The 72,089-nt window shown below is 33.0% G+C and overlaps 3 protein-coding genes, 1 long non-coding RNA gene, 3 other non-coding genes and 1 pseudogene across 22 annotated transcripts; 3 read left to right on the forward strand and 5 right to left on the reverse strand.

Moving 5' to 3' along the window:
• Window positions 1–5,128: 5,128 nt before the first annotated feature.
• Window positions 5,129–9,242, reverse strand: LOC105156027 (beta-amylase 1, chloroplastic). Its single transcript, XM_011072055.3, has 4 exons — window positions 8,529–9,242; window positions 6,523–6,733; window positions 6,274–6,390; window positions 5,129–6,176 (listed from the first exon to the last, which is right to left on the reverse strand). The coding sequence occupies exons 1-4, from the start codon at window positions 9,023–9,025 to the stop codon at window positions 5,385–5,387; spliced, it is 1,617 nt and encodes a 538-aa protein (XP_011070357.2). The 5' UTR covers window positions 9,026–9,242; the 3' UTR covers window positions 5,129–5,384.
• An 883-nt stretch (window positions 9,243–10,125) lies between these two features.
• TRNAP-UGG (transfer RNA proline (anticodon UGG)) lies at window positions 10,126–10,197 on the forward strand. The gene has a single exon. It is a non-coding gene; the product is annotated as a tRNA-Pro (tRNA).
• A 1,744-nt stretch (window positions 10,198–11,941) lies between these two features.
• Window positions 11,942–24,400, reverse strand: LOC105156295 (glutamine-dependent NAD(+) synthetase). Of its 4 annotated transcripts, none has more exons than XM_088878023.1 (13): window positions 23,991–24,400; window positions 22,225–22,533; window positions 21,115–21,338; window positions 16,506–16,609; window positions 16,021–16,155; window positions 15,323–15,491; window positions 14,928–15,063; window positions 14,641–14,779; window positions 14,289–14,465; window positions 13,591–13,752; window positions 13,037–13,129; window positions 12,782–12,910; window positions 11,942–12,329 (listed from the first exon to the last, which is right to left on the reverse strand). In XM_088878023.1, the coding sequence occupies exons 1-13, from the start codon at window positions 24,182–24,184 to the stop codon at window positions 12,183–12,185; spliced, it is 2,118 nt and encodes a 705-aa protein (XP_088734149.1). In that variant the 5' UTR covers window positions 24,185–24,400; the 3' UTR covers window positions 11,942–12,182. The 4 variants fall into 4 exon arrangements, with proteins under 4 accessions (XP_088734149.1, XP_020547608.2, XP_088734150.1 ...); XM_020691949.2 differs by having other exon boundaries at window positions 13,037–13,132; window positions 23,991–24,398; XM_088878024.1 differs by lacking the exon at window positions 23,991–24,400 and having other exon boundaries at window positions 13,037–13,132; window positions 21,115–21,327; window positions 22,225–22,363.
• A 4,751-nt stretch (window positions 24,401–29,151) lies between these two features.
• On the reverse strand, window positions 29,152–35,566 carry LOC148789233 (uncharacterized; annotated as a pseudogene).
• A 3,214-nt stretch (window positions 35,567–38,780) lies between these two features.
• LOC105156028 (glutamine-dependent NAD(+) synthetase) lies at window positions 38,781–50,209 on the reverse strand. The gene is made up of 13 exons (XM_011072056.3): window positions 49,823–50,209; window positions 49,023–49,328; window positions 48,189–48,412; window positions 47,681–47,784; window positions 47,162–47,296; window positions 43,103–43,271; window positions 42,130–42,265; window positions 41,242–41,380; window positions 40,903–41,079; window positions 40,400–40,567; window positions 40,006–40,101; window positions 39,338–39,466; window positions 38,781–39,201 (listed from the first exon to the last, which is right to left on the reverse strand). Exons 1-13 carry the CDS (start codon window positions 50,014–50,016, stop codon window positions 38,983–38,985), a joined length of 2,196 nt encoding a protein of 731 aa, XP_011070358.1. The 5' UTR covers window positions 50,017–50,209; the 3' UTR covers window positions 38,781–38,982.
• A 7,951-nt stretch (window positions 50,210–58,160) lies between these two features.
• On the reverse strand, window positions 58,161–58,231 carry TRNAG-CCC (transfer RNA glycine (anticodon CCC)). The gene has a single exon. It is a non-coding gene; the product is annotated as a tRNA-Gly (tRNA).
• Window positions 58,232–58,314: 83 nt separating this feature from the next.
• On the forward strand, window positions 58,315–60,952 carry LOC148789234 (uncharacterized). 13 transcript variants are annotated; one of them, XR_016063673.1, is made up of 4 exons: window positions 58,334–58,432; window positions 59,285–59,338; window positions 59,835–59,958; window positions 60,029–60,313. It is a non-coding gene; the product is annotated as an uncharacterized LOC148789234 (long non-coding RNA). The 13 variants fall into 13 exon arrangements; XR_016063682.1 differs by lacking the exons at window positions 59,835–59,958; window positions 60,029–60,313 and adding an exon at window positions 60,631–60,952 and having other exon boundaries at window positions 58,315–58,537; XR_016063685.1 differs by lacking the exons at window positions 59,835–59,958; window positions 60,029–60,313 and adding an exon at window positions 60,631–60,952 and having other exon boundaries at window positions 58,315–58,524.
• Window positions 60,953–61,619: 667 nt separating this feature from the next.
• TRNAQ-UUG (transfer RNA glutamine (anticodon UUG)) lies at window positions 61,620–61,691 on the forward strand. Its single transcript has one exon. It is a non-coding gene; the product is annotated as a tRNA-Gln (tRNA).
• Window positions 61,692–72,089: the final 10,398 nt, after the last annotated feature.

Genomic DNA, 72,089 nt, shown 5'->3' on the forward strand with positions numbered 1-72,089 from the left:
CACCGGAGGGAAGTACATGTTTTAATGATCCTCCACAAGATCATCCAATGAGAGAGAATGTAGATTTCCACATTGAACGAGAACTATGCTTCAGCCCTTGCATTCATACGACTCTATACTTAACTTGGATGTTATTGATTTTCGGAATACCGAGAAATTGATAGATGAATGGATTGCAGAAAATTTCATAAAACTTGTGGAGTTAAGTTTGAAGGGATCTGTGAAGATCGGATGAGATAATACCCAAAAAGATACCAAAGTCAGCATCCTTGTCGGAGATTTAAAAGGCGCGATAGTAGATAGGCTAGGAAGGCTTATCAAGATACACTTCATCGGAGACGGTTACTTCGAAGGAAGTAAAGCAGAGAATGCGAGAGAATATACACAAGCTCACTTTAGCCTTGTATAAGAAGTATTTGCGCAGTAAACGAATATATTTATTGGTTTCGCAAGTATTTCTTCTAGAGTGGAGTAGCAACAGAAGTAGCAACTCTAGTGTTCTTTGCAAAGATATGCAGTCCATGGAGGGAAATGTTGATCCAGTCATATAAAGTACCCGAAAGACAGCTAGATTCAATTACAAGTAGAATATCTTTCTTTAAAAACAAACTGAAGGATTGGTGTTATCAAACATCCATATAGAAAAACATGAAAAGGATGAGAGGTAATATCAAACGAACCCTTTTGTGTTGTGATAACAATGATTTTCCAACTATTATAGGAGATATGAGCGAGCCAAGGAAAAGCAGGAAGCAAAGTAGTGCCTCCTACCTTAGGAGTTCCATAAGAATATTTTCCCGACAAAGATCATGGTGGTCCAAGACAAAATCCAGATCATACAAATTTGGACAGAAAATGGGACCAACAAGGGTTTCATCCCAAGAATCCAGACGGACAGATGCAAGATCCACAGGAAGAATCCCTACAAAAAAAACTTTCAGACAAGCCCATACCCGAGCCAAAGAAAGTTTCAAAGACTGTAATTGCTGGACCTACGGTGGCATGTACGGATTTATGGTAAAAAATATTATTCTATTAATTTGACTCTCGTATAATTTTAGTTCACTAATTTTGATAATTATCACATTTTATATACTATATTAAAAAAATAGTTCAATTAGGTACTTCGATGGCTATCTTTTTTTTTCTTTTGCCGGAATTGCTTCAATATGGGTGCCACTGTCGTCGCCTAGGTGTGTATCGCCCAATTGTGTGGGGGAACTGACCATAAAATTTCAAAGACTGCAATTGGTGTTAATTTTATGGTCAGTCGCCCCCACACAATTGGGGGATACATAGCTAGGCGACGACAATGGTGCCCACATTGAAGCAATTCCGGCAAAAGGAAAAAAAAAAATAGCCCTCGAAGTATCTAATTGAACTATTTTTTTAAGATAGGATATAAAATGTGATAATTATCAAAATTAATGAGCTAAAATTATACGAGAGTCAAATTAATAGAATAATTCTTTTCCCATTTAAATATTACATTCCCAAACTTCGAAACTTCTTCACAGGCTTACCAAAGAGCTCAATTGCATGCATGCACAATGCATCCCATCTATTTTATTTTTTTCAAATTTGTATCCGAACCGCTGCTCTAAGCAAGATTCTTTACTTTTTAAGGATAATTACAATTTCCTTCTATAAGATTTAATGTAATTATATGTAGACATTTTTTTAAGAATTTACATATAGCAGCTTTGAGATTTGTTTTTGTCTAACAAATAAATTCATTCGTTAACCAAAATTTATCGAATTTGCTAATATTAATAAAAAGATCAAAAAAAAAATTTATATTTACCCCCCAATTGACTTATTATTAATGTATTGCAAGTCAAATCAATATTTTTATAGCTAAATTACCCTCATACGTCTTTATGTGTTAATGCATGTTAGGTGATATATTTTCGCCGTTATAAAGGTAGTTTAGTCCGAAAAAAAATATTTGACCTGCAATAGGTCAATAATAAATTAATCGACGATAAATAGCAATTTTCTCTCAAGATTTTTTTTTAATATCAATAAATTCAGTAAATTTTGATCAATGAGAGGACATGTTTGTTACATGAAAGCAAATTTAAAAAATGCTAAATATAATTTTTCAAACTGCAGAACGTTTGCATGTAATAATACTAAATTTCAAGAAAGATGGGTGTGATTATCCCTATTTTTTGTTGAGTCGAGGGAGAATTGCTACCCACTTATAGTATTTTTTAAAAAAATTATTCTTTTTAATTTTTTTTTTTTTTGCTAAGACTACTATTTGATTAGAGATTCTATTTAAAAACTCAAAGTTTACAAAAAAAAAAAAAACATGCAGTGCTTTTATAATAATTATTATTATTTTATTATTTTACACTTGGTTTTCCTTATAAAATGATTGGATATGATTAGACATGCAAAACTGAAAAGAAAGATGTCATAATTATATATTCGTTTCGTGAAAGGAGGGCAAGCCAAGCTCTGCTGTTTTTGTTCACAAAATGAAAGGAAATCATTCAGCCTGTCTGTCTGCCACGTCAGCAATCAATCAATATATATATACATATATATATATATTTCTGATAATATATTGGAACCAAATTAGGTACGTGTAGGTAATATTTTTGGAAAAGGGCTGCAATTAAATATTAAGAATAATTACATTCTCCTCTTCTAAAATTTAAGATAATTATAATTAGATATTCAATAATTTAAAAAATTATATTTAGTATTATTAAAATTTATTGTCGTTTAACAAGCAAGAAGTTCAATGAATGCCACGATAATTATATTGATATATCATTAATCAAATTATTATTTACATATAATTGAATATCACCATTTGGTTGTCTTCAATTTTTTTCTTGTTTGCCATTTTTAGTTTTAAATTATTTTATTAATTTTTAATTTTCTTTCTTCTCAACTTCTATTTTTCTTTTTTTTTTCGATAATTTCTCATCAATTTTTTCTACTTTGTACTATTTTTTATTTATCAAACTTACATATATATCTTTTAAAACAATAAATTTTAAAACTAAGTGCACAAAAATCTGCATAATTGTCCAATGATAAATTCTTTCAAAATTAAAATTATTAGTTTCTAAGTTTATGCATAAGGGACCAAACTGCAATAAAAATAGAAAGTGAAGGATTAAAATAATTTTGTATAAATTAAAAGAAGTTCTATAGAAATAATATATATATATATATATATATACATATGATCAATTATTATATATGTATATTATGATAAAACACGTCCAATGAAACTTGAATTCATAACGTTGGTATATGCTAATGATTAATTATGATTCTTTCTTGACTAATTTAATAAATAAATCAAAGAATATCAGCGGTTAGTATATGCTATAAGTTTCAGGTTTTCTTTTTTTAAAAAAAATATTTATATTTTTAAATCAACTAATATATAATTATTACAATATTCAGTATACAATATATTAATAATTCTAAATCAATAAACAAATTTAAACACTCTCTTCGCTCTCTCTCTCTCTCTCTCACATACACACACAACTCTCTCTTGGATTAATTTTTATTTTTTTGCTATTTAATTTTTTTAATATTAAAAAATGAGAAAATGTTTTATTATTTTATAATAAATTATTATAATTAAATAAAAGTAAAATTAATATTAATATTTTATTCACTAAAAAAATATAATATTCAAGATATTATAAATTATGCGATTAGAATTAATCATTGCATTAACAAATATCAATTATATATTTATATTAATATTCAACTAGCATGAATGTGTATATATTATTTTTATTCAAAAGTTTAGGCAATAATTCTTTATTTTATATTATTGTAAAAAAAATTATCTATTAAATTTTTATTTAAAATTAAACTAACGTATACTACTTATAAAAACGTTTTAAAAATGTTTAAAACAAAATAAGTCAAGAAATAAAATATTATTCGATTATAATGGTATAAATGTCCATTTTAGTCATTTTATCAATTAAAGGCCTTATTATGCCAAACATCCTAACATCTTATAAGCTATAATATCTTATTTTACCCAAACACTTTAGGAGTTAATTTTTAAAATAAGATCCAACACCTTATAAACTTCTAAAATATCTTATAAGATGTAGGAGCTTATAAAAATATTTTAAAAAAATTTAGTCAAATACCCTCTAAATACCTATGTCTGTAAAATTCAAACTCACAACGTAATTGTGAAATCTCAACTTTCCCGATCAAATAAAGATCATACATTGGTAGCTATAAGTTTCAGTCGGTACGTACTCAAATAATTGCAGATTTCAATTGAAAAATAAACTTAAAAGTGTCATGCAAGTATTATTCTTTAATTATTTCCAATATATTCGAGCCGTTGGCGAATAAACTAAAAATTATCATGACAGGAATAATTCAAGCATACAGCAATTTATCATAATCATTCAGTATTTTAATTATTTATCTTGTTCCATTATATTTGCAATGGTGAATAAATAAATTGAAAAAAAGGGTTTGTCCCAATCCGAGTGCATGTGCTCTTACTCAGAATTGGACCATATCAATAAATTGAGTCCATCAAAATTGTAATGCTTCTGTGTAGGAATCATCTGGATTTTGTCTCATGCAGACCTATAGTATTTAATTAGTAATAGGTGGTTAATTAAGTATTCTAATAATTTAGAGTAAATTACAATAATTTTTTTAAGATTTGTTTTAATTACAATTAGAAGAGTTATTTTGAAATTCTGTTAATTCTCAACATATTTTGGATGGTAAAAATCTCATGAACACATTGATTAAAATTCATTCAAACTCATTTAACAATTAAATCAAATTAAAAAGTTAATTCAACACTGAACAGAAAGTTCCAAAAACCAATGGGAATGCAAGCAACCATGGTTTAAGATATACTTGTGTTTCTCATTTTTTGATTATTATATAGAAAAGAAAAAAGGTGGTAGTTTCGAAATTATTTAATTTCCAATATTGAAATACTTTATTTTTCATGATTTTTCTAAGAAATCTTTGAGTTTCTTAAGAAATTTTTTAATTTTGCCTAATTTGCTAGCCAAACATTGACCTCATACTTTCATCCACAAATATATAAAATATTGAGACTACACAAATATTTTATTTAATGATAGCCGATCTGATATTGAACCAAACATAATAATGTTATATGCATATATATATATATATATATATTAATTGGTTCAAGAGAAAGATCTAGGTGAGCTTGAACACAGCCATCCATCCTCAAAATTCAGGGAGGAAACATATCATTGTGCAATGCAGTGGGCTCAGAAATCAAACCCTACCAAATTTACCTGACCAGGAATCAATACGCTAAAAGATTTGTATCCAGTGCCTGTGTAGCAAGGAAAGGTCCGGGCGAAGTGAAGCTTCTCTTCCTAAAGTGCAAGAACTGTTCCAGCAAAAGCAGAAGCTGTTGGAGGAGACAAGGTCGTGTGGCCTCCACCAGAATCTAAGCTGGCTTGAAACATATTGATAGCTGACATTTGCCTCACAAAGCGCGAAAAACTGACCCAGTTGCGAGGCTCAAACAAATTTTTGTCCATTCTGACAAAGTTGAAAGAAAACGATGGCATTTCAAGTCCATCCGAGTAGAACTTTGACATTTTTAACACCTGTTGGAATGACTCATTATCCAAATTTCTGGAATAGTTTTCACCCTCCAATGGGATGTCACAGATCCGAGCAGCAAGCAGTATTTGCTTAAGGAAACTTTCGGGCCGACTGGCCGGATTTATCTGCTGCTCTTCAGCATCTTGCATCTCAAAACCTGAACAGCACATGGTAAAACTATACCGACCAAACATTTGAACAATTCGTAGATATCCATCTCTAGCTGAAGTGTTGTAGTATCCAGATGTTAACTCTGCGGGGTGAGATTGAGTGCCATAATGCCAGTGAACCCCACCAACTTTTCCTGACATGTTTACTTCATTACCGCGGAAAATGGTCTCTGCTTCCCTACAGATCCTTTCCCCATGCAAAAGCAGCATGCCTGAGTACCATTCAAGGAAGAACTCTCCATATGGCGTCTTCCAAGAACCATCACTTCGGAAGAATTCTGTACTTTCAGGATTTTGCATTAGACTGCTGGCATCAATAGGACCTCCATATCCCCACTCTCGCATTCCTATCTTGCATGCACAGGCACGCAGAGATGCAAGCATATACTGGCAAGTTAAATTAGGAAAAATATATTAAAGATATGGTTTAGATAAAGGAAAAAGTCTATATGCCACTTAAAGAGATGTCAAACTCTATGCATACCTTGTCATAGCATTGAAATTCACCAATTTCACCAGAACGTAGAGCCTGAGTTAACTTTTGAGTAGGGCATGAAGGATATCTTAGTTCACCACCGGGACCTAGTCCAACTTGAATCCCCTGGAAATAAAAATTGCCATGAAATTTGCGGAGACATCAGAATAAACAAAAAAAGGAAAAGGAGAATAAGAAGAGCAAAAGATCTACTAAGAATTATTTTGGTAAAAGACTATCATGCAGGTCAGTCTTTACAGTTATAATGCCGCCAAGAAATGATCTGAATGTCTCCCTGAAGCTCCTCATGAGATCAGCATATGCTTGAATTGGTGTTCGTCCATGCAGAACAGGTAGAACATCACATCCCAGAGAAATGTATTCCATACTCCTCCTCCCAAACCTATCCGCATATGATACATCTGGATCTTTATCCATTTCTTCAAGCACCCACAAAGGGAGAGGAATCCTTGCTCAAACAAAAGGCGAAATTAATATCAGTATTGATGAGGCATTGAAAGGAAATCAAGAAGAAACATTACAGTGGAGCACGCCAAACATTACTTCTAATATTTACTTTGTATCTAAAACCATGCTTTTTGTTTTTACCCTTCTCAACCTGTGAATACTCCTTTTGTCACAGCAAGAAGTAATAGCATCACTAGGCTGAATTCTTGAATACTGGAACATAGACATCCTCACAAAGTCGAAGCAGAGTCCTTCTAGTCCAGACAGGGTGAGGGTTACAGGGCACAACTAAATATGGCCAGTGTTATTGGTAATTTTAAATAAACGTTCATCACAAATTGTACACCCTTCAAGAGATCCCAGCAACTTCAGGCATAATGAGATGCCCAACGTAGTTTATATACATAAATGATTCGAGATGGTGATCTCTCTTAGTTCCACTCATTTATTGTCAATGCGCTATAAATTGTTTAAGTACAAAAGAAATAGAAAAGGAGTATTGGTTAATGTCTTTCCTCAAGACGAATTGTCCTTGAACTGAGAAATACCTGGTCAATTATCTACATGCCCATGAATCTTTGAAGGAAACCTTAAGCCTGTTTTCTCTGGTTGTGTCTGCATTGAAGGATTTCATATGTGAGGGGTGCTGGATCATTATCAGCTACTATGTATGTGAAACCCTTAGCACCCATTTTCAGCTATGCAATATTATTTTAGGGATTTCATCCAATACTTTGTGATCCAACACCCCTTCTCTCCAAATGCTGTTCTAATAAATCCTTGAATATGATTTGGTTAAGTGATCACAAAACAGAGCTGCATAAAGGATAACCTTGTTTCGCTCAATCTGGATGAAATATTTGAACAGAACAATGAAGCACTCACAATCATTAATTATTAAAAACTGATTAAATCTTTTTAATCAACTTCATTATATCATGGGCCGTATCTCTCAAATACATTTAAAAATATGACACAAACAATTAGCATCTCTCTCAACTCTCTTTCAACAAAAATTAGACCAAACTTATGAGAACATAATCCTTTTCTTTTGAACTCAACTCCATAAGGGGCTGTTGCCTTAAACTGAGACGTGCTAACAGTCAACATCAAACACTAGTTGTAGATCACCATATCTAGATGGTCCGGAATAACAACCATGTGACGAACACCGCAACCACGACACTTTCCTCATACAAGCAGCTGTTTGTTCATTTCCAGCACTGCTCTATGTTGTGTATCTTTGAACGGTAAAGGCCCCAGCCAACCAACAATAAACCAATTCAGAAGTGTATTCCGACTTAGAAGCCTAGGTTATTGAATACCAGAGACTACTTCCCCGTACAAGTATTCTCAACACTTGTTCCCTGTATACGAATTTGCTTCTCCAATGCATATAATATTATATGCAAGAAGACATAATACTAGAAATTTCAGGAACATTAAACTCAAATGCAAATGTAGGCATTGCAAAATCATCTTCCAGCAAATTAATATTTCCCATGTTTAACATGTTTTAGTAACTTTTCGTAGCTCTAAGGATCAAAATACATCCAACTCCAGACCAAATAATCCACAGGATTCAGCAATATTCTTAGCAAAGGCGATGAACACAAACAACTCATTTAACAAGCATCAGAGTTCAAGAAAACTTCTGCTAAACCCAGCATGCATCAGTTAGAATAATCCTAAACAACATTTACCATTTCGATCATAATTATCCCTTTAAAACATCCAGAAAAAAGAATAGGGATTAAGCAGTTAAGTGAGAAGTCAATTTGGAGATGGTTACCAACCAGAATAAGTCATCAGGGCCTGACCCGCACTGATGAAATGCCATCACAGCGCGGACTTTCAGCCCAAAACGCTTCGCCATTTCTACAATCTCCAAATACCCTTGCCAATTGTAGATTCTAGGAAATTCCCTCTCCACCAGCCCCCACCACACTTCCATCACCACCCCCTCCACTCCCGCCGCCGCCAGCGCCCGGAATGATTGCGCCATGGCTTTCTTCCGCCTCATCGTCTGCGCCGTGGGGCCAATCACGTCCACCGGCAGCTTTACGTACACCGGGAACGCCCCCCTCCGGAGGCGTTGGCTGTAATTGAGCTCGTATACGAGCTCCCCATCCGAAGAGGCGTTTAGCCGGGACGCGATCACTGGCCGGGCCACGACCCGACATTGGACTTTCGCCCCTGCCCATGTCGAAATGGGTTGTGAGAAGCGCCGGTAGGCGGACCCAGTACGAGTAGTACAGCAACAACTGGGAGCAGAGGGGGACGCGATCGCCATTGTTTATTTATACAAATTGGGTTTCTCTCTATTTCGCAGAGCTGAGCGCTTGCGTTCTTTCAGGTAAAATTGAAATTAGGATCTCAACAAGTAGAGTACAGCTGCTGCACATCGAAGCAGTATGCGAGTTTCGCTGCTTTCTTCCTTTTTATACCAAAGCTTTGAGATACAAAAATGCACTAAGGAAAGTTTGATTTATGTGTAGTAAAAGTTATCGAACAATATAGACCACCAATTTGTAAGACGCCTCTATAAATGTTTCAGAAGAATTTAAAAGAAAAAGGAAACAGAAAATGTATATCAGAATATTAGCTATTTCCACGTCCACTTAATTGGGGTGCAATGCCAACCCTCATCTTAAAACCTCCCTATATATATTTGGGATATTGCATAATAGATTTTGTTTATTGTAATAGTATGTGTTTTTTACATTTTATTTATTTAATATTATTGATCAGAATAGAGGTATTCAGTTCGATAAATCGAACTTTCAATTCGTCGAAGTTTCATGACGAAACCAAATCGAAAAGGACCGGTTGGATTTGATTATAACCGAACTTATTTTAGTTTTAAGCTGAAAAAAAAACTCATCTTTTTGAATAAGTAATATAATATATAATATTCTTGAGATTGTAAATAATACAATATATTATATTCTTTTAATATAATTAATAATAAAAAAATTGATTATTTAGTTTGATACGATTAATTGAACATAGATAATCGTATCAATCGAAATAGCTGACTTTTTAAAAAATAATAATAATCGAAAATTAGGTGCATCACAACGGGAACCAAATTGATTGACAGGGGATTGAGGTTGCCGAGAGCGGAAAGGGGCAGTTATGTGATAAAATATGTGGTTGACTTAGGAAATTTACATTTTGCACCCAAATTAGTTATTCTAAGGGGATTAGCTTTAATGATATAGTATACATAAATCAACTTACCATTTATTTTTTAAAACTGTTAAAAAATTTCCTATATATGTTTTACATTTTCAATAGCATTAAAATTCATTTTTAAACTTAAATAATACTTTCCATTTGTATATTATGTTCAATATATTTAAAGATTTTTTTAAGACATGTGGCCAACTTGGGCATTTGGTCTAGTGGTATGATTCTCGCTTTGGGTGCGAGAGGTCCCGAGTTCGATTCTCGGAATGCCCCTTTTATTTTTTTCTTTTTCTTTTATTATAAATAATTCGATTATATCATTATCACATGTTTTTAAATAGATCTGAGTATTTATATTTATATTTATACTTTCAAAATAGAGTGAGACACACCAATCGAAATTTGCATTTTTTGTCACATAGCTTATGTTCAAACATTTTCATACAAATAGAGTGATGGGAGCATTGTTTTTATCTGCGGTATTTTTACTACCTTTTTTTTATCCCTATCATTGAGTACTAACATTGTTGCTGTTCCGAATAATTTGTCGGTTTTTTTTTCTCTTTTTTTGCATGAACATTACAAAAATTTATCTTTTATTGTTCAACCATATATCTGGATTTAAGAGGTGGTTACAGTAAAATGAAAAATATTTTTTTTAAAGGGCAACTTCAAAATATGTGCAATACTAAAATAGTAAATACCATTCTTTTTAAAGAAATTGAAGAGAAAAAGAAGATTTTGAGAAGAACATAAGAAGACCATAGCCAGCAACACAACACCATATCTGAGCTGTGTGGAAGAGTAGTATGTTTCTTGGAGAGTGGTTGTATGGGATACAGAAGTAAAAAGTGTCGGGTGCATTAATTGGATCTGACCAAAAAGTTCGTAATTTTGGTAAAAAAAAAAAAATGAGGGTAATAATGAGAATACATCATATAAATTAGGTGCATAAATGGGAAGTAAATCACAATCCCAAATAGGTTGTCTCCTTTGACTTATAATCAGTCATAAGAGTTGATGATTAGAGTCATCCAAATTTGGCGATCAATATAGGGCTAGTTTGCTTAATAATAGGCTGGACAAATTAATACTAGACACACGGCTGTGTGTGATTGTTAAAGATATCGCCCATTATACAATTAAGTAAATATGGTCTGAGGGAATTGATATGTTTTGGTTCATACAAGAAGACAATTTGCATGATTCAAAAGATATAAATTTGAGATTTCATATAATATAGAGTAAATTACATTGACTCTCCTGAGGTTAGATTAAACTATATAAACACCTCCTGTGTTTTACAAAATTACAGCTACACCCCCTGAGGGGTGTTAGTGTAATACTTTTCAGGAACTGTTTGTTTAAGTTTTGCATTTGAAATAGGAAGTGTAATTGTAATAACAACAAAAACCTCATAGAGGTATAGCTATAATTTTGAAGGGAAGATGCAAGTGAATACTAAGCTTAGTTACTTTGGTAGGGAGAGAAGGGAATCTATGTAAAAAAACTCTCCTTACTTATTTAAGGGCTACGTGCTTAAGTCCTATCTTGCTAAACCTAGAGTCTTGCTAAAGAGATCCTTTTTCTTCTCTTCTCTCTTCAATTATCGAGAGTAAACTTTATATACAAAGCAAAGATCTAGGTCGAGCATCTCCTTCCCATTCTAGAAACGCAATGGGTGTTTGCGCATTTTAATTTAACCTGAAAAGACGTCAATATAATTTACCCTATAATCTATACTAATATATAAGAGAAGGTTTTTTTTCTCACAAACGACGGTTATGACACGGGGACACCAATTTTATTGCTATGACGATAATACTCTTAAGTTTATTTTCTTTTTTTTTCTTTGTTGCTTTCTTTCTTTCTTTTTTTCTTTTATTCTTTTTAAATGTGATGTGGTGGTTTATATATCTTTTCTTATCATAATATATTTTAAATTATAAAATATTACTTATTATATGCACGCAGAGACTAGCGTGCCACCACGGCTAGTATAGACGGCTACTATATGTAAATATGAAATCATAACAAACATGAGGTGATCATTCCAACATCTACTATATACATTTCTAATTCGAGACATCAACGATATACTTTGTCAATATGAACTGAAGAGAAGGAAACATATGATATATGAATGTTGTACCACATCCATCCTCATACTACCAAGTATGCATAACATACAAAAACACTTTGTTCCGCTCTCTATTCAATCAATTTATTAATATCGACAAAGTAACATTACATATTCATCATTTCGTTTCAGTAGACGTCGGAAGAGCCTCTCCATCAGCATTCAACTGATGCACAAGTTCATCAATCTTTAGGAATTGATAAGGCCACCTTGCATTGTATAGGAACTGTCGTTGATCGAACCTATTATCCTCAGGTGAATAACTCTGAGAAAAGTACGTTGACTTAGTATAAAACTGTACCTTGCGTCAAACTTCATGATATCATAAATAGAAATTTGGGAAATTTTGTTTTGTATCTTAAAGTTAATACACTTTTCGTCTCATTAGTTACGCGATTCTCATTAAGGGTCTAACAACCTACAAAACTTCTCACTTTTAGTTATTTCTTCAATTTTCGTTACTATTTTAACAGAAAATGCACGTTCTAAGCTCGTGGCCGTTGCCATTAACTTTTCGACCTTCTGCAAAACAGCTACGTGCTTAGCACTTGCCTTTTCAATTAAAATACAAACGGAATCTAATAAAAAGCAAAAAAATGAGATTTTTGTGTTACTTATGGAACCGTCAATGAAAATCGTGATTAATGGGACAAAAAATATTATTTCCCCACATAAATTATGAATAAATTTTATTTCTCGCAACAAAAATTTTATTACCTCCACCAAATACGAAGGCGTCAGAACAGTCATCTTATGTCGATTGCTAGCATAATACTTGAAGAAATGCTTCACTTTGTCAGCAATCTCCACTGGAGTTAACGTCGACTGCCATTTATGACAGAGATCCTGATGACATAGTATGAAAGGATTAAAATTCTGTCAATTTTATTTTTCTTGCAGCATTAGTAAGTACTAAACTGCAGTACAAGACTGGCTTCGATGCAGCATATGATTGAAGATATTAACACAAACCTTAAACATGGATAGAGGTCCATAGCGCAAAATTCTTCGCAGTTTTCCGTATACCGAGAGTTCTTCGTCTGTCATTCCGATGTCCGATTCTTCCTGCTGTTTGCAAACAAAATGCACAATCAGATACCAGCATATCGAAAAGTCACTATTTGCCTAACGCATCGCAAAATGCCGTTGAGACGGACAATAAATTTGTGTTTTAAATATTTCAGTGGAAGGAAAAACTGTGGGGCCACATTTGGATAAAAGAATTTCAAATAACTCCATACTAAAAATAGATTGAAATCCATCATAATGTCATCGCGAAAAGTTTGAAATAAGAATATAAGGATTTAAAATTACTCAAACAACTTCAAAAAATTTGTTATAATGGATATTTAAAATCACTATATTCAAATCCATCAATACTAGAGACAACTTCCAAGAAAATAATTGCAACGGAAGAAAATGATTTTGCGACCACTTGGCCACCAATTCGTTGCAAAGTCCGTTGCAGAATTCGGAGAAAACACTTGCAACACAAATTTCATTGAGGCATGAGATAGTATAGATACCCGGTCGGTTCCTGTGGACTCCAATGCACCGTCTGGGCGAGAAGCTTCAATTTCTGCTAAAGATGAGTAACCGAGATTCTCAGCAGCCCATCTAAAAAATGCTCGAAGATCCTGCTTGTTGATACTTCCGATGGGATTTAGATCACCGGAACTGCAACCGTACTTAAGACCACGACACGCTTATTAATTATCACTTACATCAGAAGAAAAAGACTTGATTAAAGAAACTAAAGCCAGCAATAATATGAGTTTTCATTTTGAGAAATGCGCACAACTGCAGTAGTCATAAACATTGCTAAGGAATTATTGGTGAGTTGAGTTTATTTCATTAAACAATGAATAAGTGCATGGAGACCAGATATTGGTTTGATCAACTTAAAACATTGTGCATAATTCTATAATTAAGTGCGGGGAAATAACATTTTTGGTCCATATATTAGCCCGTTTTACTTTTGGTCTCATTCATTACCGGATTTGTACTTTTAGTCACGTAACTTATAAAAAGTGGACGAGGACAACAAGTGCTAATTTTTGTAAGTTATGAAACTAGAAGTGCTAATGTAATAATGAATGTCACCAAAATCAGAATCATCATAACTTATAGAACCAAAAATGATACTTCTCCATTAAGTATTAAAGGACCACCCAGTCTAAAACTTTAAATTGTTATAGAAAGTATTAAGTCTTAAGATCAGCACCTTGGTGAGATTACCGCACAATCCTTCATCGGCAGTGGTGCTACTCAGGACCAGATAAAAACCTGGCTTGTTGTGAACCCATGGCAAGAGTGACGCTAACATGAATGCGATGACCATTCTTGTTCGAGCTTGAATATTTCGTAAAGCTGTGTTTTCGACATTTGTCCCTCCATTCTCCTGAAGAAACCGATGATTAGTCGAACAAAGTTACTAACTTTCAATAGCATCATTATCCCAGATAACATACAAACTCGTACACATCCAAAAATGTCAAACAAGTTCCTCCAGCAATTTATGTTATATATAGGCGAAAAGTGATCGATGGCCATCGTTAACTTTTATTAAACTTTACCTTGTTATGCAATCGCTTTCCAGAAAGTGTCTGAAACAAAGAGAGCAAGGAAGAAATAACTCTATCTATTGAAACATCTAGATGCCACGACCCGACTTCCTCCGACAGCGCCCTTGACCGTCTTCTTGAATCAGCCGAGCTGTAACAGGAAAATCCTGCTAACCGTTAATGGTACACATAGGAAAACTAGTCTTCATTTAGCAGTATTATTAGGCCGGGAAGAGAACAAGTACAAACAGATTTGTTAAGGCTGACAAAGTTATTTTTGTTGATATATACATTCTCACCTGTTCTCAGATCCCATGAAAACTGTGTAGAATATGCGTTTGGCGAATTCTTTGCTGTCTGTCGGAACCTGTCCGTCGATGTAATTCCCAATTCTCATAGCATCTGCTTTGACTTGTTCATCGCCATTTGCGATTTCTGTATGAACATCACAGTATTAAGAAATATCTCAGCATGAAGAGCAAATCCACACAACTCTAGTAACACTCATATGTTCTTCAATTTCAAAACTATACATTCTTTACATTTTTTTTTCCGCTAACTTTTACTATTGACGACATTGCATGCTGTTAAAACTATTGATAAATTTATATATATAATTAACGACAATACTAAAATTATCACTTGATTTTTTTACTGCTAATTTTCTGCGTGGTCTAACGTAGAGAAGACTGACCTTTTACTACTAGTTGAGACATGCGACCAACAATGGCAGCAACAGAGGAGCTGTCAACCCCTCCAGAGAGTGGAAGCAGAAAACCTGATGCACCACTTCTTCTCAGATAATTCCATAACCAGCAAGCTGCTCCTAGAGCTATTTCCTCTTCAGGATACGGACAATGAACCTGACGATTGTTGGCATAGGTGACAAAAAAGACAATTAGATTATCAATTCTTTCAGCGGTGTTGTTAAAACTTTACTTCAGGTTTAGCTCAATTAGTGAAGTTGAGGCCCCATAATTTTAGAGGTCATGTGTTTGAACTCCACCTTATGTGTGAGATGTTGTGTCTTTTGAATAATATGTGTTGTTTCTATTGTAATAGTAGTTGTTGATTAAATTTCATTTATTTGATAACAAAATTTAAATTAGAGTCACTTATATTTATCTTAAATTAAAATTTAAAATTTGTCACCTTATATTTCATTACTAACATTATATTTTGTTGTAGTATGAATTGGGGTAGCCTGAGTTCATTTTAGAAAATTGAAACTTGTATAAATTATCGTTTAACAAAAATTTTACAGAAAGAAAAAAATAATATATGTCTACTTCAAATATTCTATGAGATAAAAACCATCCCATGGCCTGGAAAGATCACACATAGGGCAAAATGGGCATTTCATAAGTTTGTCTGGATAAGCTTATTTATTACCTTAATTGGAGTTGAAACTGAGGTGTGGAGCTTAAAAGACTGGCAAAGCTTGTAAGGTACAAAGACTGAGGGAACTTTTGTTTTGCAACTTGCTTGTTCACGAAAGCTGCTGTTAGAATCTCTGGGACTGGCTACCTGCCATTCCAGTCAACAACACCAAATCAGGAACAGTAACAATCATATTCCACTATACCCTTATGAAAAATTCTTATCTGGACGATTTTATTGATCTAAATTAAATATATAATAAATGTGATTTTTTAGTCGTATAATTGACTATTTTTTTTAATTGTACATCAAATATATGATAAGTGTTAATAACTTATCGTATAATTAAATAATTTGATCAAACCCGATTTCTATTAGAATTTGTCGTATTGGACAAAATTGGTGGAGTGCAGAAAATTTGAGAAATTGCATTTGCGAAAAATTATTTTCTTCTTTTTGTAGTAAATAAATTAAATGTGTATAGAATTTACCCATACCTTATCTAGATCTATTTGGGCAACTACCAAGTCCACGTCCTTCAAGGAAAATTGTAAGCCATGAGCCACCACATCGCCATTTACAACTATACAAGAGCATCCATCTGTCCATACAATTCTAAAAAAAATTTAAGTATTTGTTCAAGGAAAAATGGTTTATTTTAACATAGATGGGTTAATTACATTTCGACCCTCTAAAAATATAAAATTATATTTTTAATTTTTTTTTTAAATTATACTTACATTCTTTTTTGAAAATTATTCATTTACAACTATATCTCTTCATTAAGGCTTCGATGAGAAATGTAGACATCAACAGAAACTGTAGATGATCTTTTTAATTTTTAAAACTCATTCAACATTTTGTATAAGGTATTAACTATAAGAATATGTGATTAGAAAACTAATTGAATTGGCTGTTATTCGTCGATACCTATAAATGTAATATTATGAAGATGAAAAGAGTAAGTATTCATCATTGATTCATGTTTTTGTTGTATTTATTATTTATATTGAACGGTGTTTTAATGTCACAACAAATGCCCAGATCGAAAGGTTAAACACAAAGAGTTGGCCTACGCATATGTTGGCAGCTAAGAAACCAACTCCTGATAGTCGATTTGAAATGTTCCAAATCGAGGACCTCAGGATAGAGCATCGAGGCTTCTATGGAGACTTGCACTAAGTATTGCATTGCCGTGTTTTATAAGCAAGAGATGTAGGTAGAGTATACAATTTTAGTGGGTTAGTTGGCAAGGTAGTCGATTGACTGAATTGACTCGCAAGAAACGTCAAATAGAAACTTTAGAGGCTTGGTCGGTATGACTGGAATCCCCGATTCTGATAGTATGGTATTAATCCTTGAACTTGAGAAATCATAGCAGTCGCGTGCATACGGAGACTGTATCTTGAATGCGAGCGATGACTGTCTCATGGGATATGGTCATTATAAATTTTGTTCACTGCAGTCGAAATACGTAGCAAGGATGGTGGATTCCAAGAAAGAATCTGTCCCTTATCAATATGTGACAATAAAATCTCTAATGTGCTTTGAAATGGTTTAGACTCTTTAAGTTTACTGCCGTAGCATTTGATTGAGTGGGAAGGAATTTCTTACCTCAATCAATAGAGTAAACACATCTCGAGTATGAAGCATAGATGTCTAGTCAAGGATGAAAAATCGACGCCAATTTCATGCCTTAAATTAAGATCGGGAGATGGTTGACATCATGACCATACACATATGGAACTTGAAGCCTAAATGTTCACACCACTCTTCACCTAGTGCTAGTTTCATAACTATAACTAGACGACTACTCATGATAACGGACATTTTGAGTTATGCGATAATCAGAATTAGTTAATTAAATTAGACTTGATTAATTACGTTGGTCATACGCCCACAATATAATTTAGGTGAACCTGAAGAGTCATACACAAATTACGAAAGTGATGGAATTAATTTAGAATTAATTTCAGAATAGAAGAATTAATTTGAATGGATTGAATTAATTTTTGGAGAGTTCTAAATGATTGTGTCATTTATGATAAATAATCAATTGGATGGATGGTCCAAAATTTTATTAATTAGATTAATTAAATTTTGGACTTAGTCTTTTAAATTAATTGAATTTTTTTAAAGAGGCTTGGGATAATTAATTAGTGGATTGGATTCACTAATTAATTTGGAGATGAACTTGTCTATTAGTGGATTGGATAAATTAAATTTGGGCTAGAAATAATTGGTAAGACCAATTATGTTTGCTTTGGGCTTAATTATTAAGTGGATTCGATTCATTTAATTAATTAAGTGCACTTGGCCTTGTGAATATTTAATAGGATTAAATATTTACTTGAATTATTTTAGTTGGGTATTTTATTTAATTAGATAAAATAATAATTTTAAAAGAATTAATAATTGGGCTCAATTTAATTTATTGGACAAATTAATCGAGCACGGTCCAAATACAAGAAGCCCTAGCCCATGGTGGTCTTATCTAGGTCTATTTGCCTTGTTTGGAAGTAGGAAAAAATATGCTAAGGCTGAAGTATTAAGTAGTGGAGAGATTATAGGAAGTTGGTGAAAAGATGAAAGTTATTTAGAAGACTAGCTCTTCCTTCCTTTTCTCCAAACTTAATTCCACCTCTTCCTATTTCTCTTCTCTAGTCTTGGGCTGATTTTCTCTTCCAAAAATAAGAAAACTTTTGTGGTTTCTTCCCCTATGAAAATAAACAACTTCCTCCTCTCCTCTTTTGGTCTTCTTCTTAATTTAGAGCAAAGTCAAGAACAAAGGAGAACGAAACACACTATTTCATGGAAAGAGGGACCAAATGACACTATGAATTAGTGTGTTTCAGTCTCCTTTATTCTTGACTTGGTTTAAACCAAGAAGAACACCAAGAGAGGAGAGGAAGAAGCTATTGATTTTCTTCGAGGAGGGAGCCAGAAAATTTCCTTTATTTTTTGAAAGAAACTAAGACAAAGACTAGGTAAGAAAATTAGGAAGAGTTTGAATTAAGTTGGGAGAAAAGGAAGGAAGACTTAGTCTTTTAGATAACTTTCATCTCTCAACCAATTTCCCATAACCTCTCTACTATTAATATTTCAGCCTTGGCATGTTTCTTTTCCTATTTCCAAACAAGTTAAATAGGTCTAGACAAGGTCAACATGGGATAGGGCTTCTTGCATTTGGATTAGGCTTGATTAATTTGTCCAACAAACCCAATAACTAATTCTTTTAGACTTATTATTTAATCTAATTAAATAAAATGCCGAACAAGAAAAATTCAGGTGAATATTTCATCCCATCAAATATATTCACAAGCTCCAATATACTTAATTAATTAAATGAATTCAATCGCTTAGTTAATTAAGCCCAAAACAAATAATAATTGGTTTAATCAATTATTTTTAGCCCAAATCTAATTAATAAATCCAATCCACTAATTAGAAAAGGCCATCTCTAAATCCAATCCACTCAACCAAAAGCTAAGGCCGTAGTGTGAAAGAGTCTAAATCATCCTATAGCCCGCATACGAGCTCTCGTTGTCACATACTGATAGGGATAAATTCTTTTTTGGAATCCACCTTCTTGCTACATATTCCAACTGTACTGGACAAGACTTACAATGACTATATCCCACGATACACTCACCATTTGTCAAATTCAATATACAGTGTTCATATGCACGTGACTGCAATGATTTTTCAAATTCGAGGATTAATCCCGTACTATCGGAATTGAAAATTCCATTCATACGGACCAAGCCTCTAAGCCTTCCACATAATGATTCTCGCGAGTCAGTTCAATCAATCGACTATATTGCTAACTAACCCACTAAAATCGCATAAACGACCTATGTCTCCTATCAATGAAATACGACACTACAATACTTAGTGCAAGTCTTTATAGGAATCTCGATGGCCTATCTCGAAGTCCTCGATTTAGGAAGTTTCTGATTGATCCTCCGAAATTGGTCTCATAGCTACCAACCTATGCGTAGCCCAACTCCACGGGTTTAACCTTTAGATCTATGAGCATTTGTTATAATATTGAAACGTTGTTCAATATAAATAGTAAGTACAACAAACACATAAGCCAATAATGAAAGCATGAAAAGTAAAATGTTCAAAGCATTAAAATTCGATCAAAGAGTGTACTCTTAATCTTTTCCGAATGTTCGATGTAGGAAATGTAGACGAGATTCTAACATATAGGGCACATAGAGAAAATGTAAAATAAAGATACATTAAACATAAAAGTAACCGTTACCTTCGTAGGTTTATTCGTTTCCGGCTACTAGTTATGCTCCTCTTTGTTCCAAACACGTTCACCTTCTAGATCTTAACGTAGAGATCCTTTAAGGATATCCACACCACACCGAGAAATATTTAAAAATACGGCTGATTTTTTTTTATAATAATATTTTATTATCTAACACCCATTTGATTTTATAGATACTAGATTTACCCCCTAATAAATAAGAAAAGTATTAGGATATTTTTATCATTAAATTAATATACGAAATGCTTAAAGATGGGTAACATTGAAAGGTTACATATTCTGACGAAAAGGTATAATTGTAACTACAAATTTTTCAAAATCAGTGGGAGTATAATTTCAAATGTATATTTGGAAGAAATACAATTTTATATTATCATAGAGGTATGAGTATATATAATTAACCTTAGAAGATCCCAAAAGTTGGGTAACATTATTCTAACCTGAGTTTTCAGATATTTCTCACTTTTATAATTCTCAAATTTTTAAATTTTAACTTGGCAACAGAACTAGTCAATTCTGCAACTGCTTCTTGAAGTAAAATAACTTGAAAATCTTATTTCGAAAAACTAATCGCGTAGGCGCTATTTACTTTCCGTTATAAGGTTATATAAATAGCCTAATACACTCAAGTAAAATTTTTATTATATATTATGGAGGCTCGTTTTTAGTTTAAGAGCCCAATACTAATTACTGTTTGGCGGACTAAATTATTCAACCCCAACAACCTAATTAAATATAATATGATTAACACAGAGTTTTCTTTTTTTCTCACCCAAATAATTCATATCACAAAGTAAAGAAGATCATAGTATCATGTTGCCTACCGTAATAAACCCGGCCACCATCACATCCCAGGTGATTGCTGTACATATAAACGCCTCCACGGGTATGCGTTGCACCCTTTATAGCACGAAGCCGGCGGTCCATCTTTCGTACCTGGTGAATGCTTCCACTTGCATTCATAAAAACTTCGACGCCATTCAAAGCAAGTTCGGGGTGGATGGGTACGGGACTAAAGAGTTCCATACAAACTTCAGCTGCAACAGCTCTAAGAGGAATATGTATTTTCATATAGAGATCTATTAGAAGCACAATTTCCAAAGAGATAACTAATTAAAGGAGGGTTATGTGTATTGTTTAGAGTTAATAATTAATCAAGGTGAATTTGGGATAAATAATATAGGTACTCCGTAAGATTACAAGATATAATGCTTTAGATCAATGGTAGAGGTTCGGAAAAAAATTGTATTTTTAGTCGTATATGCATGATTGGGGGTCATTGTTTTTTGCTCTTCATTTTATGCGAACTTTAAAATGATTCCAAATATTGAATTTTTTTTTTTTTTTTTATATTCAGCCCCATAAACCAACTTATATCAAAAAGTAGACAACAAATTAAGCCATGTGTTCTACATGTGATTGTTTTTCGATAGAAAAAAAAAAAAAAAGTGTTGCGAGAAAATATGAGAAAAATTGAAATGTTGTGAGTAAAAGAATAGACGCCCTAATTATGTGGGATGAAAAATATATCATAGTGGCTAAATTGTATATTACCCTAATTTTTGTAAAAATTTTGTTACGTAATCTAAATTATGATGGTATCATGACTAAATAAGAGTGAGAAAATAGTTTAATGCAATTTATTCATGTAATGTTGCAAATGAGCAGATTACTTTTTTTATGAAAAAATTAGCAATTGAACACCCTCCCCCTCCTCCTCCTCGTGTTAATTAAAATGAAGCGATTTACACTCTGTCTTTGAAGGTAAATTGCTGCATTTTAGAAATACAAGAGGGTAAATTGCTGATTCTTTATTTTTTTTCATAAAAATATAATTTGCTCATTTACAATATCATAATAGAAAGTTGCTTGCATTTTTTCTTGTGGGAAAAAGATCTAGTCTCATATACTCAACACATTATGAAAGCACTTACGTGTCTAGAAATTGGATGTATCCATAACCAAAAGGTACAGTAGTCTGGGACAAAGCTTCAGATACATCAGTTGGAAGCAAGAACTCGTCGAGCAGTGGCTCTTTCTGCTTCCATGCTGTGAACCATCTGAGATCCCCGCAACTTCCGCCATTTGCGAGCCACATCTTTGGACGTATCATCACTATTTTTCTGTTTAAACACAGGACTTGGCAGTTGTATCTCTCTGCCCCTCTCAATACTGGCATTCCAAAACTACACAGCATGCCATCAGTCCAATCACCAACCAATAACTCTTTTAAGCACTCCCATCTGCACTTAAATGATTATTTGATTTAAATAAAATAAATGATGTAATCTTTATGTATGATGTGATGAGAAGAAGAACAATGTGACTCCCTCGACTTTTAAAGAAACGGACCATGCAACTTCCTAATGCCGGAGGCAACGAGTTTCTTCAAAAACAATTCAGGGTTCGTGTTGTTAATTCATTTTTATTTAGGAAATTTTGTATGTATTAATATTTATTTTAATTGCATTTTAAATTATGTAATTATATCCTTTTGGCATTTTTTAATTCTGTAATTTGTTAGGATCGTGAGTTACATCCTTCATCTTTTTAAATGTTGCGATTTCAAGACAAGTTTGACAGATTGAAATTGAGAAAACACATCTTATTAGTTGAATTATGATGACGACAAATGCTGGTAAAAAAGAATAAAAGAAAAAAAAAAGGCAACATGGGCTAAGTTGCCACATTAGCAAAAATGATCGAATTAAGATGTGTTTTCCCTAATCTCTAATCAGGACATGACTGACGCATGCTATTTTCTGATCGATATTATCATAAAATTCTAATATCAAAAATGATGAAGGACTACTTTACAATCTAAAAAAATTACAGTACTAAACTGTTAAATAATTACAGAATTAAAAATACAATTAAACTATTAATATTCTTTTACTGGGGTAACGTGCAATTAACCCAGATATCAATTATCGCTGCCTTTCCCTACATGGGAGCGACTCTTTTTAATATTTCGAGTCTAATGACTTTAATAAACTCCCTACAGTATTTCGTCTTCGAACAACATCACTAACAAGTAGCACAGAGTGATTATTCAAGTGATACAAATGATTCCTCTAACTTTAGCCCTAGAACCAAGAGGAATTTTGAAGCTTGTGTTTGACATAAATCTGCAGCATTAATATGCGTCTTTCTCAGTCATTTCCGCATACACTACACTATAATAAAGATTAGGGTATATTAGAATGAGCTCCGTGACATTTGACATAATTAATTATGAATGAAAATTACCAATACTCTATAATGTTTAATGAAATAATTACGTAATTTTTAGATGGAGATTTGGAATTGTTCACTTTTTTCTCCCTGTATCTTCTTAAAGAAAAATTGAAATTGTACGAAAACAGAACAAGGTGAATGGAAAAAATTTCAAAAATTGTAAAAAAAGAAAATCTACTTAATCCATAAAAATATTTGGAAAATTTTTAAAAAAATAAGTAAAATTCTATATAATTCATAGTTTATAAGGATATTTTGGTCATTTTACAACAAAATTGATAGAAACCTAATGGAAACTAACGGATTGGGATAATAGTCGGACGACTGTTAAAATCGCGGGTATTGATGAGTTTTCAAACTATAAAAAATATTTGTACTTATACCAAATATCAAGAGAGCTCGTTGTAATTTATTCTAAAGATTAATTAATATAAATAAGTTGTGAAGTATGGTAACTACTTACGCATGTGTGATGGTGTCGCGCTCTAAGAAATGATCTTCGCAGCCATAGGCAGTGATTTCAAGCTCTGGGCCGAGACGAATGGCAGCGCCGGCTGCTTTAGCTCTGCAAATGGATTCCTTGATGTTCTTCATGTTGCAATCAAAGTCCATCGCCCATTGGTTCAAGCTACACGTAGCCACCTTCAGAAGCCTCATCTTCCCACAATCTGAGTCTTTTGCCCGATCCGCCAACTACGAACGTACACACCCTTCAACTATATATACACAAGAGTTATATATATATATAGACATGCTTATGTGTGTATACAAGTATAGTAATATTTAATATTTATATATTAATAAAATTATTGCACATGCAGCATTTAAAAGAGGAAAAGGAAAATCTCGAGGGAATCTTTTCTTGGCATATGAAAAAATTTAAAAATATTGAAATTAAATAGTAAACATGAGCTTGTACTTAGTAGTTGAAGGGTATAATTGTAAAGAAAAAATAAAAGGTAAGCTACAATAGGAGAGGAATAAAGAGGAGGGGGAAAGATAAGGATAGATATTCAAGATAGGGAACAAAATTGCAATTTTTTTGTGTGTTTGTGTGTGAATTTAGTTTAATTGGAATTCAATTTATCAATTAAGTTCTATAAATTAAAAAAAGTATCACATTAAGGACAAAATTTATCATAAATTGCAAATCTGCCACTCACGTGAGGCCTAAGTTCCAGTCATATTGCGATTTTCGATAAATTTTGTTCTTAACCTGCCAGTATCTGGAATTACCTGGTTTAATTACCGTATTCAATTCTAACAGAAATCTTTTTTTTCTCCACAAAATCATATTATGAATAATTCTTCATTCATTTTTCTAATTTTACCTTAATTTTGAGAAGTATTGGTTCATATAATTCATCCAAATAGTTGTTTGTTTTATATAAAAAGTAGTGACTTTTGTTTTTTTATGACCAGTCCCGTAGTACGTTGTCCCTGCCTGCATATAATAAATAATATTTTATATTTTAAAATATATATGAATAAAAATATATAAATATATAGACCAACAAATCATATTTCTAAAAGAGAAAAAAAGAAAGCAACAAAAAAAAAAAAGAAAAACTTAGGGGTATTATTGACATAACAAAAAGAATTTGGTGTTGCGGTGTCATAACCACCGTTCATGTGAGAAAATGACATTTTTTTTTTATATAGTATAGATATTGGCTTTGTCAAAAACTAAAGAAATAAAATTAAAGCCCTATGTTTGCTTGAAAGTCTTTAAATAAAATTTGATTAATATTGAAGTAGGATTAGTGAAAACTTATGCCCAGAATCACTATGCAATCATACACTAGTTATTTATGAAGGGATATTGAAAAAGGGTATAGGTTAGTGGTGCCCGCTTTTATGCTTTTGCAATAATTTTTGTTCTCCTTTTTGAAGAAACTTTGGACAATTTCCAAAGCACAAAAGGTGATTTGGAATATTGTCAAGAAATGCTATTGATTCAATGCTGTTTTCAAATTTTGAAATTGAATAGAAATAGGTATATAAGTTGAAAAATAATGTGTTTGATTTTGAATTTTAGGAGAGATAAAAATGATCCATATTATGTTTGGAGCAAAATTTTTATATTTACTATGGATAAGGCTCACTCAATGCGTGTACAAAGAATCAGTACTTTTTTTTTTTTTTTTATAAATTACCATTATAAAAAAATAATTTAAATTACATATTTTTATGCATAACAAAATTGTAGTTTAATGTTGACACGCCATTAGGAACCTCGATCTGTGTCTCCCACATCTAGCTTGTCAAATACCTCCACTATCAATTCCCTCCCACACTTTGCCTCCACTGATATCACCCGTCCTCGCCACCGTGCATTCATTTAACATATGTGTCATGGTTTCTCATTCGTCCCCACAAACTCCACAATGTGTATCAATCCTCTCATTCCACTTTGTCAAATTATGAAAAGTAGGCACAGCGTCCTGGCACAATCTCCATACCAACAACCTCACCCTCGGGGGAACATTTGCACCCCACAACCGCCTCTCAACCCCCACTTACCTTCCGACACCCCAGATGATGTCGCCTTCCCTATTTTCTACACCCCTCTCACTTTCGTTCCTCCGAGAAACAACCATTCTTAGAGAATTTCCATCCCACCTACCTGCCCCTATGCCCTGTCGGATCCTCCCCCCATCTACAGCCTCCTAATACCAACTCTTCCACTCCTATTAAACTATGCCAAGTCAACAAAGGGCGTTTACCCAGCCCCACCACTTGGAAAGAAGAAAAATGGAAAATAACATGCTTAAGTACTTGTGCAAGGAGTGAATCCGGATTGGACAACACTAGCTAAACTTGTTTCGTCTATAATGTCGTGTTGAAATCTTTCAAGTGACAAAAACTGAGCCCTTACTTTGATTAGTTGACATAATTTCTGCCATGCCTGCCCTATAAGTATTTTATTCGGGTATGGGTAGATTATGAAAAAAATGTCTTAAATATTTATTGGGTTAGGGTCTAATTTCCATTCCACTACAAGAAAATAGGGCATCAGAGACGAAAATTTCCGTCTCTAAAATAAATTATAGACCGAAAAATCCGTCGCCGAAGTCCGTCGGAGAAGGCCGCGTCGCTAATAATTTAGCGACGGAAATATTCCATCGCCAAATCTGAGACCGAAAATTCGGTCGCTAATTCTGTCGCCAAAAGAGAACAAAATTTAAGTGTAATCCGTCTCTGATTTCCGTAGGTAATCTGTCTCTAATTCCGTCGACAAAGGTAAACTAATTTCGATCTCTGAAATGAAGTAAACATTCCGTCTCTAAAATCTTACAAATTTCCATCTCTATCCGTCTCTGATTCGGCCTCTAAATTTTCAAAATTTTCCGTCTCTAATTTTTTTTGGTTTTTTTTGGGCAGATTTTTAATTTTTGTACCCAAATTAATATCCTGGTCATTATACCATCAAATATACATTCCATCAATACCAAAATCTGAATTTCCCAAACAAGAACAACAAATATTAACAAAAAAGATACTCAAAATATAACAACACTAATATAATTGATGTCATCATCCAAATACTACCAAATAATATCAATGTCTACTCCCAAGTCAACAAAATATGTCAAAGTACAACCCAAATCAACATACACTAAGTGATAAACAACCAACAGAAAAAATAAACTAATTATCCTTCCTGGAATGTTGTTGCTCCTGTTGTCCCGACCCACCAGCAAATTGATGGTTTTGTGTATCCCACATCTTGAAGTAATTTTCGAACAAGTTCTTGTAGGTCTGCCTCCCTCTTCCGAGCCTCTTCGTCCCTCTTTCGAGCCTCTTCCTCCCTCTTTCGAGACTCTTCCTCCCTCTTTCGAACTTCTTCAAGAGCAATTTCAAGCAATTTTCTATTTTCTTCTTCTCGTTTTGAAAATTCCTCCACAACCTTTGTTAACTCATTAATCTGCTGGTCAGATGCTTTAAGAGTAGAACTGATTGAACTTGAACTTGTAGATAAGGAGCTACAACCAAATCCATATAAGTGTCCTTTAGAAGGACCTCCAGTGATATCATACCAAGTTGAGATATCAAATGAAGACTGTGAAGAAACATCAGTACAACCCGTTTTTTCAAGGTATTCTTCCTGTGACAGTACATTCCATACAAAGGAATATTTATGTAATAAAAGTCTAACAAAATTTCTCAACATATATACTAAACAATATTTAAATCCAATGACAAATTATTCTTACACTAATTCTTTTGGATTTGTTGTTGATGAACTCCCCGATTCCTTTATTCTTTCTATGACATCTTTGAAATAGCTCAAGATCAGTCACTTCTCTACCAAGTTCTTTTTCCTATAGTGTACAAAACAATATTCATTCACATGTCAATAAATTGCATAAAAGATATCTAAAAACTTAATTTATACTTAAAACTTACCATTGTTTGCCTATGTGCCCCAACAGGAATAGAACCACCAGTGTGTTTTGTTATCGAACCATCTTTTTTAGTCAAATGATTTTTTCGGGTAGTTTGATATTTTCCTAAATAATCTTCTGAGGCCCAATACTTCTGAACTAGATCATTCCATAATTGATTATTCAACCAATAAGGACCTCTATCAATCATATCACTCATCTCTGGTTCTCTACCTAACTGTTTGTGAGCATCATTCAGTGCCTTTTGCTTAGCTTTGTACATCATTTCTTTGAATCGATCACTCGCATTTTCATTCCACACCTTCCTCATTTCCTCGTCGGTTAGATTATCCCACCAATACCTCAACTATCACATGTCAAAACAGTAAATCACATTAAATAATTACGAAATATGTCTATATAATTAGCAATGAATAAATTGGATTAAATATAAATAGTATTTATTACCTTAAAGTTCTCCCACAATAAATCTTTAGATGCTTTTGGCACTGCGTGCCATCTTGGCCATGCTTCAGTGAAAATGCCTTTAATATCATTTGTGAGGTTTCGTGTAACACCATTTTCAATAAATCTATTTTGACAGAATAAATTAAAAAATATATAAAATTAAGAAATAGAGCTAACATTATTTATGACTATATTAAGCTCAATTTTAGAAGCTTTAAACTTACCGATTGTTCACCACTGTCACTTTTGTCCTTTTACTTGGATGATCTGGGATTGGAGCTCCACTATTGGGTCCCCGTCGGCGTCCATGTGATACAATACCTTCACTTTGTCCTGTATTTTGTTCATTTTCAGATCTTGAAGGTATTGTTTCACCAACCTGTACAAAAAAAAAAAAACAATATTAGAAATTATCTAATGCATAATAAATAATATAAAAAAAAGAAAGTGAAAAATTGTCTTACTTGCGTCTCACTATTCGAACCTCTGGTAAGAATACGAGATGAGATACTTTGTCCACGCACCTCTTCACTAGGATTAGAACTTGGATTATCTTTGGGTTGTGATAAGTGATCTCCCACTAACTCCTCGTTCTCATCTCGAAGTTGCAAACTTCTACCCTGCCCCCGGCCCCGCCCTCGCGCACGTCCGCTTGCTCGTCCTCTAGTCACCATCCTGTGTCAAAGAAAAACAAAAAACTATTAAGTTCTAAGATTGAGATTACTATGACGAACAATGCTGATATAAAATGCATATAAAGCTATAGAATTAAATAAATAAAATTACACGAACAGTGTCCATATCCTCATCACTTTCATTTGAATCATATTATTCTTCTTGCTCATCATCTTCTGGTTCGAATTCTTCTCCTTCCCAATGATCTTCATCCTCTATTATGACTTCATTGAAATCTACACCATGTTGAAGTCCCTTAAATTCATTTGCATCTACTTCTTCTACCATACCGTCCGAAACAATATTGATCTCATCTCGATCAGTTTCAATCAAAATTTGGTGTGGAACAAATGTCTCATCCTCTTGAAAAGTAATATCGACGCTTTGCTCAATATTCTCGTCTTGTCCTTCAGCTAATGGGACGTCAAATTTACCGGTAGCCTTTACTTTGCATATTGCCCACCAATCACGCCTCTCTCTTTTGGTACTCGGAAAGTTTGTGAAGTAGACTTGTTGTGCTTGGGAAGCCAATATAAAAGGGTCATTTGATTTTAATTTCAATTTATGGTTAATTTCCACAAGACCCGATGTGTGCTACTTAAGCCCTTTATCAGAAGTGTCGTACCAATGACACTTAAACAAGATAACCCCACGTTTTATCCCTTAATACTCCAATTCTATAATTTCTTCCAAAATTTCATAATAATCCACTTCATATTCATTGTAGGTACTCTCCAAAATACATACACCATAATTTGATGTTGCTTTAGAATGCCCGTACTCCAAAGTGTGGAATTTGAATCCATTCACAAAGTACCCTTTATAGCAAGAAACACGTCAACTAGGACCATGAGCCAACTTTTTTATGAAGTCGTCAACTTCGTTACGTGTATCTCGAATCTAAGAAAAAAATAATAATTTATAAAATAACATAATTTTTAATATGCTAATATATACATTGTTAGAAAGTAATCTATTACTTACATGAGCAAGTAGTCACCGAGAAAAATCTGTGTCCCGCAATGTTTCAAGTTCCATGTCAGTTATTCTTGAAAATTGTTTTCTATTTTCTTCATCAAATTTCCTACAGAATTTGTGATGATCATATGTTAATTATAGACACAAGTCATAAGAAACATTTGTGAGGACATAATGCACGAGTTGGATCACTCACTGCAAGAATGGATCAATCTTCTCATAATTCATCAAGACATATCTATGTGCAGCCTTCATCTCATCCTCATCCAGATATCTAAATGCAATTCTATTACCAAGTGGTCGTCCAGGATGTGTAGAAAATAGACTTTCACAAGAATCTATCATTCCTCTATCATCATTTCGTGGAACCTGATTTAATCTGGATTTTACATGTGGTTCAAAATATGAAGAGCAAAATGTTGAGACTTCTTCAATCATATACGCTTCAACAATTGATGCTTCAACTCGAGCTCGATTTCCAACCTTTTTTTTCAAATGGTATAGAAACCTAAAATTTGTTAAACTTTTAATTTACACAAGATAACTTATATTTTCTAATTATATAAGATAATTGAACTTAAAAAAATTACCTCTCATATGGATACATCCATCGATACAGTACAGGTCCACCAACCTTAGCTTCATACGCAAGGTCAACTGGTAGATGTTCCATAGAATCAAAGAAGCTTGGGGGAAAAATTTTCTCAAACTTACACAATATTTCAACAATGTTCTTCTCAAGTTTTTGCATGTGCTCCACACGCAATATAGTTGCGCATAGATCCTTAAAGAAACTGTTGAGTTCAATCAGTGCTTCCCAAATAGGTTTCGGTAGTAGATCTCTAAATGCAATTGGGAGTAATTTTTGCATGAACACATGACAGTCATGACTCTTCATTCCATAAAATTTGCATCCCTCTTCATTCACACAACGAGCAATGTTTGAGGAACACCCATCAGGTAACTTTAATGATTTTACCCAAGAGCACAATTCTTTCTTCTGTGCTTTAGTTAAAGTATATGGTGCCTTGGGTTTGTAGATTTTTCCATTTCTCCTTCAAACAAATGCATCTCAGTACGACTACAATACAACTCCAAATCTTTTCGAGATCTGACATTATCTTTTGTTTTATCTTTAACGTCCATAATAGTGTTAAAGATATTATCAAAGACGTTCTTTTCGATATGCATGACATCCAGATTATGTCGGATAAGATTTGTGTGCCAATATGGTAACTCCCAGAATATGCTCCTTTTAACCCAATTATGTGTCCTGTCAAATCCATCAATTGGGTGTGTACCACCTAGTGGTTTTCCAAAAATGGTTTCAGGAAGCTCATCCACCCTTTGTCGCATGTCTTCTCCAGTTAAGCGCATAAGTGGAGAATCATTTTCATATTTTCCCTTCCGAAACTTGTAGGTTTGTCTTCTATAAGGATGGTCAGGAGGCAAAAACTGACGATGCCAATCAAACCAACATGCCTTCCTTCCATAACGAAGTCTGAAAGATTTTGTCCTTTACATACAATAAGGACATGCCAACAACCCATGAGTGCTCCATCCAGATACCATCGCATTTGCAGGGAAATCACTGATTGTCCATAAAAGAGCAGCTCTCATGTTGAAATTTTGTTTTTTGCTCACGTAATAAGCTTGCACCCCAATTGTCCACAATATTTTCAACTGGTCTATTAATGGACGTAAAAATATATCAAGATTTTTTCCTGGACTTTTTGGGCCCGGTATAGCCATATTTAGGAACAAGAAAGGCGTTTGCATGCACATCCATGGAGGAAAATTATATATAGTGATAATAGCAGGCCAACAACTGTAAGGAGTACTAGAATTCCCAAATCGACTGAAACCATCTGTGCATAACCCAAGGCGCATATTTCGTGCATCTGAGGTAAATGATGGATGAGTGCGATCGAAATGTTTCCATGCCTCTCCATGAGATGGATGTGCCATACTTTCCTGGCTCGAAGGATTATTTGCATGCCATGTCATGTGCACACAGGTTAGTTAGATGCATATAGCCTTTTCAGCCTAGGTATCAAAGGCAAATAACGCAACACCTTGAAAGGTACTTTATTTTGTGATCCTGTCTTGATTGGCTTATATCGAGGATGATAACATATAGGGCATTCTTGAAGGCCATTGTTCTCTTTGTAATACAATACGCAATTTTTTACACAAGAATCAATTTTTTCGTAACCTAGACCAAGTTTACCTAGGTGTTTTTTGGTCGTGTAGAAGTTATCTGGCAACTTTTCATCTTCAGACAGCATGCTTTTGATTGTTGATACAAGTCGATCATAGCAAGCTTCAGGTAAATTGTACTCTGATTTGATACTTAATAGTTGGGCCACAGCAGAGAGTTTTGTGTGATTTTTTCAGCCATCCCATAATGGTTCGTCAGCATCTTTTAATAAGTTAAAAAACTTTTGTTCACAAATTCCAATCAAAATTCACAAATTTAATACGAACATTTTATGTTACTTAACAAATGAAGTAACACATAGCAGGCAACCAAGTACTTCAATGACACAGCAGCAATTGATAAGCAACTAGAAAAACATTTCTCTCACCAACATGTAGAACTCTGTAGCCTTTCATATTTATGAGTAATTACTTGCAAAGTATAAGGGACATGCAGGCATTTACCTACTGAGCAAAAGAAACAATTACACAAGAACAACAATTACACAAAGCCCACACAACAAATAAATTAATACAATTCAAAACTTTTCTCTCTTTCCGCATGCAAACTGAAACAGAGGGAGGGAAATTGCAGAAATTAGAGAAATTTCACACAACGACTAGAATTTTCCAGAAATTGCAGAAATTTTCCAGAAATTCCAGAAATTACAACATTACATACAACATTAGATACAAAATTTTTCATAAATTTTGCTAAAAACACACCCAAACCCAAAAAAAAAGAAGAATAAGTGAAATGCAACAAAGAAATAAGGATTACCTGGAGAAGCCGTACTCATCGCCTATTGACAAACCTACTCTTTCACAATAAATATAGCTCCAGTCATGATGACAAATGCTATAACTATAGAAGAGTAAATTGAGAGTCTGACAAGAGCTATTGAGGGACTTATGAAGCATGTTCAGAAATAAGATGCTCAAATTGCTAGGTTGATCAGCAAGATAGATAATGTTGACACGAGGCATATCATGGGAAAATAAGTTGAGGCTCATGATGAAGCAGAGGCGTTCATAAAGCAATAATTAATCACCTCTGGTTAACCATTAATCCAAAAGCTCCCTTCACCATGGGTGACATCTAGCAAAGGTTTATGGAACTAGATACTAAAAGAATATGACGTGAACATTTAGGCTCTTGAGTTCCATACGGCTATTCATTTCATGAGTTGTCTCTCGGTCTAAGTCTAGAATATTGAATTGGGCATCAGTTCCCATCTAGGACTAGACAACTATACTCATAACCCTAAATGCTTTTACTCCATTGATAGACATAGAAAACTCTTCCCTATTCAATCAAGCATTGTGGCTTCAAACTCAAGGAGTTTAAACGCATCTTAGAGCGCATAGGAGATCTCATTGTCATTCAATGATAAATGCCGATTCTATCTTAGAGTCCACCGTCCTCACTACATATTCTAATCGGATTGGACAAGACTCATAATGATCAAATCAAAACCACGATCGTCTTTTTCCAAGACCAAGATACAACCATCACACGTATGTGATTGTTGTGGTTCTTCTAGTGTAAGGACTAAATGTCATATTATGGGAGCCAAGGAGCACCAATCATACCAATCAAACCTCATAGGCTTCCATTGAAGCCTCCTTGTGAGTTAGCTCAGTCGACTTGACGATCTTTGTCAACCACCCACTAAAATTGCATAGACGTCCCACGTCTGTCGCTGATGAAACATGACACCCATCATGAATGCAAAACTTAGTGCCATCCCGATATACTATCTATACCTAGTCTTGAGGTTCTCAACTTGAAAGAATTCAGACCCAACCCTCATAAATTAGTTTCATAATTATTATCCAATGTGTAATCCAACTACATTGTTGATCAATTGGCCTATGAGTTATCTTGTAATATTAAAGCAATAAAGCATAATAGATAGTAAACACAACAAAACATTGACGATGAACTCTTACTTTATTCATTTCATTCAATATTACAAACTAAAGAAGTTGCTTAAACAGATTACAATCTAATTGGCTTTCTGATCACCTATTCTAACATCAAGAGTACTCTAGAGGTAAAAAGTCGCGGCAACATCGTTCAAAGATGAGTTAATAGACACAATCTAATATCTAAACAAGTGTAATAATTATGTTCATAAATACTAGATAATGCAAATTTCGCGATGAATCTGAATAAATCAGAAAAAAAACTATCAAAAATATTAAATCATGCCAATACATGTCAAAATCAACTATGCTAAGCCAGAAAAAACGTACGTAGTCCTTAAACTAGGAAAAATCTAAACAAAAGAACCATGCCCCTACGTCTTTCCAAAAGTCCTGGGGGGCTCCATCTCCACAAGTAGGAGTTGTCTCCTCTTCCTCCTCGTCATCCATCTCGAGGTCAAGAAACCCAATGTCTTCCTTTACGAATTGCCCCATCTCGCAGAGAACCTGACAACACTTGAGAATGGCAGCATCATAAATAGGAGTGGCCCTATTAGCTAGCGTGATTATAACAAGACCTAGAACTCCAAAATTACCTCCTCTTCATCTTGGAAAATTGCCCGTCTTTCTCTCCCTTCAGTTGAGATAACTCATCCTCACACAATTTCAAGGTACCCTCCAAGTCCCCGATTGCTTCAAGGCAACCTCCAAGCGACTTGCTTCCCCTAATCTCGCTATCAGCCAGTTCTGCGCGAGTGTAAGCAAAGTAAGAGACTGCAGAAGAAAAACAATCAAGTCATTAAAAATGAAAGTGATACGCAACAAGTAAGACAAAAATAGAAATCGCGTACCCAAGCCATATCCCTAGCCAGCATCTCGTCTATCTGCTGACTAGTGAGAGTAGAAAATCACCTCAGATCATCCTGGCTCACCACACTCCTTGTATGACCTCAAGCTAAGGAAATGCCTAAGGTCTTCTAGTACGATTGTACCCCCTCGCCTGGTCTACATGGGCGGTAAAAATTCCATCCTATTGAGTAAAGGTCAAAGCTTAAGCAGAAGAGATATCTTGTGATCTTTTATATGGAGGAGAAGACCTTGAATGACTCCCCCTAAGGTTGAAGTCCGCGATTGTCAAGGATAGTAAAGGGATGTCCATCTCCTCATGGGCCCACACTCACCACCCCCGCCCCTGCCCGATGTTGAGCTAACTTTCACTCAAAACAGCTTTCCTCATTCACTCAACCTTTCATCACATGCATGGTCTCAATGTCAATCTTCTTACCTTAAATAAGATGTGAATAAATAGAAAGAAATACCAAATCAAAGTTGATCAATTCCTCTATGAATAGAAACAACAAATGAAAGAGAAGAAAAAATAAGACTTACCTTCTGAGGTCATGCCTTGCTTTGTTTGAATGAGAAATGAATGTTGGGGAATGAGTAGAGCCAACAGTTAATGGGTTTCCATCTATCCCTTGCCATGCTGATAAGTACACAATTTACCGTATTTTGATGATGATTATACCTTCCTTTTGAGCTAAAATACTCTTAATCACAGGGATTTATTGCATTTCCATCTCAAAAGATTTGATAAATAGTAAAAATGACAAATTTGAGCTAAAAACGGTAATTGAAAGCATTTAAGGAAGGAATGAGTAACTTGTGATAGATTTGCTTATCCACTAGATGCGCCCACGCATAGTGCTGCGGTCAACTCTGAAGAAAATGAAAGATACAGTTTATGCTGCAGAAAAAGGAATGATTGCTCTATGATTTTAGAAAAAATTATTTGGGATATTTGGCTGATGCAAAGAAATGATTTGTTAATATTTTTAAAGCCAATCATGTACCAAAACGTCCTCTATGTCTAGATTCGTAGGATGCTTATAGTATAAATAGGAGAACATCTCACATCAATTATACTATTGATGATTCTAACTTTGAGTTCTCTTTAAGTTTTAATACATTACCTAGTTGTTAATGGAATTCCATTTCTTTTTAGTGTGTTCTTCTATTAACATGTTATATTTCTTATTTTTTGGTTAAGGTTAAGGTGATTGTTTGATTTCTAAATATTGTGAGATCTAATTTATACTTACTACTCTCGTTAAAACAAGTATTCATGTTATTCTCTGTACTTTTACTACAAACATCTGATTATGAATAATACGGTCGATTGTTCATTATCAAGAATATTTGCTTTGCGTATTAAACTTTGCAAATCCGTGTAATTATTTGTTTAGTTCAATAATTAGTAGCAACACGCATTATTGATTATGCCACAATAATTAATTATGTTATGGGAATGCATAATCTAACTTAAATTTATTATCCTCGTAGGAATTTGTTAGTTAAAATCAGGCCTTTTGATTCTTAATGATGCTGATGGATTAAATCTTGTGGGCGTTCTCAAGGTTGTCCATTGATTACGGAATTAGCCAACGGTCGTACCTTGGCTGACGAAAAGGTAAGGAAAGGTGAGGCCGTTAGGTCGTACAATAACCATAATTGGTTTATTTATTTAAATGGGTTTATATTTGCATCGATAATCAACCAATGGAATCAAGCATGAACTTGATCTTAACTGAAAAAGTCTTTTCTTATATTTATCTCTTTTAATTTCATTGTCTTTATTCTTCTTACAGTCAAACCCTCCTCCACTATTTTTTTTATTTTTGAAGGAATTGACTTGAAGCTAATTCATGAGAAATCAACCCTGCTCCCGCTTCTATAAAAATATCTGTAGGAATTATTTTTTATTGTTTCGACACCCATCACATGCATTAAAGGCTCATATGCTTGTTGCTTCCACTTACTCTCATATGGCTTATTTTTCTCAATACTAATAATCCGTTCGAGAGCGGGGACAATATGATAGGTATACTAGTTAATTTTTCTATGAAGGTATAAAAGTAATTTTTTATAGCTAAAATACACCATAAATGTATAGACATTACCACACATTAAAACTCCCAAATAAGTATCTCAAATATTATTTTTTAACAGCAAGTACTATTTATTGATTTAACAACATACCACAAGCTGTTAAAACTCTCTCTCTCTCTCTCTCTCTCTCTCTCTCTCTCTCTCTCTCTCTCTCTCTCTCACTCACACACACACACACACCCCAGAAAATACTTGAAAAATATCAAACGTGTTGAGGGTAATTTCCCCTTTCACTCCCTTGCCCAAATTACAACCACATTACCAAAGAAATTGAAAACTCGTCACGTTTAAAAAATAATAGTTATTATGTTAATTACTTTGTCCTCAAATAGATTGCATTTTTGGTACCACTAAATATGTGATCTTGCAACTTAAATAACGTACTTTTACAGTTGATCAAATTTTGGTACAATATAAAGGGATTCAATCCCATAGTATATTCAACAGTCAACTTCTTAACAAAAAGGCCACGTGAAGAACACATGGCCGTTAAATCTGAAATGTTGGACGGTAAAAAAATTCAAGGCAATTGGATCTTTGGTACTATACTAGGACTCTTTGTATGTACACGGGGTTATTTGTACAGTAGATACATCCATTAAGTTTTTAACATAATGGCCAGGTGCACTATAAATATCGCCTAACCTGTTGTTTTAACACATGTCAAGTGAGATGCATGTATTGGAGCTAAAATTAGATTAAGGGGTAAAACGAAATAATTGCTAAGGAAAAAAAATACCCGGATCACCCACAAATTGATCTTTCATCCATGAACCCTAACCGTAAGCAAAAATCATCCAAGGTCAACCCTATATGCGAATCCAGTAAACATTTTTTGAGTCAAGTTTGTATAATTCTTGCTTATGATTAGGATTCACTGATGAAAAATTGATTTGGGATGAATGGTGTTAAAAAAAATTCAAGAATAATTTCATTTCACCCCTTAGCCTAACCCAAGCTCCAACACATGTGACATTGAAAAAATTATAAGTTAATCCAAACACCCTCTAAAAAGCAATTTATAAGCACAAAAGGTTTTAAAAATATAGATGTTAATCACAGTTTAGGAAGCCAACAGCAACAACACACGTCTGAGACTGACGAATTATATTAAGATTTGTAAGTATGACTAATTTCGTAGTATTTTTATTCTTTTCCTATTTTTTTTTAATTTTTTGTACACAATATAATATTTTATGACAATTTAATTAATAAAGATATCTACAACTAATAAAAATTAATAATATTTATTTATAAAAAATATCTAATATATTTAAATAGTAATTACAAAATTGCAATTAACAAATTTAAAATAATAGTAAATAAATATAAGTATTAATGATATGACGACTCCACCAAAATTATTTCTTTTCAAAAAAAGAAGAAATACTTGAGTTGTTATGCAAGATGACTCACGGTACAAATACAAATAAGTTTGTTCATGTGAATAAATCTCGTCTAACAAAAACTACAATAATTATAAATAAAAAAAAAAAAAAAGGAACTGGCACCCGAAATAAGACTCAACTCCACCAGCCACATGTTCCCTGTCAACTTGTGTTATATATTGATTGCACATCTCCACCACCCTACAACTCTTTCTCCAAGCACATTCACACCAAAGAAATTGAAGGTATTGAAAACAGTTTAACACACCCATCAAGGCATCACCCTCTCGAAAATTGAAAGATAGGCATCTAGTTTATGAATAAAACAATGTCACAATATCAGTATCAGATTGTCTTAAGCTACACTTGACCAATATAAATAGACATGTAAGATACATTCTGAAACATCAAATCCCTGAATAACCCCACAGAATGAGAGCCCCAATCAGTCATCATCAGCTTTAGTGTAAAGCTTATGAGTTTAAACTCCAGCACTTGGATTGCCTGAACCTGCAGCTACGACTCCCATGCCACCATCTACCGTGACCCCAGCGTTTACCTGATCAGTAGATTTTGTAATAGCCACTCTATCACCATCTAACTGCTGCACAAGTTCATCAATCTTGCGGAACTGATATGGCCAACTTGCATTGTATAGGAATTGGCGTAAATCGAACCTATTGTCCTCGGGGGAGTAACTCTGCATAAGGCATTTTTGACTTGAGTAAAATACTGTACTGCATTTTAAAATTCAAACATAATATATGTGTGTGTATATATATATAGTCGGGCACAAAAAAATTCAGAACTTCGGTTTACTCAGAGAAAAAGTGTACCTCTGCGTGATAGGAAGGTGTCAGAACAGTCATCTTGTGTCTATTGATCGAATAGTACTTGAAGAAATGTTTCACTTTGTCAGCAATCTCTGATGGAGTTAACTTTGTTCCCCATTTATAACAAAGATTCTTTCACACATAAGGGAAAAGGAAACTCGTAAGGGAATGAATCAAAATAAAATGCAGGAGACATTTCAATTACCAAGTACAATTATCATTTGCGGCATTGTCATACTAATAGAACAACAATTGATCCTCCCTACATATTCAGAACCGGCGGCCACAAAGCAATTTAAACAGAGCCATTTATGTAGGTATATTTCAAGCTTTAATGCATTTTTATGAGTTTACTTTGAATTTCTCAGTAATTGAGCATGCTTCAGAAATTGGTTACGACCATGCTTCGTAACTGATCCACCCCCCACAAAAGATTGGAAAGGGGTCACCTTTTCTCATCTCGCGCCCGACCAATTAAGTTTCTGTTGGCAGTATCCAACCTTCTTTTCCAACCAACCAATAGAATTCATTTTCAGCCTTGAGTGGAGAGCTAAGTGATTATATTAATATCATTTGTAATTGAATAATTACAAACAACAAATCAAAGGCTAATATCGAGGCAATTGAGCAGACCTCGAGTGAGAAAATTGTGGAACGAAATGGACACGAACCTTGAACATGGATACAGGTCCACAGCGGAAAATCTTACGTAGCCTTCCATATACTGAGAGTTCTTCATATGTCATTCCCATATCCACTTCATCCAGCTATTTTCAGATAATATACAGTGTCAGTTCTGAAATATATGAACTCATAATGTACCATTCATGTGTAAATTTCTGACTTAACAACGCAAGATAGACAATCAAAGAACAAGTTCTCCAAAGAAAGTTGATGAACAATGGCGGGGTGGCCAACATGGGCCACATGATGAAGAAAAGAACAAGCCAGAATGAGCAGAAAATAGAGCAAAATAAAGTATTGGGGACTCTTTCAAAAGCAAGTCAAAATGTGGGAATATCTGCTTGTACTGAGCAAGCTTTAGGGCATTTCATTAGGTGATACCTGGCTGTAATCTGATCGTATTGGCTCCAGTTCAGCAGTAGGGGGAGCAGCTTCAACCTCAGCCAAAGATGAGTAACCCAGATGGACAGCAGCCCATCTCAAAAATCTTCGCAAGTCCTGCTTGCTGATACTTCCAATTGGATTTATATCAGCAGAACTGCAATCATACTGTATAATGAAAGCAGTCAGTAAAAAGCCATTATCATAGCAACATTATGAGCAATAAATTCAAGATTAACTAGTTCAGGAGTGGAGTCAACCCGTTAAAAGTTGCAATCATCCAGCATCAAAGAACTGAAATAGACTATAAATGCTCAAATTTGGTCTGATTTTTCTATCCAGGTCCCACTTCAGGAAAGGGTGGATTGGGGTTTGAATTATTGAAACTCATTCAGTAAGAACATGTAGCTGGATGGAACTAAAATATGATCTCCCCAAAAATGTTTATGGAACTAAAATATGATCTCCCCAAGAATGTTTGTAAACTCATAACATCTGCGTACCTTAGTTAAGTAACCACGTAACCCTTCATCCACATTGGAGCTGCCTAAGACCAGATAAAAACCTGGTTTGCGGTGAACCCAAGGCAAGAGTGATGCTAGCATAAATGCTAAGACCATTCTGATTCGAGCCTGAATATTTTGCAACCCTAAGTTTTCAATGTTTGACCCCCCATCTACCTGAGACAAAACAATCAATTGAGCAAGTAACTTCAGTCGCATCAATATTGTGCATAGCATATCATAAATGTTTAGCTCTGTACATATTAAATGGGAAATGTATGAACTCAGAAATATAGGTAAAGTGTACATGCGCATAAAGTTCAAATCTTCAGCCTTTACCTTGTAGCGTGGTCGTTTTCCTGTAAGAGTCTCAAACAAAGAGAGCAGAGCAGAAACCACTCCATCTATTGAGACATCAAGATGCCATGACCCAATTTCTTCTGCAAGCACCTTTGCCCTCGTTCTTGTCGCATTAGAACTACAAAAAAGAATTGCTACAATGGATGATAGAGGAAAAATAGTATTTACTAAAAATAATGTGCAAGTGAATATTAGCTGTTCTCTGTCTACTGGAGAGGCAAACAAGTAAAAGATGAACATTTGGTGTTTCGAAGAGAAAATGACCTACCCCGGTTTATTTACGTAAACATAACTAAAAGGAATCTTCTCTACATTGGATGCATTTCACTCACAGCTTGCCCCAGTTAATTTGAGAACTATCCTAGTAGATTGACCAATGGCCCAGCTCCAGCTTTTAGAAGAAATATTTCAGATTGCATGACTTACCTAATTAAAGTAGGAGGTTTTTGAACCCATACTAAGGTCAAAACCACAGATGTTAATTTGTCAATTGCACTACACATTTTGTAGCTTGATTATTCCGTGTGCCTATTTCAACATTCCATAGTCCAGAAAGGTGCCATTTGGCGTATTTATTAATAAACAATGAAAAGTAACAATATTAAGGAAAACAAAAGGTAATGAAATATTACACATGAAATAATCATTAGAAAGGTTGCCTAGCTCAAAGGTACTAAACTATTACTTGAGGCAACTAAAAATAGATGAAGGACTCTAAACTAACCCAAATTCTCCTCCTTGCTGACATAGAGAGTCAGCAAATGTCAAACTGTAGAATGCTTGGGAATCTAAAGTCTGGCTAGAGTATTAGCTAGTCTGCAACGATATATAAATGTTCCAAAATTTCAATTCTGCTCATATTCTCACCTGTTTTCAGATCCCATGAAAACAGTGTAAAATATGCGTCTCGCAAATTCTTTGCTGTCTGTTGGAAATTGTCCATCAGTGTAATGGCCGATTCTTATAGCATCAGCTTTGACTTGTTCATCTCCATTTGATATCTCTGAAGAACAGTTACATCACGTATAAAAACTTTTACTAAGAGAAAGCATGATATTGAGAAACTTCTATATCTCCAGATTATAAAAAGAGACTCATACACCTGTGCTGTTAATTACGTGTAAAAACTAGACCCATCATTTGAAAGGATTATCCCGAAATGTCCATAAAAAAAGGATGCAAAACAGAATACTAAATTGAACAGCGTAGAGGATAAGCAATTTATTCATGGACCTCATTATGCCAAAAACAGAAGTGTTTGTGATAACTACTGCTTGAAGATAATGGAGTATGGATAGCCATACAGAAGAACGTGCAACACTAATTCCTCTATTGGCATCTTGGATCTGTAACCCTTCATCCTTGTAAACCACAATCAAACTTTCACACCCATGGACCCATGAAAAGTTTTGGTCCAACCAGATGACTAAAACAAAATTAGGGAAGAAAAAGGTATTGGATAAGGGAATGGGAAGAATAAAGGAACTGCTGAATGCTGTCTCACAGAAGCCTCAAATTTGAGTTTTCTTTTGAGAACAAGTGTGATGGACAGTTACACATCCATAATAGCATACACAGAGTCTCGCCCATATCCACCCAAATCAAGCGCTTGACAAGTCATATCCACTGTTCTCCCTTTATCCTTTTACCAGATAACCAATACCTTTTTAGAGAATTAATTCAAGAGGGCAGATGAACTCTAGAATCCCATTATTATCATACAAATGAATCTAAACATTTCATAAGCACCACCAAGAGATACTCGACAAAGCACATCATTCATCAAAAGGTTGCAGGATGGCAGGCTAATAGGTTCAAGTAGTAATAAACCAAAACAGACCTTTTACTACTAGCTGGCACATGCAACCAACTATGGCAGCAACAGAAGAGCTATCTGCTCCACCTGAAAGTGGAAGTAAAAAACCAGATGCACCACTTCTTCTCAAATAATCCCACAACCAGCAGCCTGGCCCAAAAGCAATTTCCTCTTCAGGAGAATGGTATTGAATCTGAGAACGAAGAAAAAGTTTAGTTCTGTAAAACTGAGTACATGAAGCTACAATACAGGAGGTTTCATTTTAAGATTGAAATAGAAAAGGCTATGGGCATGGTAGTGATCAAACAAGCCACATCCAAAGCAGAAAATGAAAGAAGAAAACAAATTAGTTCGGAATCCAGTATATATTAGAATGGTAAACTTTCAAAGCTAAATAATAACAACATAACATATGAAAAATAAGTAAATACAAAAACACATGCATACACACGTATACAAAATTACGATTAAATATTCAAATCCATATATGTTACAAAGAGAGATAGAAAACTACCATGACCCCTTGCACAGGAACTATGAATATAGCCCTCAAGCAATTTAGCCATGTAAAGTGTTTATCAAGGGTGCTACACTTGCTAGCTCTTTTACCGTCTGGAGATAGTGTATGACGGAAATGAATTAAGCAAAAAAGTAATCAGCAGGTATTCATGTATATAAGAAAATTTATACAACAAAACTTCAACATGCCACACATACTATATAACCAGGTTCGATGACCTTGCAGACATAGAGCTGATCTATCGTCAGTGGGATCTTTAATCATAAAGTTCGTAGCAAGTGCAGTATCCCCAAAACAACTTCAGAAAAATTCTCAGTTAGAAATCTTGGAAAAAGGAAGTCAGTTCAAACGAAAAGGTTCACTAGTGGCATCAGCTTACCCTGAATTTGTGAAAATATGGTTAACCTCTTATTGGAACCAACAGACAACTGACTCCTTTCTGCTTTCCAACAATGGCAGAGCTTCAACATGCAATGGGACGAAGAATTTGAACTTACATAGAACCAGGCTGGGATGTCGTAAAGAATAGGTTTCAAGTGCACTCATCTGAGTAGACTCTCGTGAACATGGAGTGAGGGGTTTAGGATTACCCTGATGCTCATATAGAAACCAAGTTAAGACTACATCTATAAGAAAATAAGATAGCCAACTCAATGGTCAAGAGAAGCCAACAATAACTCTAAGCTCAAACATGAAAGCCTCTTGTGCCCTCTTTTCCAATGTTATTTTTCAAGTTATGATATTGTCTTCCTCTACTTTTAGAAGTTTGAGATCACGTGGCCCTCTGTCGGAGCATTATGATCACAGATTTTCCATCTTTGCTCATTTAGATCCTGAATGAAATTTTGATGGATCACTGACTTAGCAATAACTAGTATTTGCTTTAATTTATGTTTTCAGACTATCTGGACCTCCACAGAGAGGAGGTACAAAAGGTTGACACACAAGTCCAAATAACAATGTGAGTCTAATGTGTTGAATTTAGGCCTGTCCCACTCATATAGTTCACAGTTCCTCACTGAATGTTCTCAAAGCAGGAGATCAACTATGAGTCATGGGTTTCATCTTGAAGTGGTGGCCAACTGTCACAACCCCCCAACGCAAAGTACATCACATTCTACACTAGAGTGGTTGGCACTCTACAGAAAGTCAGGTGTCAACCATTCAGTATCACCAGCAATAGCTTAACATGCCCTCTTCCTCACACGTACCAATAATCGAGAACGAACCCGTGTTTTCTTTGAAAGCATGAAGAGGGACAGAGAATTAGTTAATAAGGTGCTCTCACTTTCACTTGAATAAAAAATGAGAGGGAAAAGAAGCTCCTAGGGGTGGCAGACGAGTCAAGCCGGCTCGTGAGCTTCACGAGCTGGCTCGATTTTGAGCTCGAGCTCAAGTCCCTCTGTTTGATGCTCGCAAGACAGCTCGTGAGCTTTTTCTATTTTTTTTATTTTTATATATATATATTTTTTTAAAAAGATTTATGTATTTAATTTCATATTCAATACTTTATCAATTATATACTCAAAATTGACCATATATTATAATTATTAATCAATATCATACATTTTATTTTGGATAATAATATATTATGGTATTTTTATTTATGCATTTATATTTTTATACAAAAACAAATCAACAACTTAGTAAATTATAATATTTTTTTATAAAATAATTATTTAATATGACACATAGAAACTTTATGTTATATTTTAATATATATATATATATATATAAGTAATTTACTAATGATTTTTTTATCTAATTCTAAGTTTTATATTTATATCAAGATACATACTATGCATTATGCAATCTATTTTTTTACTTATAAATTTATGTCAAAATTTAGTGATTCATATGAATTAATCTAAAATAATGATAATAATAATAATGATGATGGTTAAACAATTTTAATTATTATTATTATTTTATTATATATATAATGAGATTAAAAAGTTTAATCAACAATTACGATATCTTAAAATCCGGACACTCGATTCTACCAAATTTAAATATATATATAAGACTGTGTCCATTAGAATATATAAAACTATGTCCATTAGATCATATAAGACGATATGATTTAAAATCACATGGCCTGATTCAACGATACACCGTCTTGAATGATTACTCTTATGTTCCGAGTACGATATCTCGACATCTGTATATCCAATAAGTCTAAAACTTTAGCAAAAGTATTTTTCTGTAAGTTTGCCCATATCTAACGATTTGATCTAAATTTTGATGGCTCATTAACCCATGTTGTTCAACAATGTAAGATCATAGTTACATCGATGTAATACTAACATTTATAAATATATAAATTTATCGCAGATTATGAACATGTATTAATCTCAACTATAAAATACTTTTTATGTATTTCAATTGCATTATTCTAGATAATGGATACTTTTCTACAATTTTAAATTGTTCAGTATGATTTTTTTTTTTGGTATATTTTACTAATTATATTACTACTAAACTAATTAGTAGTTTATATTTATAACAATAAATTAAAATATCATACTATATTTTGGTATATTTATAACATACTATGCATTATGCAACTTATTTTATTACTTATAAATTTATGTAAAAATTGGTGATTCCCATGATTTAATCTAATAATAATAATAATAAATTTAGCTCGAGCTTGAGCTCGAACTATAAGAACTCATCAAGTAAGATTCAAGCTACACCACTCAAAATCGAGCTCGATGGTTTACACCCCTAGAAGCTCCTGAATAAATTAAGAAAGAAAAACAAACTTTGTTCCGTGGAAAATGTTAACACAAAATGCAACAAATTTCTGTTCTGTTGTTTGACTTGATCAATTGGGCACTTATACAAGCATAAATGAGCTATATGATACACAATATATTAAAAGAATTAAAGCTCCAAGTATACTTGGTTAACTACAGTCATCAAACAACTTCAAACATAGAACTTGACTCTTCCTCAGGACAAGTTAAGTTCCTAAGATCACATCATCAAAATAAGATCACCACTATATCAGCAGGCAAGAGTTGGCAAGCCTTTTAAATTAATACGTAAAATCATTACAAAGCCCTTTTTGCACAGTTAGTAATTTAGAAAGGAAGAAAGTTTAAAGGCCCACCACGTGCTTATCTTCTATCAACTTGGAAAACCAGGATTATCAATAAGCACCTATTTTGTATGGAGAGACGTGGGGAGACCACAACCTGCCTATCCATCTAAAATTGCAAAAAAGCTCCAGAGGACTTGACCTATTAGCAGTTCAATAGCTCCATGGCCCTAGCTGGACATCTTTCTCGGAACCCAGCAAACAGCAATCTAGTGTTCAAAATTATTCAAACTTCTAAAGTGCGCATTGTGGATCTATACTACCCCCAGGAAGCAAATATAAGAGTTCAAAACACACACTGAACAGCAATCCAATGATCAAATTTATTTCTAACTTCTAAGACAAGTACTTTGCCTCTTTCATAATTACTACATTAAACAATTATCTTCTAGAACGTCAAGAAACGGACTAGCATTTGTCATGAAATTATTAAGATAGTAATCCACATTTGCCTCACCTTAAGCGGACTTGACAGTGACATTTGAAGCTTAAAAGGCTGGCAGAGCTTGTAATGTACTGCAACAGAGGAAACTTTTGGTTTGCAACTCGCTTGTTCCTGAAAGCTACTAATAGATCCTCTAAGACTGGCAACCTGCAATCAGATACATAGTAAAATGAAACGAAGCACGATGAGGTGCATGATGGATTCATCCAGAATATACTAATTATGAAGCAAATTCTTATATTCTCATTCGTTGGTTTATTGCAACTTGAAGACACAATATATATCTGAACATGATCATAACTTTTCCCATACCATGAGACCTTATCACTGCTTTATAGCAGTTAAAATAACATAATTCTAACTAAAACAACTAAAGGAAATAAAAATGGAATGAAATCCTTCCAGAAGTCAATATTATGAACCAAGTAAGCCAACTTAGGTGGTGCTGTAACGAGTCCGTGGCACTACTGACAGAAACAAAAGGAGATGTTTCTCTTAGGCCCTAAAAAGTAACAGGGAAAAAGGACATACCGCATCTAGATCTACTTGAGCAACCACCAATTCAACATCCTTCAAGGAAAACTGTGAGCCTTGGGCAACCACATCTCCATTCACAACAATACAAGAGCATCCATCTGCATGTGGAATGTTATCAAACTAGACATCCTCAAAAATACCAATAATTTGGGCACAGTATTCCAAGGAACATTAGTTAATAGCAACTTTAAGTTTCGCAAAACCTTGCCTGCAGTCAAGATGTTCATTTAACAATCTGGAATATAACCTCATCATATGATTTAGACCATTTTATTATAAAAGTGAACCACCTTGTTTCCAAGTTGACACTTTGAGCAATCAGGTTGAAATTGAAAGATGAAGGGCCAAGATGCAATATTATACAGTTTGTTACTATAGGCCTAAACACCTACTAATGTTAAAGACTTCCACTTTTCCCTACTAACAGAATAAGATTAGACAAGTTATAGCAACAAGCAAACAGGGTAAAGTACTGAAGAACAACTGAGACCATCCTACCCACCATAATAAAGGCGTCCCCCGTCGCATCCTTGGTGGTTGCTATACATGTAAACTCCTCCCCGGGTATGTGTAGCACCTATAAAAGAACGGAGGCGAAGGTCAAGTTTTCGTAACTGATGATGACTTCCACTGGCATTCAGATAGACTTCAACGCCATTCAATGCAAGCTCAGCATGGGGGGGAATAGGACTAAAAAGTTCCTCGCACACTTCAGCTGCAACAGCTCTGAGCAAAACGTAAATTCTCAAGTATTAAAAGTCATGAATAGATGGGCATATTTGAAAGATCAGCTATAGCCATTTGTATCAATTCATGCATTGCATACTTGAAATCGTAACTTGGTTGTACTAAGATTGACTCCTTAAGAGCTTTTCAAATCATTGACTCATAATCCAAGTTTCATAGCAAAAATCATGAACGAAACAAGACTACTAAAGAAGAAATCCAATATTACGTGCTATAAAACCCAACCAGTGGTGACTAGAACTAATGATTCATGTTTCCAGGGGGAAAAATAGAACTAATGTAACTAATCAGATGCAATAAAGACGGATAAAAATAAATCACAATTACCTTAATTTATGCACAAGGCATAGTATAATACCATCCATTAATAATATTGTTCTAAACTACCTACAAGATCCTGCAAGATCAACCACATTATTTGCACCTTCAAAAATTTGAAAATGTTAACTCATTCACAGTTGACTAAAGACCAAACTCAAGGCAGTTTAAAACTACAATCTTAAGGGCATCTCAGGGGAAAACATAAAAATAATAATAAAAGATAACCATCAAAATATAAAAAAACTAAGTTTACAAAATGATGACGTACGTGTCTAGAAACTGAATATATCCGTAGCCAAAAGGTACGGTTGTTTGTGACAGAGCCTCAGATATATCATTTGGAAGTAGAAAGTCTTCAAGATGCTCTTTCTGCTTCCATGCTGTAAACCATCTAAGCTCCCTGTAGTTTCCATCATTTGCAAGCCACATCTTTGGGCGTATCATTACTATTTTTCTATTCAGGCACAGGACTTGACAATTGTAACGCTCTGACCCCTTGATAACCGGCATGCCAAAACTGCACAATATGTCGTCCGTCCAATCACCAAGCAATAATTCTTTTAAGCAGTCCCACCTGCAAATTCATTGTTCAAAATGTCACAATTCATGCAAGCAAAAAGATTTTTCTGTCCCAAGAAAAGAAACAGTGTCATGATCATAGACGGAGGGAAATCCCACTCCGAAATGATCTTCCTGCTAATTCATCCATGTTTACTTCATGCAAGGCAACCGTGATGTGCTTCTGTGACTATCTTTCCCTTTCATCGAAACAACTGTTTGCATTTTATGACTAGACATTCAACCATCACTATCATAGTATAAAAAATTCAAATTGATTCCACACCCTTAATTGCATTAGAATTTACCAAAAACTCACGGAAATTGAATCATCTACCACAAGACTCATGGAAGAGTTCTTTCTAACTTAAGTTTCGCGCTAAATCAATTCAATTATCTCTCTCCAATCATTTTTCTAATAATCCAAGTACCCATCACAGACTCACACACGCGGATAAGCAGTAATTCACTTAACTACACATGCACAGACATAAAATTTCAGCCCCTTACGCATGGTTGACGGTGTCGAGTTCCATGAAATGGTCTTCACAGCCATAGCCAGTGATTTCAAGTTCCGGGCCGAGCCGAATTACGGCGCCGGCTTCTTTAGCCCTACAAATCGACTCCTTGATATTCGTTATATTGCAATCGAAATCCATCGCCCATTGATTCAAGTTGCACGTCGCAACCTTCAGAAGCCTCATATTCTCAATCCTATGCAATTTCCTTCGCGGGAAAAGAGAGAAAAAGAAAAAAGCAAGTACCCCGTGGGACAGTGAGAGAGTGGTAGATGTAAACAAAATGGGCGGAGAATTTAGGCCGTGTGATTCGTGTAGGATTCTCCTTGTTTGGAGGATTCGGTGTTATTTGCTGGCTGCTTTCTGGAATAAAATTTGCCCTTAGTGTACATGTGTGTATATAGAGAGAGACTGAGAAAATCGAGAAATTTTCGTTTGAATTATAAATTACATGTGTACTTTGTGAAATTTAACTTAATTATTAGTACAATTTCATTAAATCAGCTGTTCCCACTTCCAATTTTTACGAGCATATAAAAAAAAATTATAATATAAGACAAAAAAAAAATTATGAAAAAATGTCAATCGTGATACGGGGTAAAAAAAGAAAGAAGTCCGTGACATATTTAAAACTACCTCTTATAATTGTTGGTAGATCATAATTTGAATCAAAATGTTCTTTAAATCAAATTTTAACAAGACATCATTAATCATTTCGTCAATGTCACACTACTTTAAAATGAAGATTGTCGATAATAAAAAAAGAATTACGAGGTAAGGAGACAATTTAGACAAGTGAAAAGGGAAACAGAATCTTGTTATCATTTTTTGAGTATTTTAATCATTTCATCAAATTTTGTTTAATTTTTAAAAAAAAATCATAGTATTTAAGTATATTTTTGACATTTTTTTGAATTGGGGCAATGTTTTACAAAGTGTAGTCCGTTGGCCACGTCTGGAGAAGCAGGGATGGAACCAATATCCAAACACCGGCTAGACCGGTGCAACTGCAAGACCCACAGGACCAAAAGTCAAATGGAAATTTTGATTTCTGGTCAAAATTAAAGCCTGACCAATTGAGCCTGGATAAATAAATTTATCATTCTTGATTTTTTAGGTCACGTTTGAATTTATAGATTCGAAATTCATTATTCTAATTATTTTAGTAATAATTTTTTAAAAAATTATTTGGACAATTTTAATTGGAAAGATTTTAAATCTTTCTACTCTAATTTTAAATTATAGTTTATTGGATATTAATATATTTTAATTTTTTATGTAAATTTAAATTTAAATTCATCGATTCAAATATAGTCCTAGAATTCCAAAAAGTTATGACTAAAAGGCTTCTGACTAGTCTATTGTATCATTCACGTTGCTCAGGGGCAGGGGGAAAAAACCTTGAATTTGAATTTTTGATAAATACAAAATGCTGGAAAAAAAATTATGGTAAAATTATTTTTTTAGACAACTAAGTATATTTAATATTAATTTTAGTTCAATAATTATACTTTTTTGTTTAAATCCTATAGCTTACAAAATTAATGCAAAAAGATCTTTCGGTGGCTGGTTTTTTACATATGTACAAACTTTGTGAAATTTAACTTAATTATCAGTACAGTTTTTTTAAATTAATTATTGTGGCGTGCAGTTCATGCAATCATATAAAAAAAAATTGTGGTGTGAGGTGAGAGAAAAAAAATTATGAAAAAAACAATCGTGGTGTGAGGGTATGAAGAAAGAAATCTATGATAAGAAAGAAACGTAGAGTAAGGTGAGAGAGAAAAAATAAATTGTAATTGTGAGTTTATTAAAAATATGAAAAGTTTGCGACGAAAATAAAAAACGTAGAGAAGTAAGGTGAAAAAAAAACACGAAGTAGTTGATTGAGATAAAAAAAAAATTATAATTATGAGATTATTAAAAAAATATTCAAATTTCTATTCCAATTAAAAATTTCTTTGAAGGTAAAAAATAAATTAAAAGATAAATTTGAATATACAAAAATTACGATAGTACAGATTAATATTAATAATTATTGTACTTGAAGTTTGTTCAATTTATACGTGATATTTCAAAACTACCTTTTAAATATGTTTTTACGATCGCATTTTTAAATCAAAATGTTCTTTCAATCAAATTTTAACAAGATATTATCGATTATTTTATTACTTTTACACTATTTTAAAATAAAGATTATCAGTAACAAAAGAAAATGACTACATGAGACGCACAATGAAGTTAAAAGAGAAATGAAGTAAGTGTCAAATACTGTTATCACTTTTTGAGTATTTTAACAATTTCATCAAATTTTATTTAATATTTTAAAAAATTATAATATGTATTTTTTACATTTTTTTACTTAGAGTAATTTGTATTTATACTATATAAGAAAAATGTCCTCCATACTCACAAATATTGGTTAATGGCACTGCCGCACCAATTTTTTATAAAGTTAAAAATGCCCTTCAACCAATAATGTAACTAACTTATTCAACTTTTAAAATTTTAATCAACTGATAAATTAATTTTCTTTTTTTTTAAATGTAATATATTGATTTATATATATTATTCTTATATAATATATTTAAAAGTATAAAATAATATTTATTATATATACCACAAAGATTACTAATTTACGAAGTGTAGTCCGTTGGACACGTCTGAAGCAGCAGGCATTGAAGGGCACTTGCGCTGTAGTTACTGGACCCAAGAGCCCAAGTCCAAACACCGCCTGGAACGGTGCAAGATCCACAGGTGGAGATGACTTTTCAGGCAAAACTCAAATCATGGAATGGAAATTTTGGTTTTTGTCAAAATTAAAGCCTCCCAACGAACTGAGCCCAGATAAATGAATTTGCCATTCTTGAAGTTTATGTCACCTTTGGATTTATAAATTTTAAATTCATTATTTAAAACTTTTAATATATATTTTTTTTAAATTTATTTGAATAATTTTAAATTTGAATTATCTTAAATTGAGCTATATGTAATCTACCCTCTTGTGTTAAGCGAAAATAATAAAATAATTTTGGTGAAAAAATAATTAATAATTTACCTTCTTGAAAAATGAGCGCAACATCCCTTTAAACTTTGAGGTGTGCATCACACCCCATCTACAAGTTTGCATAATAAAATGACTTCTATGCTCCTAATGTAAAGCATTAGATCTATTTAAATCAAATCAATAATTCATATTTATATAAGATATTAAAAATAAAATCTTACAAAAAATAAATTATAAATTATAAATTATACATACACATACATATAATATTAATAAAAATAAAAAATACCCATAAAAATAAGTTTAAGTTGGCTGCCAATTTGAGAGAAGGGGGGAGCGGAACTGGCGATCAAGAACTAGAAGGGGGAGGCGCACAGGTGGGGGAGGGGGATAGGGAAGTGCTGGTAGAGGAGGGGGAAAGGGGAGGCGACGTTAGTGGGGAAGAGAAAAGGCGAGGCTTCGTAGGTGGGCGGTGGCGAAAAAGGCGGCGACAAGGGGGAAAGGGGTTTGGACTCCAACGACGAGAGGGGACGTGGGTGGGCTCCGGCAACAAGAGTACAGGAAGGGAAGGCGCAATTGGTGATTTGGGGGGGGGGGGGAGGCACAGGCAGCATGGGGAGAGGGCGATCGGCCGACGCCAACGTAACTTTATTTTTCTTACTTTAATCTCTTAATCTTTAAAAAAAAATTAAATTACTCCATTATCAGATGGAAAAATAATTTTATATTTTTATATATAAATATTGTTGAATTTTGGCCCACGACCCAACTCACTATGGGCCCTTACTGGATGGTAGCCCACTTTGCTGTCGGCCCATGACCCGTTGACCCGACCCATGATCTTCTTAACCCAAAACCCCCCCTTTTCTCCCTCATTTGAACCGATCGGTTTCTTCCTCTTTCTTCTTCATTTCCCTCATTCTTGTTTCTCTTGATTCCAATTTTCATGGCCTTTGGAAAACACTCCACCGCCTCCATCTTTAATTTCTCACCACTATAAATCTTTTCCTCTTCTTCTGATTTAATAAAAAAAAAAAAGAAAGAACCGAACGAACAAGAACAAGAGATCTTTGTGAAATTCTTTATGAAAAACAAAATACTTAGTGTGTTGTGAGTAATTCTTAGTGAAGTCTAAGTGGTCTTTGTGGGTTCTTGCAACCGTGAGGGTGCCGATTGGTGGTAAAGCTCGGGCATTCGATTGTCGAGTTTGGCTCCTGAGCCATTTATCTTATTGGTTTCATATTGTATTATTGCTTTGTTATTTCATTATTGTATAAGGATTTTATAAATCCATCATTATTCCTGTAATTGTCGATCCATTTAGGGCTCATCACTTTGGGATAAATTCCCAACAGTGGTATCAGAGCCTTGTCTCTAGTTCTTCACCACGGTGCTGGTAATTCTTCTAAACACGTCCTTTAATTTTTGCGAAATTATTTCTGCTGTATTCCTACCTCTGTTATTTCTGTCTTTGCTGTTTTTTCCTCTGCTCCGCTGAAATATATCTTCGGGTAAGTTTTCTATTTGCTGCAGTTTTTTAAGAATCTGAAAAATTCTGTTTTTTGTGGAAAAACCTGTGCGTTTTTGCTTAGGAAAATCACTTTTCTGCAATTACTAAGTTTACCTTGTGAAAAGTTTGCTTTGTGCAAAAAGGAAAGAAAGGAGAAATATTTTCGTGAGTGCTTTTAACAGCAATATATGTAATACAAGTTTTTTGACAGAATCATTTTGGTTTCTCTGCATTGATTCCCTTCTTGTTTATTCATAAAAGCAATATATGAAAGTGTTGTAATTAATTGCATTTTTTTATGTGACACACATATATAATTCTGTTTTGAGCAAAAAGTCAGCTTTGTGCAAAAGCAATCTACTTCTTTGGTTAAGTGCTTATTTTCTGGAAATTATTTTTGTTGATATATTGAGATTGCTTAGTGTAAGAAATTACTGTGTGAAATTGATTGCTGTGTGCAATAATTTATTGCTTTGTGATTTGATATGCTTTGTGCACTATAACTGTTGTTATTACTCTGTCAAAATTGTTTATTCCCTTGATAATACTTGAGTCGTGGTTTTTCCCCACTAATCCCTCACCTGGCCGGACCCTTGAGGTCGTCGGGTATCTGGTCGAGATTTAGCCTGGGAGGCTTCGGTTTAATAACTGCGAAATTGTGGTTTATTGATTCTCTATAGCAATTGTTGCATTTGTTGCTAATATTTTTTTATAATGGCTGGCTATAATTTACAACTTTTTTATGGGAAGTCCGATTTTAACATTTAGCAACAAAAAATGAAGGGTATTTTAATACAACAGAAAGTGTTTAAGGCTACAGATGATAAATATGCTGAAACTATTTCTGAAGAAAAAAGGCTTGAAAATGACGAGTATGTTTATTCTTCTATCATTTTGAATTTGTCTGACTCTGTGATTCGAAAAATTGGAAAACAAAACACTATAAAAGATTTATGGAATAAGCTTGAATAATTGTATACTGAAACTTCCTTGCATGTAAGTTGTTTTTACTCGAAAAGTTTTTTAGATACAAATTGGATTTATCTAAAAATATTGAGGAAAACCTTGATGAATTTACAAAATTAATTCCAAGACATAAAATTAACTGGTGATAAGAATACAAATAATTATTTTCCAATTGTTTTGTTAAATGCCATACCTGAAGCTTACTTTGATGTAAAAGCCGCAATTAAATATGATAGAGATAATGTCAATTTAGAAACTGTTGTGAATGGTCTTAAAAGCAAAGAAATTGAATGAACCGCCTCCATCTTTAATTTCTCACCACTATAAATCTTTTCCTCCTCTTCTGATTTGATAAAAGAAAAAAAAAAAAAAAAAGAACCGAATGACCAAGAATAAGAGAAACCAAAATTCTTTGTGAGATCATCTTCTTTGTAAAGAACAAAATACTTAGTGTGTTATGAGTAATTTTTAGTGAAGCCTAAGTGATCTTAATGGGTCTAAGTGTCTTTGTATTTTGATGGCTTTGTGGATTCTTGCAACTGTGAGGGTTGCCGATTGGTGGTAGAGCTTGGGCATTCGATTGTCGGGTTTGGCTCCTGAGCCATTTACCTTATTGGTTTCATATTGTATTATTACTTTGTTGTTTCATTATTATATAAGGGTTTTACAAACCCATCATTATTCCTGTAATTGTTGATCCATTTAGGGCTCATCATTTTGGGATAAATTCCCAACAAATATGATATAATTATCTTATGTAAATAATAAAAACTTGAAACTCTTATAAACATAATAACTAAAAAGTATATTGCACCAAATTTTTATTGAAATCCCCAATTATTAACATTTAATAAATATTGTTAAAGGGTTTACTTTCTTAAACTTATCTTTAACTCTTATAATTGAAAAACTATTAATTTGGTATTTTTAGTATATTTCCATATTACAAATTTTATAAAATTTATTTCATAAGTTTTCTAACATCTGAGAACAAAAAACAGAGACTCTTTATCTTAAATTAGTAATATGTTGTTATTATTATCTTCATAAGATTTCAAAGTTTTCTTTATTTTAATAAGATAATCACATCATATCATCATACACAAATCTAAAAGAGTTCTCTTGCCGCCTAAAAAAAGATTAGTTTGATGATTTTTTATAAATTTAAAAGACTAAAACAAGAAAGAACAAACTAAAATTAACCGTTTTACCCTAACAAAAATCAAAATATGGCAACATTTCGCCAAAAGATTCTGTCTAAATTGATACAAAAATTAAAGTTTACTGACAATAAAATCGAGAAATAAACTTAAAAGTTTAAAGAGATTCTAAATGCTAACTTAGAAAACCAAATTGTATTTTTTTTTTCTAAAAAATCTTTTTAGTGATCAGAATGTTGTTATTTTGATGTTTGAGATGCAAATAACTTGACCTTGAATATTATGAATATAAAGCAAAGAGAGTACTGAAGCATGAACTTCAGTAACTGTGGACCTCAACATCGACATTCTTATTATTGGCTTTTGATGTGGTTAAAATGAAAAAAGTCTAAGATGGTTGTGTTAAATATGATATATTCCAATATAACCATATAGGGGACAAACCCGAAGGTAAAATAAAGCCCATCCAGGCCTACAAGTACACAAGTAAGCGGGAGATGTTGAATGAGTGACACGTGCCGACATCGCCAAAAGGGACAGATATCATTTGTAAGAGTGAACCTTGGTATATATACCTCAATATTTATGAAAGTAAAGGTAATTGTTTATAAATATATCTATATCCTATTTATATTATACTACGACCTAATATACTATATAATTTGAGTGTCAGAGTGCTCACGTTGGGTCCAGTCCGGCACCTCCTCATTGTACAGGTCCCAAGCTTGTTCCCAACCCTCCGAGCCCAAACATCAAGCAACCTAAGACGTTTGGAGACCGAATCACATTATTTTGGCTCGGTGTGGAAAACAACATTGGGAAACTAGCATTTAATAAGTGATGCCATGGAGGACGGTCGGTTTCCTAGTGACGGAAATCAGCCTAAGGAAAAGGACACACCAAGATTGGTGAGAACGGGTGCTCTTATCCAACTTAAGAAGGAAGATTTGCATAATATTGTCTCTATAACAATAAAAGCTGAATTAGAGCAAAGTGAAAATCGAGGCAAACAACTAGTGATTACACCAAGAAGATTATTTGAGAAGTATACGATGAATAATGTCAATGTAAGAGAATGAGTCCAGGATGGGGGCTCGTCAAAGAGAACCTCACATGCAAGGAGTGATAAATGAGTTGTTGGTACATCCGATGAGGAGGTCCACTTTTGTAGTAGAAGTCTTGGCGGAATTAACCCCAGCGGATTTAGAATCCCGAATCTCCAAAATATGATGGATGCAAGGACTCTGAGGAGCATATACTGTCCTTTGAGCAAATCATGCAACTTTATGGGCTGTCGGACGCCATGAACACGCCCATCTTTGTGACGACATTGCAAGGGTTTGGTGCAAGAGTGGTATACATTCCTCCCAGGGGCGACAATAGTATCTTATGATCAACTAGTCAGGAAATTATTATATCAATTTGTCAATAAAAGGAGGTTCAAAAGGTCATCCACATACCTTTTCACAATAAAATAACGGCATAAAGAGATCTTGAATATTATGAATATAAAGCAAAAAGGGTACTAAAAACATGAATTTCAATAAAAATGGATCTCAACATCCACATTCTCATTGTTGGCTTCAATTTTAACGAACCTAATTTTGTAACTGTATCATTCAACCCACATTGAGAGTGAGAAAAAGTGGATAGGCTTAGGAGAGAAAATGAAATGAAAATCAGGTGATGCGCATCCGGGGAATCGAACCCCGGTCAGTACCGTGGGAGGGTACTATGATACCACTACACCAGATGCGCTTATTTGTTCAGTAAACCGAATAATACATGTCACAAGGACCTAAACAGCTACTTTAGTCGTCACTCCTTATACGCATGTTTTCCGTTCTTGTTTCTTTCTTCTTTGCCGCAAAAGGTTCTATTCATCTTACAGTAGCATCCGATTTTGTGGTTCAACGTGTCAACTCTCTGTATTTCTATCTCCATGTCCGATTCTGAGAGGTTCTTGTGTTTAGCTTCGTGCATGTTTTCTTCAACCAATTTCGAGTGCGGGCTGTGATTGTCCCATACATTTGCGCGCTCAAATCCTCTTTGTGGGTAGAAAATGTATATAATTTATTGGTACTTGTTAATATCAAAGTAGTCTTTTCCACCCGGGAGCTTTTTGCTTTTTTTCTTTTTGGTATCTCTTAATATTTCTGATTTGAACTTGGTTTTGGCGATTGGTTTGCTGTTTCTTTTCCTACTTTTTCTTTTTTCATATTAAGTAATTGACATTGGTTCTTGAAAGATTTGAGGTTTTGCTTGATTTTATTTATGTTTCTGAAACTGCCCTTTTTGGAGTTGGTTGGTATGCTTTTGTTTTATGCGAGTATTGTTCTCAGTTACTGAGAATTGCAAGAGTTGAAACTATCGGATGAGGTGACTGATTGGGTTCAATTACATTAGAGAAAGCAGTACATGAGGATCTTAATTGGATTTATGTCTTTTCACTTCCTATTTTTGTTGAGAAATCTATGAATTGTTAAACATTGGTGGGGTAAGAGAAATTATTTGAAAGACAGATTCTGGGTTCTGTATATGCAAGCCAGTGTTCTAGAGTTCCCTCTTAAGTACTGGTTTCTTGTACCAGCTGATGTTGCTTGGATGACTATGTACTGAAACCTGTTTTGCTTTGGATACACCTAAATCATAGTTGGGGTCTTTGGTATCTCCTATATGTTTGTAATTTCGTCGGGCAGGTCAAGTAGAGCGATTGTTAATAACCCTCTACTTGAAGTTAGTTTCCCTATAGTTGCTCTATGTTTAGTTGTGTTTTTTTGGGAACTGAAAATTTGCTTGATACAATGACAGTGGCAACATTAATGCAACACTAAGGACGGGATGTCAGTGCTCGGACTTTGTTGGGTACGTCGTATGAAATTATTGTACTTACAAGAACATGTTAGAATGTTTGAAAAACCTTTGTCTTGATTGAGGCAAATATAACTGATCTGAGTCTGTCACCCTTTACCATTTGCTCTGCCTTAGACTAACATGCTTGATTACTTGAGTTACTTAATAAAGATCTGTTCTTTGCAACTTGTGAAAATGAATTGATTTTCGGTCATTGGTGAATTATACGACTAGCTACTCAGAATTGTGTCGATGATCTGCACTTATAATGCTTGCACTGATGCATTATTTTCATTTCTCAGACACAAGATGGTGGAATTGCCTTCTTCCAACCATGCAAAAGTTACACAATGCAAAAACTACACTAATTGCATTAGATATCTGCTTTCTGTCATTTGAAGTTGTTAATCACTAAACTAGTAGTATCCCTGTCAAGATCTAACCTTTACATAGAACATCAAGAGCTAGATGCTGTGATCGGCATTTCTAATCTTCATGCTCTCTCCAGCAAATTAGCATGTAGAGGCATTGGCGTATTATGTAGAACCTTGCCCTTTTCTCCTTCAGGACCTCACTTCTTGGCATGTGAAATCTGCTCTTCTTTTGCCTGGATGAAGCCGACGTTTCCATTGGTATATGTTCTTTTTCTCTGCCAGAGTTGCTTTTACCTCAGTGAGGGAACTTAAAGGGTTGTCTTTGTAGGTGGCATTTACTAAGTTCCAATCTCCTTGAAATCAGTTTTTATTTTGTTGAGAGTTTAATGACTGCTGGATGAGTTCACTTTTGCCAGTGAATCGGGAGGCCTTTTCCTGCTTTTAGGGGCTGTATTTTTGCAAAGGTGTCCACTTAACCTGTTTTCCTGGAAAAATTGCCTCCTGGAATGTTTTGTTTGGGAGGCCACTTCTATTTATTAGTGTAAGAATTAGATTGCCACACTTGCTCATGTACCTTGACTAAAACAGTTTTCTTACAGCAGTTCACACCTGACTCTTCTTGTTGATTGTTCGTCAACTCCATTTTTGTTTCAGCTGCTTTAAGGTATCCAAAAATGCCCAAGAACATAATCTCCGCATGGTTTTCTCTTTCTGTTTATGTGCTAGTTAATCTCGGATCCATTTAAGCACATTTCATGCAAATTATGTATGCATTCTTATTCATATACTTGAAAACTATACGTGCTTTTGATGATTCAGAACGACGATATCATCCCTGTTATTGCATTCTCTTCATAAAGTTTTCTAAGTTGCTTTCTTGTTTTGTCTGCGTTTCTCTTTCTTTTCTTTTCTTTTTTCCTATTTTGACAGCTCCAATGATGAAGTTGACATTTCTATATCGTTCCAATTTCCGAACTGCTCTACCATGTGTAGTGCTGTAGGTGGAGTTGAAGGGACAACTGAGGAGCTTGTTCTTTCTTTCTGATGTTTATGCAATTCTTCCTTTATGCCTTTTTCTTGGTCTTGTTGATAATTAGAAATATCAAATGTGCCTCCTTTTCCTAATCTATGCCGGCAGTGACCTTTCCTTTCCATTCGGACTTTCCCTGAACAAGGAATTTTCCTACTGGTAGAGTGATCTCCTAATGCCACACACTTCCTTGACTTAATACTCTTGTCTCGTGTTTTTGAACATATGTTTCTCGCTTTTGCTCTGTTTTCCCTTGTACTTTTTGCAAAGAATGAATTATTTTTTACATTATAAATTATTACTGCATAAAAATCATGCTAAATCAGTACTCTTTATCAAAGTCAATTAAAATCATTGTAAAAAAATAAGTTTTAATTATGATTAATTAATATTTGTTATAATTTTAGTGGCTCGGAATATTTGTTATGATTTTTAGATACGGTTAATGCTTTGGTTTTGTTTGTAGAAATAATGGCCAGGACATCCATAGTTGTACCACGGTGTTTTACTTTTAATTATGTTAGTTAATTATACTAAAATTCTTGGTCTCCTATTTCTTCAATCGGACAAACGGTTGAGAAATGTCAGCCCAGCTCTTCCGAGGGTGAAAAGCTTTTCATTAATTTTGTTTAAAGTTTCATACATAGTGAAATCTTACTGGTAAGCGGGTTTCTTCAGGGAAGCCACATTGGTACGTCTTTGCCTATTTAATTTATATTTCTTTTAACTGTTTAAATACAATTTCTCTTTTGAAAATTTATCAAGATTATCATATGCTAAATAATTTTATTTATTTTCGCACAGATTTTATCGTGGCCTAGCACAAATAAAAAATATATTAATTAAAGTTTAGTACTTTAAGTTATCAATTATTTAATTCCAACAACCTGGTTCCATGGTCTAGTGGTCAGGACATTGGACTTTGAATCCAATAACCCGAGTTCAAATCTCGGTGGGACCTTCTTCAACTTTGGTTAAAAAACTATAAAGAATCATTACACCGCCCGAATTTGGTATCATGAGATTTATTTTTATTTAATAAATATTTTTTTATTAGTTAAAATTGAATTTGATGATATTAATAAAAAAAATAAAAATTTATATTTAAATTCGATCAATTTATTACAACTCATTATAGGTCAATATATCCTTTTTGACTAAACCATCTTATGAGGAGGTATATCTTCGTCCTTATAAAAATAGTTTGGTTACAGAAGTATTTAATTGACCTGCAATAAGTAATAAGTTATTTCAGGGTAAATATGAATTTTCGTTCATTTTTTATATAATATCAACAAACTTGGTGGGTTTTGATTTCCGTGGAGGAAAACAAGATTAGGAAATATGTAATTTTCAAATTATAATGAATTTGTGTACAATTATATCAAATTTTAAGATTGGACAGTGAAATTATTTTCAAATAAAAAGTTGAAGAGAATTACACACATATGTATATTTTGCTACGCGTATCTATATGCTTTAACAAATATTAGTGTGCTATTGCTATTATGATCAGTAATCATGTTCAACCAAAAAAATTCACTAACGAGTAAAATTAAAAGAAAAAGATAATATACTTAATGTGAATAATACTCCAGCCTTTACACTCATATGGTACTATACTTAATGTGAATAATATCCTACTTTCGAAGCATCAAAATGTTGATAAATGAAAGGATCACAGCTATAAAGATAGCAACAACCATATTGAAACTTGGAAAAAACTTTATATAATTATTGAAGTTAAGCTTGGAAGGTTCAATAAAAGTGGGATGGGATAGTACCTCAAAAGACGCCAAAACAAGTGTCTTAGTCGAAAAGTCTAAAAGTACTGTTGGGTGAAAACCCTCCGGTAGTGAGCCCAAGTAACGAATATCATAAATAACTATTACAACGAATCGTGGGTTACGAAAACCCTTAATATTACAATCCAATATTATAGAAATAACACAATATATACAGATCAGGATATTTATAGATCTACAAAAGCAGCAATAAACATAACGAGATCAATGAAACAGTTGGCTTAGGGGTCAGATCTGGTGGAGGGTAGCCCACAACTACTAAGGCCAACAACCACTACATCGGTTGTAAATACCCAAATCTTGCTACAAAAGGTTCAGTGACACAGACCCACTTAAGTTTCCACTAAGGAACAAAGTTCACAGAGAACTTTTTTAATCGGGAGCAAGAGAAGAGAAGGAAGAAGGAGAATTCTACTTTTTGTATTGTTCTAAACACCAAAAACAACATGAGAGATATGTATAGAGAGAAGTCATTAATGATGGTGAGAGAGAGAAAAACGACTGAGGAAGAAAGTCAGGAAGAGAGAAGGCAACGTTGAAAAATCCAAGAGACAAGAAAGGGGGGAGGAGATGAGGAGGCGAGAGAGTGAGGGGTCAAATCTGCAGAAGAGAAAGAAATAAATATCAAGATAGACGGGTCGGGTCAAGTGGACCAAGTGAAGCCAAAATGGGGAACCAAGAATGGACTAAGGTAGCAGATGGGCAGCCATCCGTGGTGAGTGGGGTTTGGGTGCTATGGGCTGGGCCTACCAATGGGTCATAGGCCATAAATTTATTAACATTCTCCACCTTGGAGCAAGACACAAAAGAGGGTTGGTTCAATACCGAATCTGGGCTTCATCATTGCCAAAAAACAAAAACACCGAAATTTACCTGCAAAACAAGAGAAAAATACTTGCACATATATGGGTTAGAAATTCAAAGAATATTGAAGATTTTAATTATTCTAAGTTCAAGATTTTGAGGCAAGATTTAAGCTTTTCTATAGTTAAACACTTAGTTCCCATATATGCAGGATTAGATTCAGAATCTATTTTTTTTAAGTTAATGATTTTCTTTCCAACTATGTCTCTATTAAAATGATACTTAACATCAATATGTTTAGTTCTATCCTGAAACACAAGATTTTTGCAAAGTTGAATTCTAGATTGGCTATCAGAAAAAACTATGACCTTTAGAAAACCTATTTCTTTTAATAGCCCTTCTAACCAAATTGCTTCTTTAAAAGCTTCGATAGTTGCTATATATTCAGCCTTAATTGTAGATAAAACGACAATATGTTGAAGTTGAGATTTTCAGCTAATACAAGTACTACCAAAGGTAAACATGTATGAGGTTGTTGATTTCCTACTATCGCTATCATTAGCATAGTTGGAATCCACATATCCAATTAAAACAGCACCATCAGCACACTTAAAAAATTTTATACCAGTATTCCTGGAACTATTTAAATACCTAGGTAATCATTTAAGAGCATCCCAATGAGGAAGCCCTGCATTAGACATATATCTACTTAGACAACTTATAGCATACACAATATCTGGGCGAATACTAACCATTGAGTACATTATAGACCTAATTGCATTTGATTTAGGTACATTCTTCATTTGTTCTTTTTCAGAATCAGTTTTAGGACTCTGATTTTTACTTAAATGAAAATGTGCATCTAAAGGAACAAAAATAGGTTTTGAATCAGACATTAAAATTTTTTCAAGAAAATCGATCTATTCTATATATTATTCAAAATTATTAATTTGATTTGGCTGGTTACTCTTCATATTATTGATATAATGATGTTATCGTTTGAATTAAATTATATCACTGATAAAGTCGAATTTTACTAGAGTAAATATATCGTGAAAGATGAAACTTTTATGTAAATGAAAACAAGAAATTTGTCATATAGTTTAAGAATGTTGAGCGCCACCGGCAATTAACTTTCTTTTAATTATACATGTATATTTCTTTGACTATTTTTAACACATTATAAATATTAAAATAATTAATTTTTAATATGTCTAACTTGATATTAACATTAACATGTCCCAATATTTTATATGTATATTTCACGAACTCAATGGCATGGCTTAGGAGGGAAAAAATTGGAAGAGCAGTCGAGCAGAACATTGAGTGTGCATTTGTTTAACGTCGTACGAATTATGTAATAGTATAATTGTGTTATACATTATTTTTATGTATTAATTTCTTTACTGCTTCTATGATTAATTCTTCATGTGAAAAAGGTCTGGATTGTGATTTTAGATAGTAATTTGTGATATTCTTTTTTTAAATTTTTTAATGTAATATATTTATTTTGAATTGTCTGATTATATCCCAATACACCGTAATTAACACGGGAAATTACTCACTAATATTATCGTTCATACTTCGATTTTGAAACATGTTTTGAAGTACTTTTCAAAATTTATTCAAAATTATGAAAGTATTTAAATTTTATTTTTCTTTTCTTTTTGGGCCTCAACGTCAAATCCGTGCATCGAAATATAAATTAAAAGCTTAGACAATTATGTAGGCGTATTATGCAGCAGTTGAATTATGACCACTAAATTCTGGAAAGTCCATGCAAATGGTGTATTTTATGTTTGAATCCTATGTTATAAATTTATAATTTTATGTTTTATTTTGTTCTAAATATGTGACTTATATGACCTGAATTCAAAATGAATTATAAGATAAAAACATACTAATCTGAAATAAAAATACGAAAAAGGAGAAATTTGTATGTTACGTTCATAAGTTAGCATCACTACAATTTTGGTTACACTGTTTTTGAACTCATCAAGCTACATTTCATAACTCAAAAAAAATTCAATCTTAAAAAGAGACTAATTTATCCTACAGGATGTAAATTGCAAGTTTCCCTTCAAAGAAGCGAAGAGATGACACAACACAGCTAAAGTAAAATACGATGTTTTCATTATTATCATCGATAATATCCCAATGCAATCGTTAACATCATTGTATTGGCGTTCTATATGATCAGATATTATCTATAATACATATATATTTAAAGAATAATAGGTGCTGATGAATATTATCAGATCAGCCAAATACGCATTAGTCGATGTCCAACCTTTGAATCATGGTCGCTAGGCGAAATAATCAGGTGACAGTTCAAGTCACAGTTCGTGTGAAAATATATATATAATATATCAACAATAAAATTTAATTAGAACTCTTTATTAATTAATAAAATTTATAATACAATAAAAAAAAAGGTAATTAAAATTAAAACAATATTGACTAGCTATTAGAAGCAAAACAACAATAATTGAGACAATACCATTATTTATATAAAACAAAGTGAGTTTCTTATATTGATTCCCCAGCTAGATACAAGATATGTGTATATATATATAGAGAGAGAGAGATATATAAATAAGAGTAAATTATAATTGGTGTAGATGGAGAGATGGAATCTGGATATGCTCAAGATTGAGAGAGCAGTGATGACCTAATAATTGTAGTGCTCCAAAACCAGTGGAGTTAGTTGTCCTCTTACTTTAATCTTTCAGTCAACATCAACCTCATTAACTCACTAAACTTTATCAAATATTTAAAACCCCAATAACCCATTCAATAACTCTTCATATGCTATAGATATAGGTTTATAATAAACTATACTTGGACTGTCTTAAAATTTGTAAACTATAAATATTTTTTATTATTTATAAAATATAAGTATTTCTCTGATATTAATAATTGTTTAATAAATACTCTCTATAATAAATTATTAAAAAGATATTTATTAGATAATTGTTAAAATCAAAATATCTAGAAATAATAAAACGATAACTGTAATTATGATAGATTTTAAGACAATGTATTCTAATTTACCTTAATGAATTTTATGACCTCAAATACATGATCACCCCATATAGGGATTATATATATAATATTCTTGAGTTTTTTTTTTTCAAAAAAAAAAAAGTTGGCTGTATTGGGTGGTGGGTGGGTCAGTGTTAGATCTCTTAGCTGATTATGAAATAGTATATACCCTTAACCAGAAAAAGCCTAATGTTTAGGAGAAGCCTTGTTAAAGTTGGTAATTTGGATATAAAGTAAGAAATAAAGAAAGCAAGAAGGGAAACCCTAAATTACAAGAAACTAAGATTAGGTGAATTCATCTTTGTTTTTATCTACTTTTTCATTTATATATATATATATTTGTCTTTTGGGAATTTGGCTTGTTTCGCAATTTAAAATTTAATCTAAATATTGTTAATTAGATAGTTTTCTGGTACCATAATTTGAAGTGGGCAATCTTATTTAACTAAACAATTATATTACAGACGTCGTTTACCGAAAATTCATAAGCTGGTATACAGTAGATTAAATAAATCAATGAAGGACTTGCCAAAAATAATAAATAAATTAATGAAAGTGGAAGATGATTAGTCCAATCATAGAATTATAATTATTTAAAATAGGAGATTAATTATTCCTAATTTGAAGGGGGGACCCTTCAAGATCAGGGACTTCCACAGAAAGAGAGAGTGGCAATCATTGAGAACTTGGGAGTATTCAATGACTCAACACCCACATACACACAGATATATATATATATATATATATATGCTTTGATATAAAAATGGGGGGTTTTAATTTGTTAATTAGAGTGGGAAAAAGGAGTTAGTGGAAAGTCATCAGAAATTGCACAGATGCGTATAATTTAATTTAATTTGTATAATATATATATATGCATGATTTGCTCTTCTAAATGGTCAATTAGAGTTGGCTAACGAATCATCTAATTGGAGGGAGAGAGAGAATTGCGAATAAATTAGTGCATTATCATAATTAATACACATATCTAACTTTGCTAAATGGAGAAGTACTTGTACTATCTTTCGGTTGTAATTAAATAAAATACCACTTAATTTCTCGATAATCATCCAAATATATGTATATATGTATATATATAGTATCCGAGGTGAATATAAACTACTTTATTTCTTTTATAACTAGTTGTCGTGGCACATTATCATAATAAATAATTTTTTAAATTTTAAAATATTATATTATAAATAAAAAATAGAATATACATATACCAACACATCATACTTCACCAAAAAAAACGAAAGAAATAAAGAAAAAATAACTTAGAATATTATTGACACAATAAAAAAACTTAGAATCGCGATATCGTAAATCGTGGTTTTTTTGTTGTGTGTGAAAAAATGGTTCTTTATTTTTTATTATTAGTATAGTTATATATGCTTCAAATGAATCACAAAAATAAATCAATGGCGAGAAATTGGGACAGTTTGCAAATTTTTATGGGAAAAGAGAACTTTGGTTTTGTGATGGCTAGACATACTAGGAACTATTAAAGGGAAAATATCTGAAACTATATGATTTTTTATTATGATAATTGATTGTTATGGTAAAAAATAAAAAAAATGAATAATAATTAATCAAACCTATGAAGGTTTAATTTGTTATTTCTATAAGTGAGGTCAAGATATAAGCCATATTTAACAATGATCAATGCATTTTTGTTGTGATTCTTATAATAATGAACATGAAAATTTTAAATTTCTTCTAAATTGAAGAGGAGTAAATTCGTATCGTTCTTTGCATTAATTCTTGGTACTGTACATTCCTGGATTTCTTTGTTTTTTTTTTTTATAATAGTATACGATTCATTATATTATTTAATGATGTTTCTAGTTCTTCTCAATCGTGAGTTGTTTTGCATGTGTCGGAAGGTTTAATTTTTCGATACATAGATTGGACATAGATAAACAAATAATTTTTCGAAATCAATTGACATGCAAAATAAGCAAAAACAATAAAAACTTATATTGCTTATTAAATTAATTTGGGCATACAAATCATAGGATTATAATTGATATTCTCAACTAATCATAATAGTTGAATTTTTATAATATATAATCTCAAAGTTCTAGTCAAGTAAGTTGAATGCTTTAATGTTCTGTCGTAAATATTATTTCTCAATACTCACATCAATTACCAATAAAAAATAAAAAAGACTTTTTTATCCTTGTATCATTTAGTATCTAGACTATACGTGAAGACGACTTATGATCACGTATATGATGATAATTATAAAACAATATCAAGAAGGATGTTTATTCATTTGGCCATTAAAAACCCAAAAAAAAAAGAATATGAATTTACTATAATTTATTTTTTAATTTATGATAATATGAGTTTTGAATTAATGTATTTATTAATTTATTAATGTTGATATAATTATGCAATCACGACTTTTAATAAAAAATATATATATAAATATGTGCGTATATATGTATTTTAGTACATGCCTTTATTTTAGTTGCATTCATATCAGTCAAATCCATTCATAATCAATGTATTCATTGAACCTTAATCACTGTTGGAGATAATTAACTCCTCTTTCCTAGAGTTTGGTACAATTACACGTAATTCTTTTGTAGTTTGAAAAATTATATCTAGTACCCTCTGATATTTGCTTTCTTCTAACAAATAAATCCCCCATTGGTCAAAATTTACTAAATTTATTGATATTAACAAAAAGAATTAAATGAAAATGATATTTACTCTTGATTAACTTATTATTGATTTATTGCGGATCAAATAATAATTCTCGGACTAAACTACTCTTATAACGATTAACATATACCTCCTCATATATATTATCACGTGAAGACGTATGAATGTAATTTGATCATAAAAAAAAATTTATTTGACTTACAGTAAGTCAATTAGGGGTAAATATAAATTTTTTTAAAATTATTTTTGCTAATATCAACAATTTCGATGAATTTTGACTAACGATTTGTTTATTAGACGAAAGCAAACATCAGTAGTGTTATGTGTAATTTCTCAAACAATAGAAAATTTATGTATAATTATACCAATCTTCAGAGAAGTGGAGTATAATTATCTCTTACTATTACATCAACATTAATTATTATCTTTGATATAAATTAAATAGCTCAAGAATCGAGTCTAATCAAGCTTTTCTTGATTTATTATATTTTAATTTAGTAGGGTTAATTGCAACTAACTTACAAATACCTCTTATTATTTGAAAAATTACTATTATCTCCCTTACTCACAATCGTCCAACAACTCACCAAATTGGTTTCATTAAATTTTTTTAATGATAAATTAACTAAAATATCCCTGTGAAATTTAAATTATAATTTCATTTATTTATTAAAAAAATATTTTTTTATCGATTAAGTTGATAATTTCTTTTAAAATTTTTAAATTTTTCCGTTCACTAAATTTGTTCAGTTTTTTCTTAAATTTTAAATTATTTCTTAAAAAAATAAGAATAAAATTGACAATTTTAAACCACCATCCAAAAACTATGTAATTTTATAAAATATTAGAAGATATTAATAATTTTTTAAATAAAAAAATATATTTACAATTATACTAAATTTTAAAAGAGATAACAATAGTTTATATTGCAAAGATGATAAGACGTGAGTGTGAATGATGAAGGAAAGCGGCAGGATGAGCACCTTTTTCCTTGCATCCGTCCCTTTCTTTCTTTGACTAGCGCCACTATAGGAATACCAGAGCCCTTAAAAATACTGCAACTTTTTCTATTTTAACCATTTCTTTTCTGTGTAATCAGATCTTCAAATTATTGCCTATATACAAACCAACCAAACTTCAAAATCAGGGAGCTATTAATGAGCCCTCACTTGAAGCTCGAAATTCAATTTTGATTATTTTTTATATATATATTGAGTCATTGACTTCCATCTAATTAAATATTTTTGTTGAAACAAACTAAATTTTGATGATAAAAACGGTGAGTAGTAAAATTTACGGTAAATGATGCGTATGTTGTTTGAGGTTTGATTTAATTATACAAATATATGTGCATTTTGTAAATTAAGTTGTAATATACGGATTGAAATCCCGTAGTTGCATTGCTTACGTTCCCTTTCTTTTTTTCCTGCCCTCCATTGTCGTAAATTCCAAGGTAGGGACCTAATAGCTGCTATAGGCTTTGCATGGTCAAAATCGACTTGTGTTTTGCATGTGCTCTTCCTAATTGAAAATTCACTACATTCTCGTCCTCACTTAACATCATCACCTAATCAAACTACTTCGAAAGTTCCTCCTATCCGCGTTAAAAGAAAAAGGATACATTATTTTTTGTTAGGGTTATATATATATATATATATATATATATTTACACATCGTATTTTCAAGTTATATAATCGTATTTTATCTCTCTATAAAATAATAAATGAACAAAAGAATAAGTGTTGAATACGAGAAAAGGTCAACTTACCCTGAATTTTAAATGTGGAATTCAATGTCTACTTATTCATTTTTAGCCTGACATTTTTTGTTCATGAGGACAACATTGTCCATTAGTGGCCGAGTCAGAAAAACAGTTTAGTCTTATCATAATTTAATTAGTTAATTTATTGAATAAAATATTAAATTCTTTGAACGTCATCATAAAAACATAAATAAAATTGAGTGATATCATAATGTTATTAATTATATATATAGTGATAATAATTTTTATTTTATCTCAATAATAAATTTTATAATTTTAATAGTGACTATTGTTTTTCAAAATTAGTTTGTTATTAGTTGAAATTAGTAACAAAAAATAGTGTATAAAGTTTCCACTATAGAGAATTAAACACATATATAATAACGACCTTGTGACGATATATAAATAATTTATGTCATTATATTTATTATTATTTAGTTGTCAATATAGAAGTATCACGAGTTATCTATATATATTGATAACTTCATGCACAATTCTTCACACTAATAATTATGTAATGACAAGATCAAAAATATTATCACTTAATACATTTTTTTAGTGACAACTTTAAAATCATCACTTATATTTTGTTACTAATATTATACTATTTGTAGTGAGTTTTAAATTTCTACAATTATAATGCAAATTAAATATAGCATAAAATGATAATATAATTAGTAAAATTATAGAAAGTAGGAAATTTTTTTTTTTTGGGGGGGGGGAGGAAATTAATGTATTTTTATATTATGGTGCACTAAACTAAATAATGACAAACTACAATATCATAAAACATTGTAAGAAATCGATCAAGTGCATGACTGATATTTTTGGCATAATCAAAGAATAAGTTTTGGTGTTAATATGTACGTGCGTGGCTGTGTGTATGTATGTATAGTTTGAAGGCATATATAGAGCATGAGTCATATATATGTATACTGTATAAATCGAAAAAGTCTTCTACACTCACATACAATGGATAATGACATCATTGTACTAATTTTTTTGTACGAATAAGTTTTGGTGTTAATATGTATGTGTACGTCTGTATATATAGTTTGAAGGCGTATATATATAGCACAATGCATTAATATTTCCACATTTCTCATAATTTGTCCAAATACTCTTAATCATGAAGATTCTTGTTGACCAAAGTATCATGACATCTGAATACACAATTCTTTAATTCTCAACTTCTCATAATCAACATCAATAGCTTCAATCAGGGCCTGCATGATGCATGCATCACACCCCATACCTTTATTTCTAATTTCAT

The sequence above is a fragment of the Sesamum indicum genome, linkage group LG2, assembly GCF_026168435.1.
Source record: "Sesamum indicum cultivar Baizhima isolate 11 linkage group LG2, ASM2616843v1, whole genome shotgun sequence".
Lineage (NCBI taxonomy): Eukaryota > Viridiplantae > Streptophyta > Magnoliopsida > Lamiales > Pedaliaceae > Sesamum > Sesamum indicum.

What these genes read in the sequence shown, in the direction of transcription:
- LOC105156028 (XM_011072056.3), bottom strand. Translation starts at nt 50,016, where the DNA reads ATGAGGCTTCTGAAGGTTGCGACGTGCAACTTGAATCAATGGGCGATG. An exon ending in CTCGACACCGTCAACCATGC is followed by an intron (nt 49,329 to 49,822) that starts GTAAGGGGCTGA and finishes ATGAATTTGCAG; the next exon opens with GTGGGACTGCTTAAAAGAAT. An exon ending in CACCTTCCTATCACGCAGAG is followed by an intron (nt 39,202 to 39,337) that starts GTACACTTTTTC and finishes TGCCTTATGCAG; the next exon opens with AGTTACTCCCCCGAGGACAA.
- LOC105156027 (XM_011072055.3), bottom strand. Translation starts at nt 9,025, where the DNA reads ATGGCGATCGCGTCCCCCTCTGCTCCCAGTTGTTGCTGTACTACTCGT. An exon ending in GGCCCTGATGACTTATTCTG is followed by an intron (nt 6,734 to 8,528) that starts GTTGGTAACCAT and finishes TGTTTGAGCAAG; the next exon opens with GATTCCTCTCCCTTTGTGGG. An exon ending in AATTTCAATGCTATGACAAG is followed by an intron (nt 6,177 to 6,273) that starts GTATGCATAGAG and finishes TTAACTTGCCAG; the next exon opens with TATATGCTTGCATCTCTGCG.
- LOC105156295 (XM_020691949.2), bottom strand. Translation starts at nt 24,184, where the DNA reads ATGAGGCTTCTGAAGGTGGCTACGTGTAGCTTGAACCAATGGGCGATG. An exon ending in AGTCCACAGGAACCGACCGG is followed by an intron (nt 13,133 to 13,590) that starts GTATCTATACTA and finishes GTTTGCAAACAG; the next exon opens with CAGGAAGAATCGGACATCGG. An exon ending in GACCTCTATCCATGTTTAAG is followed by an intron (nt 12,911 to 13,036) that starts GTTTGTGTTAAT and finishes CTATGTCATCAG; the next exon opens with GATCTCTGTCATAAATGGCA.